At 39.8% G+C, this 70,283-nt stretch overlaps 7 protein-coding genes across 12 annotated transcripts in view; 4 read left to right on the forward strand and 3 right to left on the reverse strand.

The window, feature by feature from the left end:
- LOC103719770 (trafficking protein particle complex II-specific subunit 130 homolog) overlaps positions 1–7,978 on the forward strand; it is a 19,183-nt gene extending 11,205 nt beyond the window's left edge. Inside the window, exons 13-21 of the mRNA XM_039118184.1 lie at positions 671–1,216; positions 1,439–1,651; positions 1,894–2,281; positions 2,369–2,459; positions 2,569–2,653; positions 3,528–3,717; positions 6,618–6,904; positions 7,398–7,491; positions 7,569–7,978. Coding sequence (XP_038974112.1) covers positions 671–1,216; positions 1,439–1,651; positions 1,894–2,281; positions 2,369–2,459; positions 2,569–2,653; positions 3,528–3,717; positions 6,618–6,904; positions 7,398–7,491; positions 7,569–7,744 — 2,070 coding nt within the window. The 3' untranslated portion in view covers positions 7,745–7,978. The remainder of the gene's footprint in view (positions 1–670; positions 1,217–1,438; positions 1,652–1,893; positions 2,282–2,368; positions 2,460–2,568; positions 2,654–3,527; positions 3,718–6,617; positions 6,905–7,397; positions 7,492–7,568) is intronic.
- Positions 7,979–15,228: 7,250 nt separating this feature from the next.
- LOC103719780 (RING-H2 finger protein ATL2-like) lies at positions 15,229–15,994 on the forward strand. The gene has a single exon (XM_008809174.3). It carries the CDS (start codon positions 15,333–15,335, stop codon positions 15,780–15,782), a length of 450 nt encoding a protein of 149 aa, XP_008807396.2. The 5' UTR covers positions 15,229–15,332; the 3' UTR covers positions 15,783–15,994.
- Positions 15,995–18,279: 2,285 nt separating this feature from the next.
- Positions 18,280–28,520, forward strand: LOC103719781 (dual specificity protein phosphatase PHS1-like). 3 transcript variants are annotated; one of them, XM_039118186.1, is made up of 10 exons: positions 18,280–18,431; positions 18,547–18,713; positions 20,338–20,557; positions 21,873–22,049; positions 22,132–22,292; positions 22,366–23,452; positions 23,975–24,121; positions 24,189–24,416; positions 27,596–27,753; positions 27,873–28,520. In XM_039118186.1, exons 2-10 carry the CDS (start codon positions 18,559–18,561, stop codon positions 28,240–28,242), a joined length of 2,703 nt encoding a protein of 900 aa, XP_038974114.1. In that variant the 5' UTR covers positions 18,280–18,431; positions 18,547–18,558; the 3' UTR covers positions 28,243–28,520. The 3 variants fall into 3 exon arrangements, with proteins under 3 accessions (XP_038974114.1, XP_038974116.1, XP_038974115.1); XM_039118188.1 differs by having other exon boundaries at positions 20,343–20,557; XM_039118187.1 differs by having other exon boundaries at positions 18,280–18,713.
- A 147-nt stretch (positions 28,521–28,667) lies between these two features.
- Positions 28,668–30,279, forward strand: LOC103719782. The gene has a single exon (XM_008809176.4). The coding sequence runs from the start codon at positions 29,631–29,633 to the stop codon at positions 30,174–30,176; it is 546 nt and encodes a 181-aa protein (XP_008807398.1). The 5' UTR covers positions 28,668–29,630; the 3' UTR covers positions 30,177–30,279.
- Positions 30,280–34,552: 4,273 nt separating this feature from the next.
- LOC103719771 (corepressor interacting with RBPJ 1) lies at positions 34,553–37,379 on the reverse strand. 2 transcript variants are annotated; one of them, XM_008809164.4, is made up of 6 exons: positions 37,060–37,379; positions 35,886–35,964; positions 35,722–35,772; positions 35,151–35,195; positions 35,005–35,061; positions 34,553–34,922 (listed from the first exon to the last, which is right to left on the reverse strand). In XM_008809164.4, exons 1-6 carry the CDS (start codon positions 37,263–37,265, stop codon positions 34,830–34,832), a joined length of 531 nt encoding a protein of 176 aa, XP_008807386.1. In that variant the 5' UTR covers positions 37,266–37,379; the 3' UTR covers positions 34,553–34,829. The 2 variants fall into 2 exon arrangements, with proteins under 2 accessions (XP_008807386.1, XP_008807385.1); XM_008809163.4 differs by having other exon boundaries at positions 35,886–35,967; positions 37,060–37,370.
- A 3,072-nt stretch (positions 37,380–40,451) lies between these two features.
- LOC103719772 lies at positions 40,452–44,917 on the reverse strand. Of its 3 annotated transcripts, none has more exons than XM_008809166.4 (4): positions 44,465–44,917; positions 44,306–44,345; positions 43,325–44,217; positions 40,452–40,669 (listed from the first exon to the last, which is right to left on the reverse strand). In XM_008809166.4, the coding sequence occupies exons 1-3, from the start codon at positions 44,806–44,808 to the stop codon at positions 43,372–43,374; spliced, it is 1,230 nt and encodes a 409-aa protein (XP_008807388.2). In that variant the 5' UTR covers positions 44,809–44,917; the 3' UTR covers positions 40,452–40,669; positions 43,325–43,371. The 3 variants fall into 3 exon arrangements, with proteins under 3 accessions (XP_008807388.2, XP_008807387.2, XP_026665297.2); XM_008809165.4 differs by lacking the exon at positions 40,452–40,669 and adding an exon at positions 42,325–42,701; XM_026809496.2 differs by lacking the exon at positions 40,452–40,669 and having other exon boundaries at positions 43,153–44,217.
- Positions 44,918–65,593: 20,676 nt separating this feature from the next.
- LOC103719773 (F-box/LRR-repeat protein 3) lies at positions 65,594–69,655 on the reverse strand. Its single transcript, XM_039118190.1, has 7 exons — positions 68,638–69,655; positions 67,909–68,034; positions 67,305–67,409; positions 66,814–67,213; positions 66,601–66,730; positions 66,211–66,505; positions 65,594–66,129 (listed from the first exon to the last, which is right to left on the reverse strand). Exons 1-7 carry the CDS (start codon positions 69,427–69,429, stop codon positions 65,860–65,862), a joined length of 2,118 nt encoding a protein of 705 aa, XP_038974118.1. The 5' UTR covers positions 69,430–69,655; the 3' UTR covers positions 65,594–65,859.
- Between the last annotated feature and the right edge of the window lie 628 nt (positions 69,656–70,283).

A 70,283-nucleotide genomic window follows, 5' to 3' on the forward strand; every position in this document is an offset into this window, starting at 1 on the left:
ACATTCATATCAGGCTTTCTAAAATTTTCTTCTATATATGAAGGTTGAAGAAACTATTTCTTAATACCATTTTAGAGAAACTGATTACATCGTATATTTCTTTTATTAACTCTTCTAGTAACAAGTCATTCAAACTATATTTCACTTCTTGAGCATTTCTTTTTTGATAATCCAACATATTTTGCATGTGTTTTGGATTTTCCATGTAATTCAGATACAATTGTGTGGAGCATTTAGAATATCTGTAAGTCTCACCTTTATGACTCTTCCACACTTACTGAAAGGAAATTGGCCTTAAGGAAAGGAAATTGGTACATGCTTCTCATTTCTTAGCCGCATTCGTAATTTCGTATCTTATCTGGTCTCCTTAAACATAGATTGTGAAATAAAATTCTGGATTAATCCATAGAGTTGAGCATCTTATTTAGTTTGTTGGCAATTTTGATTTTAATTTGTTGATTATTGTTTGTTATAAAATATTACAGATTTCCAACCAAAACTTTTGTCCTCATTCATGAACTTTAATTTGAGGATTCATTTGATTTTCACATTGATGCATAATTTTGTTGCTATTGTGATGCAATCAGTGAATATATTTGGCTTCAACAAATTTAAAGTGGATGACAACATTTTAAATTGGTCTTTGTTTTTTCAATTTTGCATATGGCAGCTAAAATATATGGAGCTTACAAAACGAGCTGCTGATAATTACCACCATTCATGGTGGAAACGACATGGCGTTGTCCTTGATGGAGAGATTGCAGCTCTGTGTTTTAAGCATGGAAATTATGATATGGCTGCAAAGTCATATGAGAAGGTTTGTGCTCTCTATGCTGGTGAAGGATGGCAAGACCTGCTGGCAGAAGTTCTTCCCAACTTGGCAGAGTGTCAAAAGATTCTCAATGATCAGGCTGGCTACCTCTCATCTTGTGTTAGATTATTGTCACTAGATAATAGTTTATTCTCAACGAAAGAACGACAAGCTTTCCAGTCAGAGGTTGTACGGCTTGCTCATAGTGAGATGAAACATCCAGTACCCCTTGATGTTTCATTGCTCATAACATTTTCTGGAAATCCTGGTCCACCACTTGAATTATGTGATGGGGACCCTGGTAAATTATCAGTGATAGTCTGGAGTGGCTTTCCTGATGATATTACTATTGAATCTCTAAGTTTGACACTGACAGCTACATACAGCGTGGATGAAGGTGTTAAGGTATGCTTAAAATTGCTTGTACATCTTATTGGTTGCTTAGTGTTACAAAACTTGTTGAGTGACTTGAAGCTAAAAAAAAGTCTGGCTGGTTTTCATGGGTACTAAATTTTTATATTTTTCAGGTGTTCTTCAGAAAGTTCGTTACTTTTATTATTCATGGCCCTGGGAGCTTTGTTATATTAGTTCACCATGAGCTTAATTACAATATATCTTGTTTTGCAGGGAATAAAAAGCTCAGATGCTAGCATTCTGAAACCAGGTAGAAATGTTATTACTCTTGACCTACCTCCACAAAAGCCTGGGTCCTATGTATTGGGGGTTCTTACTGGACAGATCGGACATTTGAAAATTAGATCTCATAGTTTCTCAAAAGGTGGTCCTCCCGATAGTGATGATTTTATGAGCTATGAAAAACCAACAAAACCTGTTCTGAAGGTAATATATTAAATGAGTCTCATTGTATTAGAGCTCATTATGAGATTAATATGTATGTGGTGGCTGGTGTTTTCTTCTAGCTTGAGATTCTGCCATTTCCCAGAAACATTGCCATTGTCATGGATTCAGTCGGTTAAAATAGTTTATGCATATCCAAGTGAAAAAAAGTTATAAGATTATATTTGGATTAAATTACAGAATGATTTTCTGCTCGTGCATTTAACTGATATGCTATTTCTTAGGTCCTCAAACCAAGACCTTTAGTTGATATTGCTGCTGGAGTATCATCTGCTTTGCTAATGAATGAACTCCAGTGGGTTGGATTAATTGTGAGGCCAATCGACTACTCTCTGAAAGGTGCTATCTTGCACGTAGATACTGGTCCAGGACTGATTATTGAGGAGTCATATATGATTGAGATAGAGCATTACACAAAGGCAATGGAGCATGGATTTCATGCGGGTGACTTCAACATTCCAACAAAGGGTGCCTCTTCTAGCAGAGAATTTGAAGAGTTGTTGCTTGAAAATGGTAAAATAGCATTGCCAGATTGGGCCAGTGATATATCTACCATCTTATGGTTTCCTGTTCGCGCTATTGATAACAGGATTGCTAGAGGAATATCTGCAGGTTTGGTGGTTGCTGTCATTCTAAGCTTTAATATTTTCTGCAGACTAAATTGATTATAATTTTTTTCTGACTTATGTTTCTTTTCAGTCCACCCCCAGAAACAAAGCGTGGTAGATGGAATGAGAATGATTGCTTTGAAACTTGAATTTGGAGTTTTCCACAACCAGATATTTGAAAGGCAACCCCCTTTTCTTATTTTCCTCTGTTCTTCTTTGTGAGTCACCATTCTTCATGTCGAAACTATTTTGTCTTTAAAGTTTTCTAAACACTTTATGCTTTTGGCACAGGACGATTGCTGTGCACTTTACTGACCCATTCCATGTCAGCACTCGTGTGGCAGATAAATGCAGTGATGGTACTTTACTTTTGCAGGTATTCCATCTCTTATTTTTAAATCTTTCTTCTTAGTTGTGAATATCAGTTGTGTCATCATTCTGGTCCTTTTCCAGATAGGAATATCTGAATCTTTAAATGCTCTCGAAATTTGAAGAATTCCTATTATTTCCATAGACAAGTCTAGATTTTTGTTAGATAATTTTGAGATTTCCTTCAGTGTTTTTTTCTTGTAAGACTTTGAAACCCCTGATCATAACTAAACTTGATATGCAGTTTTCTACTCATGACTTGGTTATCATGAAAGAGCTTTTGTTATGGTGGCTCATGCCTGTGCTTTCACTTGAATGCATGCTTGGTGTGTATATGATGGTCTTGTATATACAAGTCTGGTGGTATGACAACTAGATAAAAGAGAATTTTCAGCTGTGGACATTGATGTTGTTAATTTGAGTTTCCTAACTTGATTATGACTTAGTTAAAATCCCGGATCACTATGTTGATTCATCATCTTCTATCTGCATATGAATATTATAGTTAATTTTGATTTTTATCAATTCATTGAACAGCGAAATTCTTCTTTATTATTTCTGGAGCATGTATATTTGTTTGAAATATTAACAAGCTGTTAGTTTAGGCTATTTACATGTAACAATTTTCCCCAGGACCAGAATTACTAACTTTGGACTCGTTTTAGGGGAAAGCCATGACTAGGTTACACATGAAATGGGTCACTTATTTATGAGATTCTTTTATGGCCGTCATCTTACATGTTTTTGAGATAATAGATATTCACAACTTGATATCTTCCATGCTGTTACAGTTAGAATCGTGTGGTTCAGAAGTTACTCTCAGTTCAACTTTTTCACTATCCCATTAACTGTTTTCATTTTAAATTTATCTTTATATCTAGGTGATAATACACTCCCAAGTGAAGGCTACTTTGAGCTTACAGGATGCGTGGTTGGATCTTCAAGCCGGATTCATTCACTTAGGAAAAGGGGATGGAAGGCCAACGTCAAGTTTCTTCCCACTTTCAATCTCCCCAACTTCTACAGCAGCATTCTTGTTTAGCATTTGCTTAGAAAGTACGCCTAGTGGAGGTAAAGCATTTTTTTTTTTAATAAAGTGGTTTTGTCCAAGTGAAGGTTTGAGGATAGAAATATTTAAGGGGAAACGATTTATGGTATTTATACTGTTCACATGGTAGTTGTGTTATGCATGCTCAGGGAGCCATTCATGTGAACTCTGTGTTCCTTAGGCATGATATGCATATGAAATGAATGTCTCACCACACTGGTTCATATTAAAGTACTGATTGCATTCCCGCTGTCAGTGGCACATCTAGGTTTCTTATTGAGGGGCCCAATCATGTCAATTGACAGCTTATTGACACATATGAAGCACGGACTGTGAAATAAAAAAATTGTTTGCTTCCAAAACTAACTAGAAGATTTTTCTTCATTCATAAAGAAAATAAGAGCACTCATTTATGTTTTCTAATATTCAGATAAATATATTTGGAATTGTCTGTGATGAGTCTTCATGTTCTGGAAGCCTGGTGATAATATAGGTGAAGAAATATCAATGCTAAATTCATAAAACTCGTTACACAAGAGACTCTGTGCCTCGATAGATGTAGAGAACTCTCAGCTGAACTGAGGAAAAATTCAATCAAGTTATTTAGACTGGATATAAAAATGGAGCTAATTCTTTAATTGCTTTATCACAGGGTTAGCAGAGATTTTGCTTATCAAATAGAATTGCCATTAAGGAAGAGAATAACTAACTTCAAAATTATAACTTGAAAAAAAGCCATGAGTTTTAAATAATTCGATGCTTAGGCTGAATACTTGAGAGATTTTGCCTATTCAATTGGTCCGCTAATATGTAGGAAGCTTTGCCATCTGAGGCCTGAAAAGGAGGTGTAGTCAGCCAATGCTTCCAGAGTCAATGAATGCAGTTTTGTTGAAGAAGGCTCTGTATCGTCTTTGCCTTTGCACTGTGGAAAAATCAGCAGCGTAGCAGTTCTTGAGAAAAAGAAGTTGATTTTTCTTAGTAATAAGTAGTCAGATAGCAGCAGGGACAATGGAAGGATGTTGAAGGTGAGTACTGGTTGACAAGGACTTTATATTATTCTATCAACCGTGCCTTTATTTTCCTTGGACTGCGAAGTGGTGTTTTTTAAATTGGTAAGGGAGTGAAGGAATTAGAGGAAACAAACATAGTTTGGCTGATAAGATCTATTCATCTTGAATGACTGCTGCAAATAATATAGGATAAGATATATTCTACATAACCTGCTCTGCTTCCTTCACCATAGCAATAAATCTGAAATGGAGATTCATGTTTCTCCGAGTTTTCATCAGAGTTATCTTTGCAAGTTACAAGACACGCCAGTTTAATTTTTATGCAGTTCAGGTTTGACTGAAACAGTTAAATGAAAGTGAAAATTGCGATGCACTAGTTTGTGGTGGAGACACTGACATATTATGGGAGCCGACCCCCTGCGGAAAAAAATACTAATAGGCTCTTAAAATATGAGGAAAATCACCTAACTTATATAGCCTTCACATATTTTAACTCATATAGTTTTCACATCTTTATTTAAATTATATGCATATTTTGTGCGGAGTGGGGTAGCATACTTCATGGCATATTTGCACCAAAGCCCTTACATTATTCTCTCAGTGTTCTTGTCATTGGGAATGGGTTCGGGGGTCTTATTGCAGTTATACAAGTTCATTAGAGACTGTATCATATGTGTTATTTTATTTTATTTTATTTTATTGTTGATATGACTATTTAGCTTCATAAATTAACACATTATTCCATAATAACTGTTTGTCAAAATATCAATTTTTTAATATTAGAATAGTTAAGGACAAGTATGAGAAATATCAATCTGTTCTAACAAGAAGTTCTGGTGATATATAAGTGATTTTCCAACCATGATGCAGCTACAGTAAGTGTCAGGTTACGCCCTTACAACTTGATACTCTTATAGTTAAATGAGTAACGGATATTTAGATGTCATGAATTTATTTGCTGGTGATGTAATGTAAATTGGTGAGAAAGATTTCAAAAAAAGAAATGAAAATATGAGGAAAAGCTGATTAATTCTACATATTTGCTAAACTACGACATCATATGATAGGGATTCACATAAATTATAATTGTTATAAGTGTTTAATGTAAATAGAGCCTTGATGCTCAATGTGATAGTTTCTGTTATCTTGGATCTATCATGTAGAAAACTTAGAGATAGCTGAAACAATTGGTGGACAAACAGAGCTGCTTCAACCGTGTTGTCTAATTGCCAATTTGACACTTAAAAAGGAAAAAAGAGAACATACTATAAGAAGGTAGCAGGGTAACCATTGTTGGTTTGGTTGGGATTTTGGGCAGAAAAGGGGATTCACGAACATTAGACAAGCATTGTACTTTGATAATGCTAAGGTGGGAACAAATATGGTTAGAAATGAGAGCAAATAGGAAGTAATGAATATGAGGATGAGGGAAAGACTCAAGAAAATCCAAGTAACCATCATGAGAAAGGGTTTCAAGAAGCTAGCACTGACAGAGAACATGGCTTTGAAAGTGGATGGAGGGTGAAAAGGAAATGCAAAGTGATCCCAGTTTGATGAGTATCATCTGTTATAGCTATGTGCAAAATGAGTGCCGGTCTAATAAAATACTGGGTTGATATGTGAGTCTTGGTCATGGGTCCACCTGTCATCTCACACCACATGCTTGTGCCATCACAATGGTGGGGTTTGCTCCTAACTTGAAGCTCCATTTCTTTCTCATACTGCAAGGATCTCAGTTTCTATATATTAGCAGAGGTGGCAATCTTTTTAATTTGTTAGTAGAAGCATTATGCTCTTCCTGTTGTTCCACATTCCACATGATGGAGCCTCCTATAGGCTGTGTGATCATTTGTCCTTTTTCCTATGATGTTTGGATTGATCTGCTGACAGATGTATAAATTGTGATTTTGCAGATCGGACTGAGGGACTACAAACAGAGAGTATATTGAATATTAAATATGGAATCTCTGGCAACAGAACCATTGGAGCTCATACACCTGCATTAGTTAAACCTGGTGGCAATGGGGAACTGCTCTTTAAGAGTGTGCTTGTTTTACAGCGGCCTGTACTTGATCCATGCATAGCAGTTGGTTTTCTTCCATTTTCTTCCAACTGCTTGAGAGTTGGCCAACTGGTTAATATGAGATGGAGAGTTGAAAGATTGAAGGATTTGGAGGACACCTCATCTTCCTCATGCAAAGTAAGTCTTCGAAACATTATTTTCTGGTTCTAAATGTTTCACATCTTTGTTCAGAATATGTTCTAATTGATGCTACTCCTGAGCCCACATAATGAGGGCCGTAGTTTTAAGTATGATAGCATGGACTTTTTGAGTCGGGCATAAATATGGAAAGTCGAAGTTTAGTAGCATGACAAATAGTGAGGGGTTACTAATGAGAATATAATTTTGAGAGTTCCATCTCTTTAACCGCATGGATTATCATTATGTTCTCCATCCTCTAAAGGAATTAAATCACCTTTTTCTCTTGGCTATAGTTTTAACAGATCATTATTCTTTTTTCATTTCAATTGACACTTTGGATCCAGTAGATTAGGATAAAAAGGGTCATTTTGTCTTTCATTTTAAAATTCATAGTTATTTCCCCCTCTCCCACTGATGGTTGTAAAAGCAAAAATGTATTATTTCACCTTAAACATAGAGCATATTTTTTGAGCATTTCTTTGTGTGACAGGATGATGAGGTACTGTATGAAGTTGATGCGAACCCTGAGAATTGGATGATTGCTGGGAGGAAACGGGGACATGTATCACTGTCCAAAACACACGGTCTGTAATTTAACCTTCTGTCTTGTTACTATTTCACACGCACGGACACATGATTCTAACAAAAATAGGAATTGCAGGTTCCCGGATAGAAATCATGGTGACGTGTGTGCCGTTGGCGTCTGGATATGTTCGGCCGCCCCATCTTGGCTTGCCTGATGTGGGGAATGCAAACATTAGCAGCAATCCAGCAGGGCCTCACCTGGTCTGTGTCCTTCCTCCAACCCTCAGTTCTTCATATTGTATACCAGCATGATTTTATCCAGACATGTGTATTCTGGTGCACTTATAGATTGAGTGCTAAGGTTTTCGTTACGAGCTTGCATTTATTGTATTGTTCGTTTAGTTTCTTACGAGTTTTAAAGTTTGGTTTTAGATTTTTTTGGTGATCTTAGTTTCTCAACCAAAGATATTGAAAATCTGTATCATTTGGTGGTAGTTTTTTAAAAGGAGACATTCAGCGGTGTACTTATGGTATGTTATCTCTTGATTAGGACCCTTGCGGATGGCACCATTTGCTCTCTCTCTCTCTCTCACACACACATGCGCACATGGAAAGTAGGGTCGATCAATTCTTGTTACCCTCCAATTAGAGAGATTATTGGAGGACAAGCGAGCATTCTCCAATCTCATTCTCCCATTTCGCACGTTTTTCAAGTCTCAAGAATAACTTGTTTAAGGTCAACGAAGAGGCAGATTTTTAGAGGCGGTTGGCAATAGAATTTTGGGAAGTAGAGTTTTTATAAAAAGTTATTTACTGTTTGGTAACTATATTTTTAAAGTGCTGTGGAATTTTAATGTGTTTGGTAAACAAATCGAAAAAGTACTTTTGGTATGACAAAATAAGCATAAAGGATATTGCATAGTATTATATAGTAGTGCATAATAAAAATATAATATATATTGATACATAAATATATGATATAGTGCGATATTACTGTAATATAATATAATATTATTATAATATAGTAATATAATATTATAAACTATAGCATAATAATATAACATAATTTTATATTATATAATATAACATATCAATGTATTATGACATAATGTAATATAATATTATATCTATAGTATAATACAATAATAATAATATAAAATATTATAATTATTACCAGTATATATTAATAATTTATTAATATAATATTTTTAGAAACTAATTTTTGAAGAAAAATATAGAAGCATACAATCATAGTTGCAAAAATGAGATTTTACGATTCTTTTCTTTTCGGTGCTTTTCTTATTGCCTTTATTGGGACTCTTGCATATTTTTATAATATAAAGCGACATTTTTTGTAATTATAATATTTTATCATAGGTATTTTGGTCTTAAAAAAAATTATAAATCAAAACAGCTTCTCGTGCATGCTAAAAGTGCTTTTCCGAACCAAAGCTAAAACAACTTTCAGATTTTTTTTAACCAAATATTTCTATTTCATTCAAAAGTATTTTTGAAGGATCAGAAAGTATTTTTTGGTCTACTGAAATCGCTGCCAAGCAGGGCCTAAATATCTTCCTGCACCCATCCTTAAGATCCAAACCAAAACAGCTCCCAAAGCCTTGACCATGACATTAGGCGGCAGTTTCATTGCTATTCTTGCCAGCCCTGGCAAGAATTCCTAGAGAATCACATTCAGGCAACATGGTTTAAATCCAACAAAAAAATATCTTAATGTCATAGCTTGGGATGATGGGACTTTCTTGCTTTAAATCTTCTTTTGAAGGTAGAAAATGATAGTTAAAATTCTTGACACCCTGCTAAATAATAGTGTATCGTCTTGCATTTTCTTAGAATAGTTTCAATAGTCATTAGCTTAATTGCTTCCTCAATTGGCCGGCATTTTGGTATTTTCCTGAACTAATCAACCTAATTTGACTGGCATAGGAATCTAATTTCTCTTGCTGCATTCAGCTTTGGCGCTAACTAACTTAGACCCTGATAAACTGAAGCTAAGGTTTCCAGGTGCCAAATGAACTTTTAGGACCGATTAATTATCAAATGGTGAACCCTTACTGGGGGAAAAAGAATCAAAGAGACAACATATCTGGCTCCAAGCACCGAGTGATGGGTCCAAGTTGAGTCTAAATTTAGATCCAAGCCTGTTTGGGTCATACACAAATCAAGCTTGACCCACGCCACCTACAGCCCCACCTTTGAATTGGAGAAACAGTAGTCACCACCATCAATTCCTTTCAACTGTGTCCTGTAAAGGAGATGGGTAGTGGACCTAAAGTTCCATCATCAAGAATGAGTGGTGGACCTAAAGTTCCTGAGTGCTAATAGAAAACCGGTTAGATGAAATGTTGTTGTCATGGAGGTTGACATCACACTGATCACAACAAAAAACCTAGGACACATTTTATTTCATCAATTCTATTTCTTTTGTTCTCATGTATGCCAGCTTGCTTGCAGGTCAATGTTAATTTGTTAAAAGTCATGCACCTCAGTCTAATGTCTCAGAAAAAAAAAAAAAAACGCGTAGGTGGGGGAGGGTAAACTAAGGAGGAACATCCCCGTCCCAGGACTTGAAACCTCTAGCAACCTACCCACCGTCTTCTTATAAACCTCACCAAGCCTCCAAAGTATCCTAAAGCCTTCAATATGACATCACGTGGATGTAAATCGTGTGAGAGTGTAATGAACATCACCTCTCCAGCCATACTTGGTTTCGTCACAATTACTACTGGCTTCGCCCTTTTGACTGTTTGCAGGATGTTCTATTTCTTCTTTCGAATTCTTGATCCTATCGATATTGCTGGTATCAGTACTATACTATACTATACTATAATCTCTGCTGCCATTGCTACTGCCACCACCATCACCTCTTTTGGTTTTACCACTTCTGTCCGCCTCGTTGGAATAAACCCTAAAGTCTCTGCATCTTCGCCGATCTTTGTATACTTCTCTTCGTCTTGGAAGGAGAAGATAAGATTTCTTCTGCCTTATGGAGATGAAAAATTGTGAGCAAGGTGCGGCGATTAGGTTCCATGCTCGGTGTATTGACATGTGGCTCCACTCCTGCTCTACTCGGCCCCTCGGCTTGTCCAACATTAGTCGGAATTCGAATGCTTTCCCATAGCATGTTCATATGATGTAGGCATGTAGCTTAAAAAAAAAAGTGCCGTAGCTTGATTAATAATAATTATATAATATAGTAATTTTTTCACCGGCCAAATACGGCAAATTTTATTTTTTCTCACAATCATTTTCTTGATATATATAATTTCTAATGGTTGTTAGATTATCTTGTAATCTAACATACCCAAACTAAATTCACAATTAGACCATAGAGAATGATGGGAAAAATTGTTTGCCACCTGCGCTCGCAAAGTTATATAGCATCTTCCTCTTTGACATTTTCTGGTTACATCTCAGAAGTAGTTGGAATATTTTTTTATAAGATTAATTGATATTTTACTAAAATGCTTGATCTAAGATCGATCAAATAGGTGTTCCTTAATCTTGTCATTGTGCGCAAGTGTAGACCCTGTCAAAGTGAACATTAATGGTCTTAGTCGTCCAAGTTAGAAGTGACTGACGAAGTCGTTGACAGCAAGTGACGTTCATATTCTTATAGTCGACATTTTTCTTCCCCCTTCCTGGAGATGGTAAAAATTTGAACACTTGGCGATTATTCTGAAGAAGCATTCACACGTTCATGACTTTGAACTGATTATGTGAGAATGATGATAGTGATTACTCCCACGTTTTACCTTGTTGCTAACTTGAAACGCTATCTTAGTATTGCGGGGTTTTCACCCCGGCAATAGTCCGCACACCAGCCGAGCAGGAAAAGCGACTGCATCCTCACCGAGGTATTGTCCGCTCTGAGGATCGGGGATCGTCGACCGCTCCCGAGGGTCCACCCTCTGGTGGCGCCCCGGGTGGAACCACCCTTTCCACCCCTCACGGTTTTGCCCCCAAAAGGCGCCTCGGTGAGAAGAGGTTATTGAGCCCCCTCATTTAAGGCACAGACCTTTCCGCTGATTAGTCGATGCGGGACTAAAGTTCGGAACCCCATCCCACAACACAGCCCCCCCAAGCGGGAAGGTCTGTGCGTGGCCGGGGCCCTCCTTTTAGCGCCATCTGTTGCGGGGTTTTCACCCCGGCAACAGTCCGTACACCAGCCGAGCAGGGAAAGCGACTGCGTCCTCATCGAGGTATTATCCGCTCTGGGAATCGGGGATCGTCGACCGCTCCCGGGGGTCCACCCTCTGGTGGCGCTCCGGATGGAACCATCCTTTCTACCCCTCACGGTTTTGCCCCCAAAAGGCGCCTCGGTGAGAAGAGGTTATTGAGCCCCCCATTTAAGGCACAGACCTTTCCGCTGATTAGCCGATGTGGGACTAAAGTTCGGAACCCCATCCCACAACACTTAGAATATGATTTAGAACATATGGGGACACTAAAATCGTTAATGACCCTTCTCCCGAGTTAAATCGTTAATCGCTCATGAATGATATATGGTTGTCGAGCTAAATTGGCGCAGAAACTATAGTTTCTTTTTTGAGGCTAAATGTGATGAACAACAGATTTGTTTTTAGAGCATTATCTTTTAGACCATCTCCAAATAAGGGTGGAAGTGGATAGGATAATATGTGTCTAGATTCATTTTTGTATTCGAATCTATCCAGCTATGGATAGATATTTAAGCATCCAACTAATATTCGTATTTGTATTCATATTTGTTAAAAAAAATAAATATGGATAGGATGGAGGACTATCTGATCCATATCCGAATATCTAATTCTATTTCTAATACTATTAATTCTTAAGAAAAATAAATGACCATATTAACATACTATTAGCTTGATTTACCTTCTACTTAATAATATTTTGATTATATAATTATAAAGTTTAATTATTCGATTTATATTTGTATTTATATTCTTACTATTTCATATCTGTTTAAAACAAATATAGCTATATATCTGGAACCTCAACTCAATCTGCTAATTGCTTGTGTAAGAAGCGGCAATTAGTAGGATGAACAGGGAGGGGTACTTCACCTTTCCTCGCATTTTGTACCTGAAGAGGAAGAGTGGCAAATCCAATTATAATATATGCGTCAACAACTCTTAGCTTCAAATGAATTATGCATCAACTAGGCAATGGTTAATGATCTTGTTCGCATGTCTCTTCTTTGTTTCATTGTTTGCTTGGATAGGTGAGGCCAGCTAGGCGTTCTGATTTCATACACTTGATGAAATCTAGGTGGTCCTTGTTCTTTGTACAAGCCTACAAATTGGCATATAGTTGTATCATGCACACCTGACCCTTAACTCACTCAATAGGGTCTAAATTCTGGACTCATGAGTTAACCAAGTTGAGGCTTTCATATCCTGAACACAACTTCCTACAAGTCAAAAACTGTGCACCAGAGCAATCTCAACAAACACAACTTAGTAACAATAGTTCATAAATTGAGTAAAGGAAGACATGAGGACTTGTGCAATAACAGGAATGATCTACAACCACATATAGGAGGTATAAATACAAACAAAGACGCAAAAAAAAATAGAAAACAGAATTTTTTTGGAAACAATAGCTTCTCACAACTACAAGAATATCAAGATATATGTGACGAAGATTTTAGAGAAATAATAAGAAAAAAAAAAACTACAGCACAAGTTCACGCAAAAATCCATAATAAAACAAGATAAATAGTCACAAGCTTTCAAAATCTTGCTTTATGCTTGAGGTGTTACAATAGATTGGAGAAAAGAAGAGCAATCTTCTACAGAGAGAAATCATGAATGGGTTGAAATTTTATTCAACTAGATCCCAATCATGGTGGCAAACATTGAAGAAGTAGGCTCCAACAACTCTAGGGTTTAGATACTAGAAGTAGCACAAGAGGAATCCCAAATGAATCTCCACCATTCCAACAATAAATCTTCATTTCTCCTCTCCAAGAGGACATTGGACAAAACACTGGCTTTTTCTATGACTCTTTTCTTCTCCAAGCCGCTTCACAGATTGAGAAGACCCTCTTTCATACTACTTCTTTCTACTCTCTGTCATCTCATGCAAGTGCAGTATAAAAAATAATTAAATATATATTATGAGCCTCCTTGTCAGATTGGATCCATGATAACAAGCCTAACAAGGATTTAATTTAAACTTCAACTATCTTGAGCATGGATCATATAAAATTTGTGCCTTCCAAATTGAATTTGAATGGATTTAATTAGACTAGATGGTTAGAATCTTAAACTTTTTTGCAAGATTAGGACTAGAGCAAACAAAGCGATGAACCAGTCGATCAACAAATGAGCGAACGAATCCGATCTTGGTCAAATTCTAAACAAAATACCAAGTTCGGGAGCAAAATCTAGGTTGTATTAGATCATGACTTGATTCGCTCCACTTGCGACCATATGCTTGTTAATTAAGAAGCACCTACTTAAAATGAATAACAATTAAAGGGCTGTTAGATGTGCATGAGTGTAAACAAAAGCCAGCTATATATGACATGATCCACAATTTTTGACCACATTTCTGAAATGGGTTTTACATTCCCCAGTACCAAATCCAGAAAATAAGAGGGGGAAGTATGGTTTTAAGTGGTGTATAATAATTCTTTGACTAGGCAGGCAGGCATATGAATCTAATACTTTTGAACAATTACCATCCACTGCAGGACTTGTGCCATGGAAGCTTCTCCTTCAATTCTCTGTCGTTCCAAAGCTTCAGAACGTTGTCATCATAGTCCAATAATGCATTCCAAGATGACATTTGAAATAATTACCCATGAAATTGCCAAAGACTATCCATCAAACGTTGCCAAAATCTGACCGCATCCATCTCCACGCGAAGACTCTATACTTCACCGCGTCATGGATCAGATAGAAGGTCTGGAATAGCATAACCCGATTTTAAGATGGACCTACCTAAATGTATAACTTGTACTGAATAAGCTGCTAGTGCTTTACAGCTAAACCCCAGGTCTAATGCCTGATTAATGGATGCCATAATACCTACTGCACATCATTTTTGTTTCTTTAAAGTATTTATGAGGATCCATATAGGCATATGTTTACTCTCACATTTGTTATGCTCTGATAGTTTTTGGATACTTATGCAAGACTAAAAATAGCTAAATAATATATTCTGGCCAGTTTTTTTATGGATGTGCTCCTGAGTTATGTCATTGTTAGTCAAATAGCAAGATAAGTTTGCTCTTATTTTAAAAAGTTTAAAATAGTGAAGGTATCGTTTGCGCACATCTAACCTAAAACTCTTCTGTTAAATATTCTGTCAGGGAGACTTCTCAGGTTGCCAATATATATATATATACATGAATTGATTTTCCTCTTGTCCAAGGGTTCTCCCTATCATTCTCTATAAAATAATCGACAAAAAATATTTTTTTATTCACGAATTTTTCCGGTGAGTACTGAGTAGTTCAAAAATCTTTATAGTTTATATACTAATGATGCTATGTGATGTTGTTGATAGTGATGTTTCTGCTGTTATTGATTATTTTAGCCTCCATCATTCATGTTTTCAGATGAACAAACTTAGACATACTGAATACTTAGCCTCCTGCTAGCTTGTTAATCCCTCGGTCAGAATCTCCGGCCATGAAAGGCGTCAGATATTGATGGGTGGGACCCATAAACCCGCGTGCTATCTTTTTTGGAAAGAGCAAAGAAAATTCTGAAGTTTGTTTTCACATAGTATTTAACTTCAACGAAGCCTTTATTCTTCTTCCATCACCATTCACCATTTGCCTTAGCTTCCAAACCATCCTATATATATATATTTATATAGTTGCCACTCCTCACACCCCAATACTCTCAAACCAAATTCCTGATATCAAAGAAGCCATAGCAAGATGGGAAATGAATGGAAAGCGGCCTTCTTTGCTCTTCTGGTCTTCACCACCATAGCCTTCATCTTATTCATCTATTACATCCGTCACCTCCGCCGTGGACCCCAACAGCTCCCCGTTAAGGCCCAGGCCTCCGCCCCCATCGCCGCCACCACCTCGGCTGGGAACTCCCTCCCTGCAACTCCCACAGTCTCTCATGCTGGTCCTGCCGCTTCCGGCGGTCTCGACCCATCGGTCCTTCGATGGCTCCCCGTCTTCATCTACTCCTCCATGGCCTACACCGAGTGCTTGGAGTGCACCTTATGCTTGAAGGGCTTCGTGGGCGGCGAGGAGGGGCGGCTCCTCCCTCGCTGCTACCACAGCTTCCATAAGAAGTGCGTCGACCGCTGGTTTCACTCCCACTCTACCTGCCCCCTCTGCCGGTCGAAGGTTGAAGCCGAGGTCTCGGAGTAGGTGAACGAATGGTGTTTTCTTCTTCTTCTTAACGAATGGTGTTTTCTTCTTCTTCTTCTTCTTCTTCCTCTTCTTTTTTTTTTTTTTTTTTCCTCCTGCTGCTAAAGCATATAGATCATACCTAGCGAGTATGGATACATCTAATAAAATCAGAAAATAAAATGCTTTGGAGTGCTTAAGGCAACTCCTGAAAACATTTCGCCCAACTCCTCTTCTGTTATCTTCTATTATATATGTAAATATATATGTTTTTTGAGAGATGTTGATTCCTATATATATTTTATATACAGTTTTGATATAAATATATTCAGAAAAGTCAGAAAATAAAATTTGAGAGAGGGAGAGAGAGGGAAAAAAGTCTTGTAGCTGTCCTACAACTAATTTTTAAAATAGTGAGTTCAGCTGCGACCCAATCATTCATTCTGTTCGTTTTTTTTTATTTTTTAAAAAAATTATAAAATATGTGTTGGTGCTAAAAATAATAAATTTATTTTTTTAAAGACCGTCGAACTTATTATCAAATAAGTTGCCACATTATTCATTCACATCAGTAGATTTGTTGTACATAGATATTATCATCAATCTTAGAATAAGGTCATAGTGCACTTTATTTTACATATCTCATTTTCCTTGCAACTCGGTAATTCTCTGCTCCTCCATAATCCCTACTACATTAATTTCCAGTTTTCTATTTGAGCAGTTAACTTATATCCTAATACTTATTGTCTAAACCTCTATTACAATGCACTGCTTATTTATTAAATGTGATAGCGATATGCATTCTCAAAAAATAGAAAACAAAAAGGAAAACAAAAAGTATATATAATTTATAACAAATAGTCCATTTAGTTTGTATTTTGATCATATTTTATTTATTAATTATGTCTGATATATGTCGAAATCGATCATAGTCGATATGGCAAATCGACCAATAAGATTCTGAGATGTGCAGAGGATCCTCCGAATTTTAAACTCTCCTTCCAATTGGCGACAGCTCGGCCACAATCGAGAATAATTTCCATAACTGCTTGACAAATGAGCAAGATGTGAACTTCAGAATGTGCGATCTATTACCAAAAATGGCCGATTCATGTGCTCGATTTTTTTGGGCGACAGTCACCAACCCTCGCCTATATAAACTACTCTAGAAGGATTCTCTACATAAGTGCTCTTGAGCTCTTGAAGTGCTCTTACATCCTTTTCGTTACAGTGTCATTCTGCTGCTCTCACAACACATCCATTATTTTTTAAGAGTTGAGTCTGAATTGGGCATTGGAGGGTCTCATGCCAGATACTCTCGGGCAAAAGGATTTTCTTTCTCTATATGATTTCAAATCGAAGCGCAACACTAGGGCCCCTTATCCAAGCACCCTCTTTTCCTCGGAGACGTGCAACAATGTTCAAGCTAACCTCTTCAGTCGAGACAGTAGATCTACTAACAACCTCAGCAACCTCGTTAGCTCGATGCTTGGATTTGGCTCGACCTCAAATGGCATGGTGTCCGGTTGCTATTTTTCTGCTTATGATAATTTAACCATGGTATGATTAATAAGTATATCATCGCCAAATTACCTAATATTACATAAATTCAAGGGTCTTCTATCAAAAATTGGCAGCAAATCCATTTACACTAAGCACTTAGAAGCTTGCCGATAATCCTATTGACAACTTTCGATCACCAAGAACTACTTAGTTCCTCCATGCATGACTACTTAAATTAAAATGCACCTCATATATAAGGGGGTGACATCAATCTATCTAATCTTAGACAGCAATGTAGAATTTATGTGGGGACATTTTATAGAGTTAACTGCTTATGTCCAACCAACGAGTGTAGTTGAGCATCCAAAAGCTCTACTGACTCTGTTTGTACTAAGTTTTCTATACCAGATTATGCTACCGAACCATTCTATTTTTAATCATATGGTTCGGGCGTATATTTTGTATGAAAGAACGATTGATCATCTTTTACGGAATACGGCTGCACATATCTCGAATCACTCTATACTCATTTATTCATTTGCTTGCCCAAATCTTAAATCATCTATTGCACGCAGTAGATTTATAAGAAAGGATGTGAATCCTTCTTTCTTCCATGCGAAATATGCAACCTGTGTCCTTGATCATATCACAAGCTACTGACCACCATGTTGCATTGCTACTTCGCATTGGTACTTATATTTAATCACATAAGTTGGTGGATCATTACTCCCATTTTGATCCAGCATTTATTTCTAAAACATATACAAAAGCAATAATGGCACTAAAACGTCACATTGACTCGGTTTTCTTCATCACTAGTTAATAACTCAGAGGCCATTGTATGCATGATCTCTCTCATATCTCTCCACCATGGAGCAAAAAGCGGACGCTTTTGCCGCTTCCGGGATGCCGCTGACCGTTACGTTCGTTAACGGTCTTTTTTTAACAAAACCGAAAAAAGGGCCTTTCACTTCTAAATAACCGAACTCACGGGTTCTCTCTCTCTCTCTCTCTCTCTCTCTCTCTCGGTGTTAAAATTTGAGAACAACAGGCCAGAACCCCAAATCTCGGAGCCTGTGGGATGTGTCTCCATCCCCTTCTGATTTAAATCATCCTCTATCTTTGTAGGAAATTGAGAAAGGAAAAGACCCCGCATTGTCTTCGAGTGTGAGTTCTTGGGGCCTCTTCTCTAGGGTTTAATCCTTGTAAAGTTGGGTTTTTTTTTTTCCTTTCGGAGGAAAATTCTCTCTTTTGGGGTTTCTAAAGGCGGCATCGGTTGCAGCTGGGGGAAAAAATGGGGCCGGGAGAAGGACAACAGTTCGAGGAATGTGCGGCCTTGGTGAGTCGGCGCAGTGGGAAGTGTCAGACCTTGGGACTGCCCTGTCGGTCCTCCAAGCCCGAAACCATGTCGGTCGAGTCCATGTCCTCATCCTCCCCTCCTCTCTTCTGGTATGTATGCATGTAACGTGTGCCCATATCTGTGAAATTTGCAAGAAGGAGTGTTTTTTTTAATTTTCTCTTCTATTTTTCCGTTTCATGATCTGTAAAATGCTCTGAATAATATAATACTATGCGTTATAATTGTAAAGAGAATCTGGTTTTTATAGCTTTTCCCCATTTTGACTTAGTAGTTGGTGCAATTTTAGCAGAAATGCCTGCCTAAATAAATGTTATCAGATCAGAGATTTATACCTGTTTGTTGCATTTCCTTTTAGTCAACCATTCGATGCAGTTTGTTCATGGTCTAAAGGATGTGTGACAAATGCCACAACCCATTTTTGCAAATATTGTATGAGGGATAATGAACTCTTTAACTTTTATTTCTTCTTTTACAGTTCTGTGGTTGAAAGATTTACAATTACCTGGGTTGCCTGCTTGAGTAGGAAGGCTAGGAAAAAAATCGAGCTTATCTGGTATACAACAAAGACCAAGGAAGCCCCATGTTAGTAGTGGGTAAGGGTAGTGCGGACCAAAAAGAATAGGAGGCTCAAAACTAAGAAGACTTGGATCGATGTGACCCAGAATCATCCATAGAGGCTTAACTTTCACAATTGACATAGCCTCTGTAAGAAACATAAGAAAAAGGAGCATGGGGCATGGTCTTGTGTAGAAAAATCGTACATTGCAGTTCAGGATGGCATGCAGAGATCGTAAAACTTGGCACTACTGGTGGCATAGGAGTGATAGAGTGGGTTAGTTTATATATACATATACACATACATATACATATACATGCGCACACACACACATATATATTTGTATATGTGTATATGTACATGGTAATTTCCCTTCACAAAAAAAAAGGATTTTCTAATTAACCTTTCTTAGTTTCTCTTTTGCCTCTTTAATATCTTACAATCTACTCTCTGTTGCCATAACCGAGGTAAGAATGCCTATGTGTCAATTGGCCTTATTTAGAAGTCACATTAAGGTATTTTTTCATTACAGCTGCCCATTGTTATAAGCTAGGAATGTTGGCACTACTTATGGAGGTACTGGCATTCAATTGATGGCTGGTTATAAATACACCAATAATTTTGTGGACCCTTTCAGCTTACAGTTTTGCTATACAGTCAATTCATTTTCGTTGTTGTATTCTTTTGGATTGCTATGCTTTTAGAAAAATCTCTTTATGTGAAGAAAAGGCATTTAAAATGCTGGTCAAGCCTTTAAAAAGAAAGTCCACCAAAGAGATCTATCAAATCATGAGAGTATCTGAAACTCTGTTAACAAAAATACCAAAAAGATCTATGCTATGCCAACTATATATGTGTGTTGCTGTATAAAATGTATGAGAACTGTTATCAATTTAGACTAACCAGACCCAACTATGGACCTTGATTTAGTCCAGAGAATTGGCATCCTTAATTTAGATTTTAGACAATAAATGAAAGCAAAACCAACAATAAGCAATTTTTATGACAAAATTGCTATTATGAATGTGATTGCACTCTGTGAAGTTGAAATTAGTGTTTTCTAAGATTATTTTTACTTCGAAACAAAGGTGGATACATATTTACTTTTCTAAAAAGAAATATGAATGCCTTTTATGTCATAACCTTCATTTCTGCAGTGCAGGAGGACCAGATTCTGGAGAACCTAATGGTGATTCAGTTAATTCACAGACTTCTCACCAAGAACCAGAAATAAATTTGTCTGATAGGCTTAGAAATGCTGCTATGCTGGACATTGAATCAAATGACTTCTCTTGGGATGATCTGTCATCATTGTATCATACTAAACATACTAGCAGTACTGAACATTCTGAAGACGAGCTAAATAAAGCTTTAGAGGTTTGTTGTTTCTGGATCTATACTTAGGTTTATGAGGTTTTGTTGTTCCTGGATATATGCTTAGGTTTATGAGTGCATTGTTACAGTCTTCTTATAAGTTCCTGGCAAGATATTGATGTACTTGCATTGTATGGTCTAATATGTAGGCCAAAATAAGACACCTTGGCTTTAGGTAGTTTGGGCTAATTTCTGATTGTGTATCTGAGCCAGCCCTCCACTTATATCATGATCCATGACTTGTTACTGCCACTGTTACGTTTATAGTTTTACTCTAACCAGTTAACCAGTTTACTGACTGGTTCTTTATTTCAGAACTTTTTTTTCAGCCCATGCAGCAAATATATTTCATTCTGTCCACTTATTTGAGAACTTGAAGTCTGTGCAGTTAGCATTTATCAGTCAATGCATCTGACAAAAATTAGGTCCATGTCCTTTATGGCTAAATGAAGCTAGCATTTACAAAGTTTCTTGTTTGCATATAGAGTCATGACAACTTGAAAAGATCGATCGACAAACTATGTTACACATGTTTGGTTTTTAAGTACAACCCTGGTGAAACATTGAAGCTCAGATAATTATATGACTTAGAGGAAGAAGAATTTCTGAATGTCTCAAGCATGTCCTTTTTTAACTCTCATGTCTTGCTTGTGAGCAAAGTATGTGTGTGTGTGTGTGTGTGAAATTAGATTCCATTCTTTATAACTGGTGGTATGGAAAGCTAAAAATGTCATTTCATGTAAGATATAGTGAAAAGGCGCAAATTGACAGTGCAAGCTAGAACGAATTTCAGAATTTATCATGTTTTATTTTAATTTTCTTGTTTTATTTGATGAGAAACCCTGTTGTTATATGTATGTAAAGGAGAAAACCTGCAGATGGTAGTTCTTGAAAGTTTAATCGAATTGCATTTAATGGATGAAATGGGAGCACCTATTGTGTCAGAACTACTCAATTGCTTTTCCTTACCAGTTATTTTTTCCTTTTTTAATGCTTTTGTTTCATTGAGTTTGAACTGTGCGCTTGATCTAATACCGAGCTAACAAAAAACTGGCGATGGCAAGTATGATATGTGAAACTTGGTCAATTTCATGATATGCGACCTGTTCTTACATAGGACCAAGATAGTGGGGTCATTATTGTTGTTGGTGGGCAAGAATTCCAGTTAAAACTTTGCATGTGCTGGATGATTGTCATTTCTATTTCCTTCCTTATAACCTAATGTGGGATTTTCCAGCTTTGTTGTTGTAGATCTTTTTGCTAAAATATAAATTTTATCTGGTGCCTTTTTTGCCTTCATGCAATTGGCTTGATACAGGTGACTGTAAATTCTGGGGGAGTTATCTTCTATGTGCTGTTTAACGCTCCCAAAAATGGTGATCTTTCACCAAAGGAAGCAGCAGGAGTCATTAAAATTGCATCTTCGAGGATGGCCACACAATCAGAACGCTTAGGTTATGAATTTGCGAAATGGCTGGGGGTGAGGACACCTCAGGTTATTACCTACTCCTCTTTTTATTGATTTTGTTTCTATTTTGGAGAATCGCAACTTTTCTTAGACCACCGGCCATATGCAGGGCAGAGTTATTCATAATTCTAGTTCAGAATGGCAGAAGATTAAGGATGCTGCAGAAAAGGCACGACTTGTGGCTGTCACCAGTGAAGATGAAGTGGGTGAGATGACATGTTCAGAGATGTTGGAAGCTCTTGAATTGAACCGATGCCTTTTCATAATGAAGTACAGACGCCACTTGATCTTGTAGTTACCACTTCTCTGAATTAAACAGCTCATGTTGTTTTCCTTGTGACAGTTATATTCATGGCTCGCCGCTGTTGGAAAATCCAGATGCATTTGATACACGGGAGGCTGCTGAAAACGCTGCTGCAGCCCTTGGGAGGGTCCTGATGCTGGACCTTATACTAAGGAACGAGGATAGACTCCCTTGTCGTCAGCTTGGGTGGCGTGGTAACTATGCAAATATATTATTTGCCAATAAAGTGGTCTCTGCAAACATGGATGCATTGGAGGAAGCTCATGATTCTGCCATTAGACGATACAAACCACAGATTATGAAAAGTCTCCAGAAAGAGAGGAGGGCAATTTCAGTAAATGGCAGATTAGGTTCCCATAACCCTGAACTTATGTCTGAGAGCTCTGATGCTTCCAATGAGATGGGTCGCAGATCCACAAAGAAGCAAGCAACAGATGAAGCAAAAAGAAGTGATTTTTATATCGTGGCCATTGACTCAGGCGTTCCTCGCAGGCCTCCTGCAGGAAAACGGGCAAAAGATCAAGAAAATTATCCGAAGGTGGTTGAGCTTGTACTCAACAACTGGGAGTACTCTTCTAACCTGTTATATGAAGTATCTGTGGGAAAACTGGGGTTTCCTGGACCAGAAGAGGCTGATGTGCCTACTGATTCTGGTTCCTGTTTGTCTGATTCTGATATGGTGGCAGTTGTTACTGCCTTTCGAGGAGGATTTCGTGCAGCTCTCAGAGACCTGCAGTGCTTCCATATATTTCTTCTCACACTTTACCAAAAATTGGATGGCCTTTTACGAATTCTTCTATTAATTATTAATAAATGCCTTGCTGAGTCTGACAAGGATGATTCTGGAGTTCTAGACTCACCATCACATTCTGCAAGGTGTAGTTTTAGTTCTCCCTTTCCTGCATACAAGGAACGTGGTGGGGCTGAAACACATGCAGATTCAAGTGATTCTGAGACACACAACTGTCTGCTTAAGTCCTCATCTGCAGGACCTCGAGAATGCTCTGACACAACTTCTCCAGTCTCTCGAGATAACTGGAATGGGAGGTATTTTAAAGGATGTGGAGAACCTCCCCGTTGTTTACGCTTGACAATGAAGCTCCGTGACTTTAACAAGTGTGCCAAGGTTAGAAATCTTTGAGCAGAGCATGGGACTGTTTTCCTTCTACCCTCCCTATATATAGTGAAGGAAAGCTTAAAGTCATAATACAGTTTCAGAAGATTTTATCTGAATATTTGACCAGATTCAAGAACTTTAAGATTAAATTGATCAGCTTTAGGTGACTTCGATATTTTTAGATTTTATTATTTCATGTTTTAATGGACATCAAATATCTGCTGTAAATATTTTGTTGCTATTTGAAGTTTGAACTGTTTAGGCCATTGTAAGATGTTTAATTGCATAAGCAATATAAATGCGAGTCTTTGAGAATTTTTTAACATTTGATAATAGTAAATCCTTTTGTTTTATTATATAAAATTTTATTCTTTTCCTTGTTGAAAATTCTTTGATAGAAATATTATTTGGCATTAACAACCACATTTGTGCAGTTTTGGCACTTCCATTACTTTTATGCTTTCACTTAATTTTGAGATTGCCAACATATTCTTTCCTTCAGTTTTAACTGATACAATATGCCGGTCATAGGTAGATGCCGAGCTAAGCAAGGAGCTGGAACAGTGGAATGAAATGCTTCGAATGGATGTTGTGAAATTATGCCAGGAGAACAACTTTAATACAGGCTTTTTTGAGGGGAATGATAATAACATCACTGTTGATGCTTATGAGTTGAAGGTGATCCCCAACTTCTTTTATGGCCACTTATGTACAGAGACTAAATTTTGTTGTGACTCTTTCTCAGGTCAGACTTGAACATATACTTGAGAGAATAGCATTGATCTCAGATGCTGCAAGTACAGAACGGCCCTCTCCTATTACAGAATACCTGTTCATTGGTGGAGCTTTAGCTGCAAGGTCCATGTACACTCTTCAGCACTTGGGTGTCACACATATACTCTGCTTGTGTACCAATGAAATTGGACAATCAGACTCTCAATACCCTGACCATTTTGAGTACAGAAACTTCTCGGTAAGTATTGTTCCCTCGTATTTTATTTTAGAAGAAAGCACTGTTCCTTCTTTTCAAGATCTTAGATTGTGTTAAAGTGAATTCTGAATAAGGAACTGTTGGGGATAAAGGGGAGTTTTGAGTCTAACCAAGAGAAGATTTTGATCCAAGAGTTCGAACTCAATTCAATCAAAAAGCTTAAACCATTAAGCTTTAGGCCCAAACATCTAAAATTATCCTTTTACTTCCCACTAATTATTCCATATGAAACTGGACCTCATGCATGATCTTCAACATTCTCCTCTACATGTTAGCCAATTAACTCCCATCAAATCCACTATTCTCCACTTAAGTTTCATGCCCAATTACTCTTTTGAGTGCCACATGTTACCAATCCAACCTAATATCTCACTATCCATTAACCATACTTCACCACTGTCCATTATTCCTTAGGTCCGAGAGTTACCCACTTTCCAGGAGCCATGTTTCACCATGCTCCATCGAGTTCACTCTTTCAAGAACCATGCCCGAGTACATGCTCAAATCCTGCACCATGCTCCATCGAGTTCACTTGCTATGCCCACTCAGCACGCCATAACCACCATGACTTAACTCTACCATCCTGCATGCTACCACTCCTTCTGAGTGCCACATGTTAACACATCAACCTAAGAGCCCACTCTCTATTAGTCAGGTTTCATCAGTAGTACGTTACCACTCAAGCCCAAGATTCGCTCTCCAAGAGCCATGGTTCACCAGTCTTACAAGAATCTACTCTTTAAGGAACCATGTCTGAGCTCATGCTTAAACCCCATACCATGCTCCATTAAGTCCACTTGCGGCATCCACTCGGCACATCACAGCCACAATGACTTGGCTCTACCAAACTGCATGCTACCATTCTTCACAAGAGCTACCAATTGCGGCACTTTTACAACTTGGAGAGTTGTCTCAGATTATTGGCCATCGACTTTGATACCACTTGTTGGGGAGAAACAGAGAGTTAGTCCAACTAGGAGAAGGATTTGATATACATGTCGGAACCCAATTCAACTTAAAAGCTTCAGCTGTAGAAGTTTGGGCCCAATCATCTATATCAATCCTTCTAACTCCCACTAATTGTTCCATGTGATACTATACCTCACGTATGATCCTTTACATATATGATTGTACTTCTATTCTTGGGACTTATCACACAAATCTTATGGTAACAAGATTTTATATGTTCTGAAACAAAAAGAGTAAAATGCTTTGGGCACCCATTCGTGCACGTGTTTCTTGGGCCCATGTAATGCTGGTTTTACAATTGAACATTCAACTACCCCTTCTGCATCACCAAATTTCCCCGGAGTTAGCCAATCCCCTCCTTCCATATGGCAGGAGAAACTTTTTACGTGAATCTGCAAACATTACTCTTTAACACAAGTTTTCATACAATAAACAGTAGGATGGTGTTCTTCTTTTTTTTTTGATTCTGTAACTTCTAATCTCCATGTTATCATCTGCCTAGTCTAGGAGAATTTGATAGGATTTCTCCATGGTTCCATGAGCTTAAACAACAATTTATAAGATAGATCTCCCTATGAGCGAATGATCTTTCAAAGTTCGGTGGCAGCTCTTTTCTTGCATAATTTTTTTCTTTTGCCAGAGATTTGTTATTAATTTTTAAACTATCGTAAAAATTTGCTCAAGCCTTCAATGGAACCTTCTCAAATTTGGAATTTGAATGGAGCTTCATAGTTGACTCCATTTTGCTGGGAAGGCATGGAGGATGTTGATGGTAGTTGTTACATTCTATGGAAAATAATCATTGTACTTGTGTCAATGAAGTTTTTTTCTTCCATAAATATAATATAGTATTTTCTTTCTCTTTGAGAATAGTGAATAACCAAATATTGTACAGTAACATTTTCAGGATTATTGATGTCATTTAGTCAGAAATGGTTCAGAGTGTTGTATCAGTATAATTTTGCTATTATAAGCATAAAAATGAAAAGAATATTTCATAAATACTAGACTTACCTTATTAGCCTTGGTATGGTCATTGATTTGATATGATTGATTACTTGCTGTTTGTATCATTATGACGTCATTCTTTCATATATTATTATTCTTACCTATAAAAAAGAGGAAAGGAAAAAAGAAAGAGAAGTTACTATGAGATGCTTGCTAAACCCTACCAACTTGCTTTATAATGCATTGTGTACTGTTTTTGTTGTAAATAATGATGAATTACTCTGATATGTTGGTTTGTGCTGAAAATTAAGATAATTTAGCTTTAGATGGACTCATGGTTGGCTTTCGTATGAAATAGATGTACCAATACCTTTCCTTGATTTTAAATTTAAAATGTTTTTGTAGAACCCTGGTCATGTCATTAGTTTTTTTTTTCAAAAAGAAAAGAAAAGAAAAGAAAAGTTATTACTATGCAATTGTGCTAGTTTTGTAGGCTCATTGTTTTCCTTCTTGTGACTTGCATATGTGCGAGCCACATGTTTACTAAAACCCGACTCCCTCCAAAGTTCATCCATGTCACCAAGGTTGAAATTTGAAGCTACTTAATTTATACTACTCCAAACACCCAATTCTTCCCTAGGCCATTAATTTTCTGCCAACCACATACCTCATTTATGACTGCACTTTTAAGAGATCTCTCAACATTTTCGATGACAAGGCACCATCTTCTGCATTATTGTAGACCCAGCCAGTTTGGACTCAGTGTGTATAAGCTTGTAGAATTTAAGCCGCAAGAAGCCCTTTGCCATATTCTGTTAAAAGTTGTGTTTTAGAAGCTCTCTTTTTCAAGTTTGTCCCCAAATCTAGCATGAAAGCTTCCTTTTTGCTCCCGAGTTCTCCATTGCTCTTCTCCAAATGGTCAGAGATCTTAGCTAGCATAAACCTTATGTTAAACTACTTGAGAAGGGGGACTCTCGGCTTGCAGGATCTGCCTTTCTCCATGTCTGCAAATAAAAACAGACCAGTATGGACTTTTTCAGTATATCTGAAACATGCCGACCATTTGATTTCACATTATTATCTTAAGAGAATTATCTTGGATGAATGCGTAGTAAGCAATCGTGTATCTATGATGAATTTTGTAGTATGTGGTCATGTGTAATCAGACAACTTCGTTGGTTTTATGCAAATCCCATACCATTTCATTGTTTGCAACCGGTAACAATTTGACGGCATGTCTGCAGATCAGTGACAATGATGATGAGGACATAAGCCATATCTTTGAAGATGCTTCTGATTTCATTGATTATGTGGAACACTTGGGTGGAAAGGTATTGGTCCATTGCTTTGAGGGGAGAAGTCGAAGCGCAACAGTGGTACTGGCTTACTTAATGCTAAGAAAGTAAGAATGATCAAGATAATCTTTCACTTAATTATAAAATATAAGCATTTAGCCGGGTTCTTTCTCTCAAAGAAACAATTGATCAGGTTCTAATTCTTAGATGCCATTATCATCTCCAGGAAGCTCACTCTCTTAGAAGCATGGAACAAGCTAAAGAAGGTGCACCGCCGAGCCCAGCCAAACGATGGCTTTGCTAAAACCCTCTTGGATCTTGACAAGAGGCTGCATGGGAAAGTTTCTATGGAGTGGCAGCAGAAGAAACCAATGATGAAGGTATGCCCTATGTGTGGGAAGAATGCAGGCCTGAGCAGCAGCTCGCTCAAGCTCCATCTACAGAAGTCCCACAGAAAGATATCCTCAGGTAGTGTCGACAGTGCGATGACTCTAGAGATACAGAAGGCTCTAGAGGCGCTTAAAATCAGCCGCGGTGGCATGGCCAGCCCAACTCAGAAGCAATGCCAATCGTTTGTAGATGGATTTTCTCATTAATATTTGTTGACCAGGGATTGTAGAGCAAGAAGAACAGAATCCTAGTTTTGCTAGATCAGTTTTTCGGGTACTTAGCTTGTAGTTAGTGGATGAGTATCATCTATGTCTTATTGACAGGTCTTTCAGCAAAGATTCACACCTGAAAGTTGCTATTTGTAAGCAATAATAAGACTTCGATGCAAAGGATGAGGACACTCAACATTGTAGCATCTCTTCTGCTGTAATAATGCCGTCGATGTAACATTGAACCAGGGTAGAAATTTGATGAATCTTACCAAGTATTTTATGTGATGATGATGTAGATTGTATATGGTGAGAAATGTGGCTTCTCTGATTGGGCTTTTTGCTGGCTGACCCTTGCACATATTAGTCTTCCTCTTGTGGTTGATCATGGTTTAAACTGGTTCTAGAATCCTTGTAGAATGTCCTGATTCTTTTACCCACCTCCAAAATGAGGACTGAAAGTTGCTGAGTGATTAAAAGGAAAATACAAATAGATCAAGAAAATATAGTTAAATCCAGTAATGAAACAACCATACATAGTTTCTTCTATGGATGGCAAGTGACCTATCATGATCTTTCCAAGTGTCATGCATGAAAAAATTAATTAGATCTCGATCAATATAACGTTCTTGATGATTTATTATAGTTTGTTCATATGGCTAAAAGTTGGATGTTGACACTTAGACTTGTGCGTGTTGATGAAGCAAAGAGTGCTAGTGTAATTAACTATGCTACTTTCTCCACCCCAAACTACGTGCGAACCCAAGATTGGTGTGAAATAATGGCCATTTTAATGGTCATAGAAATGATTGGCCACTATTTAATTGTCATTTCCATCCTAGTGGCCTGCCTAGAGAAAGAGTGATGGACATGCAATATCTAACATTTTCATTATTCATTTAAATAAAAGATATTCTAGATGCACAGTGGCATTTGGCTTGAGCAAAACTACCATCATTCTTTCATTATTGCTGTCTATTTTCAAAATTAAAAAAAATCACCGTAGAAGTCAGTATATTATTGACAAACCAAGGACCCAAATTTGGCATATAATGCATGGCCATAATTCTACTTTAACAGTTAATAACAGTTTAGTGTAGGTCCATAATTTGAGGATTAACTCTCATGACTTGTGCTTCTCCATTTTTCATGCACTCCCATGCACCGTTATTCCCTCCGCACCACAAATTTTTGTGGTTAAGAAACTGGAGACTAAACCAAATCAAACTTACTCTCTATCGTCCAAAACCACCTTTCTATCATACCACCTCCAACTCCAAACCACCTGAAACAATTCTTTATACAAGTTTGAGAAACATCTTTTCTTCTCTTGGACCAAAAGAAGAACAAAAATCTTCCAAAAAGTTTATGACATTACTGTGACGATGACAACCTTCCTCCTCTTTCTTTGCCTCTCCATTGCCATCATCCAACCAACCGCCGCCTCCGATGCCATCAACAGCACCAGCCACCTCGATGAAGCCTGCAGGAAGACCTTCGATTCCGACCTATGCATCAAGGCCCTCTCAGTCTATCCCGAGAGCCAAACCTTCGACCTCCATGGCCTCGCCGGCCTTGCCATCAGGGCAACCGCCTCCGCCGCCGCCAACACCTCCTCCTACGTCTCGAAACTCCTCGACGAGGCGAAAATCGAGGATGAGGGCTTCCAGCAGTGTCTCTACGACTGCGAGGAGAGCTTCATCGATGCATTCGAGCAGCTCGACGAGTCGACGGTGGCGATGGACAAGATGGCGTACGGGGACGTGGACTTGTGGGTGACGGTGGCCAAGACGGACGGCCAGTTGTGTGACGAAGGGTGCGAGCATGTGTCGTCGGCCATGAAGGCGCAGCTTCATGCTAAGAGTTCGGAGTTCAGCAAACTCTGCAGCATCGTTCTGAACATGACCAGCGTCCTGGCCGCAAGTCATTAGAACAATGTTAATTACCTGTTGTACTTTTAGGTTTCTTTTTCTTGCTAAGGCCCTATCCGGATTATTTTATGGTCCATAATTTGGATCATTGTTCGTGGTTTCACTCTCTTTCGTTTTTTTTTTTTTGTTTTTTTTGGTTATGTTATGTACTCACCTTCAACTTGATATCAACTCTCCATCTTTCTAAGTCTTTAAGTGAAGGCCAGCATCAATAATAAGATTTTTTTTTCATTAATATTCTCCTAAATATCGAATTTTATATGAATACCTTTTCAAAATTGATATTTACATGTATATCTTTATAAAACACTTGTTTTGCTACTCTAACTTTTTTATCCTTATTTTTTACATATGTATTCATGCCATCTCATGCCATTAAAAAATTAATGGTTTCAAATTAAAATGACCAAAATATCCTTAATGGATAGATATGAAAGAAAAAAAAGCGATCGCAATGGAAAACAAAAAAAATAATTTCAAAATTCTATTTTATTTTTAATTAAAATAAATATAGTTTTTATTAACGGTGTTAGAAGAACCGTTATATGAGGATTATTTATGCAAAACAGTATTTATGAAGGTACAGATATATATAAAAATTTAAGAGAACATTCATGCAAATTTAAATTTTTTAAAAAATATTAACGTAAAAAACTTTTTTTTTGTGATATATTAGAATTAAATTCGTGACGAATTTGAATGCACTGAAGATCTAATCAAATAATGGAGATTTAGCCTAATCGCAACTCAATCACGATCCGATCATGAGCTTCTGATTTTCTCGATATGATTGAGGAGTGAAGTCAAATTTTTTCATACGCATATATAAATAGTGTATTGTGCATGACTTCTCAATAGTTCAATTATTTCTAAAAAAAGGAGAGCGCACCCTCTACATTTGCTGGAGGGCATCCGTAGATATCTCTCCCGGGCACGACTAGCTATTCTGACATGGCATTAGAGTTAGGGTCGTCGGAGGGTTACTGCGTTATAGGTTAAAATCCCTTACAAATTAATATTTGTGTACATGATCAGATTGTCATCTCGACTTGTCTCAACTTGTTTATCCATTCATGCCTATGGTCTACATTTGTTTTGAACAAAAAACCCACACATTTCTTTAGAAATGAAATGGGAATAAAAAGAAAACAAAGAAAGAAAAAAAGGAAGGAAAAAAAAAGAAAAGAATAAAAAGAAAGAGGAGAGGTCCCCAACAGTGCAAGCACCGACCAGCTCCCAATGAAAGGCTATTTGTTTGAAATTTTCTACGAGAAGGGTCCCTGCACAAGGGAGGCGTCTCCCCTATAAATGCTCCTATCTTCCCAAACTTGGTGAAGAAAGAATTCAATCCCAAATCATTTGGAGGCTTTACCAGTTTATCAAGCTGGCTCCTCAGATAATCCCCCCATCACTAAACAATTTTGGGGGAGTGGACCTTTTGATCTGAAACCACGACTCCAAACTTGTAGCAGCCGGCGGTCGGTACACCTTCGATAAGCATGTCATCGGAACAGAATTAAGAGCTACATGAAAAGGCATAGTGCATGCAAGGTGCGTGTTGGAAGCAGGTAGTATCTATTTGACAGACGACTCGGCCACAATGATCGTCTGGATTCAGGGTCGGTATGGCAACAACGATCGGCACCTGTTGATTCGGGACATCTGCAGGATTGTCGGAGAGCTTGTCATTTCCTGAGCCACTTATATTTTTTGAAAAGCGAATATCGTTGCCGACTGAGTTACTTCTTATGCTATGTATCACTCGAAAGAATTTTTTTGGAAATGCCCCAAGGCTATTCCTCCCCCCTTTGTTATCTCCTCTTGTCGATTTGTACTGGGTGCACCCATGCCCATGTGGTGTGAGTCACCCGTGTATCAAAAAAAAAAATAAAAAAAATCACTAAACAGTTCCGGCGCACTATAGCAAGCTTACCTAGTTCAAGCATATCGACGTTTTTTTGCTACAAAGTCTCGTAACCATGAATTGCACCAATATCCTTTTTTATTTTTTTCCACCAAACATTGCCAATGAAAAATATTTTGAGAATAACACCAGGCCTCGAGGTATCAAACAGGAAAACTAACTGTCCACCAAGCTGCATGGATCTCCCAAAGGCCATCCCATCAAACAGTTGGCAAAACCTAAAACACTCAAAACTAGGGTGGCAATCGGGTCGGGTCGAGTATAAACGGGTCGGATCAGATACAGGTCGGGTCAAAAAATCATAAACCTGAATCTGATCTGTTTATTAAACAGGTCAGAAATTACAACCTGAATCCGACCTGTTTATTAAACAGATCAGAAATTACAACCTGAACCCGACCTGTTTATTAAATCTGTTTAATAAACAGGTCGAGTTACCTGCTTAATAAATAGGTAAACGGGTCAAGAAACCCGTTTAAGACCCAACCCCCTCCCCTCCCCCTTCCAGCCCCAAAGACACTGCCTCCCCCTCCGTTCGCCGCCGACGGCTGCCGCCCCCCTCCCGGAAGCCCCGCCTCGGAAGTCGGAGGGTCCCACGACCCCAACCGCGGCAAGCCTTGGGCCGTCGACACCCGCGGCTCCCTCCGCGGCCACCACTTCCTCCTCCGCTTCTCCGACGACCCCTTCGAGCCTTAGCCCCCTCCTCCAACCTCGACACTGGCGGTGCCGTCATCGTCATCAAGTCCCTCCTCAGTCCTCACCAACCTCCTCGGCATCATCGAAGGCCTCGGCTGGGGGAGGCAGTGGCCGGCTCCGGTCTTCAACAGAGGGGTGACAGCCGGAGGGAGACCTTCGGCGGCTCGGCAGCCAGGGGAATAGAGGGAGAGATGGAGGAGGGAAAGAGGGAAAGAGCCCAATGGCTCTAGGGTTTCTTAATTTCTTTTAGTTAGTTTTCATCTGGTGATCTCCCAGCCATTAGATCTTGGTCCTCTTAGAACCTCCATCTATTTTATTTGGGATAAAATCAGGCCCAATAAGACCCATCTATTAAACAAGTTATATTGGTTAAACGGGTAAGACATTAAAAATCTGTATCCGACCCAATTAATAAACAGGTTAAACGAGTCAACCTGTTTATGATCCGAACTTGTTTAAGCCAAACCCAAACCTGTTTATGGCGGATCGAGCACGGATCGGATTGGCGGATCGGATCATATTTTGCCATCCTTACTCAAAACCCATCCCTCCCATAAAATTTAGCTCCTCCAGCTGACTTTCGTCACTCCTTTGCCGACTCGAGCACTTTTTAACATCTCCTAGCAAAAAATACTACCGACCCTTGTTTCTATGTTCTACATCTTTTCCAACTTAGTTCAAGTGAAGGGGAGATATCAACCAAAGTCTTATTAGCACAAAGAACCTCAAGAGAGTAAAGAGAGGTCCGTGAGGAACTGACTCATGTACAGAGAACATCCATAAGGAAGTTTAAAATAAAAACCAGGCACTACGTATGATCTAAAGAAAAAAATGGGTGTTTCCTTGCTATCATATCAGACCAAATTCCACCGTTACCAAGATTGCAGTAGAACTAAAAAACAAAGCCTATACTTCATGGAGAATTATTTCCTAAAATATGTATCCTTCGAATATGTGCAATTCACTAGTCAAATGAATCTCCAATTCCAAACAGTTCCAAAACTTTTCAGTAGATATAGATAGCGAAAATACTCAACAGGCTTCTTGTCCTCGATGCAGCAGTGGGGAATCTAATTGCAAACCACCAAACTCTCACCTAAGAAACAGAAGATTGTTGCAACTGATAGCCCTTTTTAATTACCAGCAAATAACAGCCTGGACTTCCACTCGTGCCTTCCAAATGCACTCTATAATTAGCCAGTGCAAAACCTTAGACACCAAGCACCTTAAACATCCATTTTGAACTCAGCTTACCTGGTCTGGTCAATTAAAACGTCTGATATCATCAAGAGAAAAGACCAACAAATCAATCTTTCTTTCTAGCCCATCAGAGTTCTCAGTCCACTGAGATTTATTATAAGGCTACAAGCATTAGGGAAATGGCACACAACGGACCTTGCAAATCACTACAACCCATATCAGACATCTGAAAAGCATCCATCATGGAGAAAATCACAACTAATTACGGACATCTTTGTACAAGTTAGCAGATTAAGAAGATTATCATCAGTAGTAGTAGTATCCAAGGGAGAAATCACAACTAATTATGGACATCTTTTTACAAATTAGCAGATTAAGAAGATTATCAATAGTAGTAGTTCGAGCAAATCAATATATTCAAAAAAAAATGGTTTGTGGTCGTCATGCTATATTAAACATCACAATGACGGTGCTACACAAGATAGTAAAGCTGTAAGTTCTTTTCAATAAATACAATGTGACGAAACAGAACTGAGAAACACAATTGACAATAAAGTTTTAAAAAATGAACATGGAATGATCCATATAACTGAAGAGGTTGCTGTTGACAACAAGAAGAAATTTAGCTATCACACATGAAAATAATTCATAAAATTCAGCTGAACGATAAAATAACATTTAGAGCTCCAAATAAGGAAGAAAACAGAACATGCATACACTTTCTGAAGATGTTGGTATATTGTAATGAATCATATGCAGCAACTACTATCGTTACAGTTTGTTCAAACACTTCTTCATCTTTGCATATATAATGATGCCATGATCCCCACTCATCAATCATAGCTAGCATTCAGAAACTTCAGCAACTCATTGCGGTTGCTTTCTGCTAACTTGTCTTCCTTTGTTTTCTCAAGCTTCAACATAATCTGGAAAAGAATAGAAGTCTAAGGAATAATTTCTGATCTTCAAAAAAATTATAGCAATAGATCAATGCATAAAAGTTCGGACCTTTTTGCCAGACACAGCACTGCGCCGAACACCATCCTCTTTGTCACGGCCAAGAAACTGGAGAATAAAAGAATTTTCTTTTAAAATAAAAATAGTTTATTGAAATCCTTGTAAAGCCTGAAATGAAGATTGTTAATTTCAACTACCTTTGAAAGCTGGACAGGGCTGCTGCACCGCTCAGTCTGCAGCTTCTGTATATAGCTCCCGTAGCCAAAAATCAGCAAGCCAACATGACACCCAGCAAGCCAATCCAACATCCAGTTACCCATTTACAGACCCCAGCTCCAATGTCAAAGAGCCGACCCAGAAACAGGCAGCAAGTAATATAAGGATTCCTTGCTATAGCTTAAAAACCTTGAAAACACTATGATGAGGCAGTTGCTTCCTATTTATATAAAGATGAAATGAAAATACACAAATATGCAGGATGGCAATTCTGCTTAATCATAGAGGTGGCAAGAATTTCATCAGAGCAATATATTAACTATCAACTTATTATAGATCAAAGATAGCATGCTATATGCCTTTAATCTCCAAATGCCTACATCTGTTACGCACCTTCATCTCATATTATACAAGTAGATCTAAGCTGAGTAAGATCTCACAAGTCCCAAGCTCAAATATACCAATTTCCGAACCAACCCACTAAAGATACAGGGCAATTAAAAAGCACCCGCACATTTACACAAAAGACCTACAGGTAATATAACAACCTACCTCTTTATGCTTCGGTTTGTGGCGTTTGTGACTCTTGCTTCGGTCATTATCCTTGGTCCAACATCAAAAATGTTGATCAGAACTTTTTAGGAAAAAAAATGTATAGAATGCTTGAGAAAATGGATGTGTTCATAATAAACATTCAAATGCATATCAGGGCACACCTTCTTTGATCTTTCACTATGTTTGCGCTTCCTCAATCGATTTGATGCCTCACATTCACCATCAGAGGAGCTCTTGCTACTGCTGTAAAATCATAATCAATGTTCAGTGCTAAAATAACACATCAACAAGCAAATGATGGAATTCTACAGAACTGAAAGAAATCATCACATAAATCATAAGTGCCAAGCTGATATTGGGTCATGCATATTCTAAAGACAGAAAGCTCTTCTATGGCAGGAAAGTTACACCTCTCCCATTCAACCCATAATTCTGTCTTGTACAATTCACATAATTCTCATCATTGGGTCATCATCGTCAACAAAAGTTTGTCTCATCAAAAGGAAGTATTCTATGCGTCACAACTCTGATTCAAGAAGACACCAGAAAAGGATTGGAAATCTATAACTGGCTGCTCATCAGACATATTCTATAGAACTGGTGTCAGATCTCCTAGCAAAAGGTGCATAGAATGCCAGCTGGCGAATAACAAGAACCAACCTTTCAGATCAAATAGCCAAAGATTATGTATCAAGATGACCCTCCAGAATTTCATGCACTTGGGAAAATCAAACTAGTTTTGATGCAAGGAACCATATTCATCTCTATGGCACAAAATTCAATCTAAATAAATGAACATGATCCCGAAGTCCCCATCTTTTGTCTGACTCCAATAACATTAGTTTGATAGGAAAATACATCACCATTTGTTAAAGATTATAAGAACAAAAAGGAGGAGAAAAAGGTATTAAAAAGAACTCGCTCCTACAAGCACCACGCTAAGCACCATCTAACAAGCAACCCTCCTGAGTCTCCACATTCTGGGGACAGTAGTTTCACGGAATACTTGCCAGTTCTTTTATAAAAGCCTTAAAATTTCCAGAAACCCCTCTAGTCTACGCATCATCCATTTCCAAATCGAGGCTTCGTATCAAGAAACATGCTAATTCTCATATTCAAATACAAACAATACAACAACATATGAAATCAATCAGAAGTCCTCCACAACGCATCTTTAATAGAATTCCTCTAAATTCAAGCAGCAAATGTGCACCATACACTGGCAAGAAGATTTTGCATGAAAGGAGCAAGATTATGACCTAATCCAACCCATAATTCTAATCCTAACCCTAGAAATTCCTTGTAGAGACGGAACAGGTTAAAGAGGCTACTCGCCTGTAACTACTGGTATAATAAGAAGAGGAATCGCTGGGGGATCGGTGCCTCCGCCTCCGCTTCCCTCGAGACTGGTGATCCTTGCGAACCCTGACGGCGTCTCTGCCCTCACGGCGGCGGCGGCGGCGACGGCGGTCATGGAGAGAAGAGGAGTCCGAGGAGTAGGAGGCGGAGGAATCTGAAGACGATGAGGAGGAGGCGACCATGGCGAACGGGTCAAAAGAGGGGCGCTCCCTTCCGGTCTTCTTCAAACCCTCGCTCCCAGATGGCGAATCGCCTTTTATTCGCTACCGACTCGCGTTGTTCAGTCGGACCGAATTCTAAAGGCGGCACAATCTTATAGGGCTTCGTAATCTTAATGGAAAGGGCTGGGCCGGTCCATGGTGTGACCGGGCTATATTTAAATGAGCTACACCAATTTGGGCTGGGCCAATTGGCTCTAAAAGACTTAGGCTGTGTTTGGTAACCCAAATGGGATCATCAAGATGATCTTTGTTGTGATTCAAATTTGGCCCGAGGGTGATCATGCCGGAGAAGTTGGGGGAGCTACTGGAGTGCAGAAGAAGACGAGAAGAGCTACCTCCCTCGACCGACGGTGTATCTGCACAAAGCCTCACCGGTGTTTTCTGTGAGGACCCTCCGACGTTCAAGTTAGAGTGGAGTTTAGTAGGTCCAGCCAAGAGTTCCTTTAGGCGTTACCTGTTGGGATCTTTTATAATCCTGATATGAGCGCTTAGGTGGTGGAGGTATGGCCCGTTTCCATCATGAGAATGAGTAGCGCACAGCCTGAGCTTGCTTGTGGCGTGCAGTGGTGTCTGTCTTGGGAATGATGAGACGTTGCCAGTCGTATTAGAGTTTGACCCATTCTCATCATGAGTGGGAGTGGTGCGCAGCATGACCTTGCTTGTGGCGCACGGTGGAGTTCGTTCTTAGGAACGGTAAGGTGTTGCCCTTAGTTGTCGTGGGCCAGTAGGCGAAGCACGGCGTGGTGGCGTCGCAATGCACGGCCACGTAGGAGGGCGAAGGCATGCACATAGATGCAGTGGTTGGTGAGGCCGAGCTTCGTCGAAAGGCCGCATCAGGCATTCAACGAGGTCAGTTAGATGGGTGCTGAGGCCAGCCTAGCATTCCAGGTTCCGAGGTGTGTTCGGTGGAGCGCCCCGAGCTCGCGAGTTGGTGTGCATTACCGGAGAATAAGAAAGGCGCCCCGAGCTTGGCTGGGGTGCATCGGCGAACAAGGAGGGCGCCCCAAACTTTGCCGGGGCGTGTCAGCAAACAAGGAGGGAGCCCCGAACTTGGCCGAGGCCGTCAGCAAACAAGGAGAGCGCCTCAAACTTGGCCAAGGCTCGTCGTCGAATATCCGAGGTTGAGGAAACTTTTGGTAGAGTTCGAGATCAGGCTGATTCTAAGCCGGACCGAAGATACGTCCGGTCGGCGTTGGTGTCTGTTGGGCCGAAATTGGGTGGCTCTTTTGGTGTGGGCTGGACGATCCATTCCCCCCCCCCCCCCTCAATCTTAGATTACTGATGATCCTTATCTCAGTATAATTTAATTCCTGATGATCAAAGATCATCGTATTTGTATACTATGTTCTAGTAACTGAAGATTTTGAAGAATCGCTGAGCAACATATTTAGTATTCTATGGGAATCTAAGATTATTAACGATATGATAGCCAAATTAACCATGATATATTTCTTAAAAATATATCTATTAATCCTATAAATTATTACTTATATAAAAATATATTAATTGCTATTATGGAATTGATATTTTTATTTACAATATGTTATTATTTTAATACTAATATTTATTTTGATTAGAAAAATAAGACAAATAGAAGTAATATATTAAATAATTTCAAAATATAAATATAAAGTATAAATAATATACTTCTCTTATAATTTAAAGTTATAATTGAATAACAATATGACAATAATATGACTAATAATTATGTAATATTAATATGATATTGTATATAATATCGATATAATATGTTAATGGTATATTGATGTAATATGTTAATTGTATATTGATATATCAAAAAAAAATTGTTAAACTTGGGAGCATTTTTGTTCCCAAATTTCAACCGAAGATCACTATCTTAGGGTGATCTTGGATACCTTATCTTAGAAACGAAATTTTTATCACTGAGTTGGACGTTGATTTGAGAAGTATAGGTGATATGGATCATTGCCATGTAAGATCATCATGGTGCAACCAAACATAGTGACCTTGTCACCTCCATCCATATTACGCTTGATCTTGAAAGGATCACCTCATACCAAAAGCCTTCGTATATTTTGCAAGTTGATCAAGAGTGCCTCGAAAAGAATTAGGATGAGTGCTCATATGCAATAATGATATTATTGTAAGTGTATAATAAGCATATGTTGTGGCTAATTGAATGATATTTTAATAAAGCTATATTTTGAACATGAATGTATAAAAGCATTCTATTTAATAATTAATTTCTTTCCAAGAAAATTAATTTCACATAAATTTATTTAGATAATAAATGGTCTGTAGAGTGAAGCCCCAAGGGCTATAATGCTGCATGCTAGATCTTCACATATGAGCATGCATGTTTTCAATATACGTAAGTACGTAGCCTGCTGGTATGCATCATGTTTACAATGTCGCATGCTGAAACCAATTTAGTGGCTCAATGTTCGTTCTTCCATGAGACATAAGAGAGTGAAGCAGGACAAAGAAGTTTCTTAATGATGTTCTTTTTTTTCTTTTTCTTTTTCTTTTTCTTTTTTTGAGGTAAGAGTTGAGAAATTATACGTTTAGGAAATTAACATGGTTTGCAGCGAGCCTAGCTTCGTCGATGGTTACTACATTGTAATATGACTCTTTTATTGAAGATAGGATTGGTGCAATGTGTAGAGTTGAAGGGGTCTATTTATATGCGAGTGAATGATCAGTGGCAAGGTAAAGAAGTTACTGTAAAAAAAAAATAAAAAAAATAAAATAAAATGAAAATCAATAATATAACTCATCCTACTTATGGAGCATATATGCCAGCTGAAGTGTTATTTTCCTGTACATAATTGCAGTGGAATAGGCAAGCAAAGGGAAGAGAATTCATTGCAAGAATGCGGAGAAAACACATGCTGTCTTGAAAGATAATCGCCTTGTACATGGCCAATTACTTCAGAAACACCCTTAGGGTTGGGGAGAGTTAGCTGCTTAGTGCGCTCCGAAATATACTATATTTTGACTTTTTTTAGATGTATCCATATTAGATTTGTATGAATCATCCATTTCAACAATAATAATAACAATAATAATTTATACTCACCAAATTATTATTGTAAGAAGGTGAGACTATCGAATTTTGGTATCTGATAAAAATTTTATCATTTGCAACTTCTGACGAGCCTTGCTCAAGAAGGTGAGACTTACAAAGTACACGCAAACAATGGTGACTTGGATTTTTGATCTCAAGGATTCAACATCTGGAGAGAATTCTGGTTGGGTTTTGTACGGTGTGATATCAGACCTTCATGTTTCCCCCTATTGCCCATACAACTAGGTTACACCATGCAATTACTATGTTTTGGTAGTTGATGTTGCAGGTATTTTTCATCCATCTTCCAAGCTTTCTGCAATTATAAAACATTATTCTGGAAAATTTGATATAAATGCAAGAAAATTTAAAGGATCATGTCATGTTGATTTCTAGTGAAAGTTTGAGTACCATGTAGACACAGTATCTCATTTAGAGTAAAAGGAAGCAGAAGGATCCTGAGAAACATTTTATTGAAGCAGTAAGATCAGTCCTAAAATTAAAATTTATCAAAGATGGAGAATATGACTAGAAGGAAAGCCTAAATGACACTCGAATGTTTTGAAAAGAATCATCATGATTGATAAGAAAAATTTTAATTCTTTTTGGGTTTAGAATAAATCCGGAATGTCTTGAATCAATTCTTCAAAATTATTGGTGTTGACATCATTATTACTCAAAAAAATGATTTAGCCCAGGAGTTTTACCTCGGGTTTGTGATTTTGAACTAGTAAACTGATATAATTTTTTTGCAATATTTGTTTAGATCATTTTATATTCAGCAAGGATGATAAGGATGAGAAATCTTGCTCAACGTGATATAAATTAAATCAGTTCTTGTGATGTTGAACTTTGTAAATCAGAACTATTAGATTAGTTAGACTGCACAACCTCGAGAAGAGTCTAAACACCTATCTGTGCTAGTTGTCTCCCAGTTGCTGAAATCAAGTTTGTTTGCTTTAGATTAAAGAGGTCAAAATATTTGACAATTTAATTGCTCTGAAAGAAAGAAGATGGTGGCAAATGGTAGTGCAGGTGTGTTTCTTCTCCTCTGCCATCCGAGTTTTCATACAGAACAGTAATCAGCGGAGATAAAATATTAACTCCACGCAGTGAAACATGACTTGCAACGCATTATGCTTGCAAAATTTCTCCTTCTGCAGTGAACTTAGTGGCGTTTGCACAATCTCTAAAGCTTCATGGTGGTGCTTGTTCTTCAATTGAGACAATAATGAAACGCCGATATGGTGAAGTTTTTGAATGAAGAATTCCATGTTTCTTTTCTAGGAGCACTAAGAGAGATTATCAGGGTATATGGAAGTTTTCATGGTACATAATCCACAATAATCTTACCAAGAGTCATTTATCCTGAAAAGGTTAACAGTGAAAATTAGTGCAGTAGTTTGGGTTCCACGTTTGTTGGAACTTCAGCTTGACTACAGTTGGTATTTATTGCAGAAGTTAAGCTTGAAAAGTTTATCAACATGCAAATTTTCCCTTCCTCAAAGAAAAAAAAGAGAGTTTTTGAGAAATAAGGGCATTGGAAAGAGCCCAAGAAAATAGATCATAATAAAAGAAAGCATGCAGTTTTGCGAGACAACTGACATTTGGAAGTCTTCCTTGTTGGATTTTTTGCAGTTATATTTCTGATTTTTTTTTTATAGTAATTCAAAATTTTTATTTTTATGTTTTACCTTAGTTTTATATTGGCATGTCTTATACAGACACATCTATTGAGAATATGGTAGTTATTCAATCAAGAGATACATCCAATCCTCTTGAGAGTTCTTTCTATGAAAGGGAGCATCCCTTCATAAAGGAACTGCATGGAAGGATACTTCTAAAGCATCACAACTCTCAAATTATGTCCCCTCTTGAAATTTTATAAATAAGGATTCAAAAGGTAGAATTTCTATTATATTCATCCCCATTTTTAAAAGTTTTATTTTGCATTATTTTTATCAGCATTTAGGCTTAGATTAGTTCAGATTAGTCCTTGAATAATCTTAGTAGAATGCATCTCAAAGCAATCATGAAACAATTCCATGTATCTTGAAAGTAGAGCAACAGAAAACTGTTGGCACTAGGAGTTGATGAGAAAGTCTCCACTAAAGAAACTGTTGAATTCAATTATTTTTCAAACTTACTTCTATTCATATAGAAAAGATGAAGAAGAAGTATTGACCTAATTATGTTAATATATAAGTTAGCAGACATGATTTTTCCAACATTTCTATTATGGCTTAACAAGAGCTGCTTTATTCAGTCATAACGAAGAATTCTTTTGAAGATTCTATTCTTCAGCTTGATTTTCTTCTTGGTGGTGCGACTCATCAGTGGCTTTGCTCCTGAAAATAAAGACATCCAGTCCTTAGAAATTCTAGTATGACATTTATTGTTGTTCCATTCCTTTCAGCTCAATATACAAAAGAACTTCCCTAAGAACTCATTGTGTTTTAAGGGACAAGGCTTCCTAGATTTGGAAATGATCACATCCTGCACTTTATCATCAGAACTTGTGATCAAATTTATATGACCGGCTTCGAAGAACTTTGCAGTCAGGACTCATAGGATAGATTGTCACAGACTTTGCGCAGCAACTTCCGCACATATGAAAATTCGTTGGATATCAGAGCTAATGCCCATATATATAAATTCAATCCAACCTTTCCCATGAATGTTCCATCTTTCTCTTCACTTATTTTTCTGTGATCAATATGCTTACACATGGTATACCTCCTTTTGCAGCTAGAGTGATGTAGACAACTATATTTTGCATCTATTTCAGGTAGCTCGTCATTTCTTTCCTTGCTCTACATTATTATTCATCTGATATGCAATAACTACACCGATCGTTCTCAACATTATTACTCAAATATGTGGAGTGTGGTAGTATTTGGTATTAACAGAAGCACAAACAGTAGAAGGCTCAAAAACACAAAAATGGAATGTGCACTTGAACAAAACTCACCTTGAATGGCAGCCTTGGCATGCTCCTAAAAGAGAACAGTTCAAAGTTCACATAGCATTGTTAGAAGGGAAGAAGACATGATGCAGGTGGTGATATAGTTTGGCAAGGTGGAAGTGATGGAGGTGGTCACGATGCGCGAAAGATATCAGACCGACAGCTAGAGCCAATGCCAACAAAAGAAGTAGTCTATTGGAATAATTCACAGCTATAAGACCTCTTTCTGGCCCTGTTGCCATCTCGTTTCTTGGTACTTCTTCTACAGCTTGTTCCTTCTCTGCAAACTTCTCCTCATACTCTTCTATTTCTTGTTCTGCTTGTACTGCAGTTACCTTTTCTTTGGAACTCTCTTCAGTGCCCCCCTGGTGGTTTTCCCGCAATGATGAGTCCTTCTCTTGTTCAATTGCCTCAGCTGGGTTCATGGAAGAAGCCCCTGTGCCATCCGATCCCTCCTCCTCCCTCTCACTCTCTTCTTCCACAGTTGACGACTTTGTTTCCTCTTCTTTCTCCTCTTTGTCATGAGAAAGCCTTGATTCTTCCGGAGTCTGCTTGGTTGGGTTTCGGATTGTGTCCGATCCAACAGCTCTGAATGAAAGTCCTTGTAGTTCTTCAGGTGATAGGGCTTCTGCTTCTTCGCTGACATCCTTTTCTTCTCTGTCTTTGTCATCAGCAAGCCCAGATTCCTCCAAAATTTGCTTATTTTGGTCTTGGATGTTGGTGAATTCGACACCACTGAATGAAAATACTGGCGTTTCTTCTTTTAGTTCATCGAGGTTGCTAAGTAAAAATTTTTGAACAGCATTATCATAACATTCAGCAGCATCTGCAGCCGAGACAATCTCTGAATTCTTGAAGGCCGGACTTTGATCAATCTTGGTCGCCATGCTTGTACTCTCCTGAGCAAAAGATCAAGAAAAATGAGTAAAAATAAAACTAAAACCAAAACCAGAAGAAGGACACCAAATCAACGCATATGCCAATTACCTGAATTTCCACTTTAGTATGAACCGAAAACTCCCCTTGCCTGCAAAATTAATTCATCAACGTTGCCCCAAAGAATCATGTTAAAATCTTTTTGAGCAAATCAACAAACGGAGAAATCACAAATAACAAAAAATCCATCAATTTATCCATAAAAATCACCAGCTCTCGGCAGGCTTTAGGGATGGAGATAGCGGAATGCGATCAAGAGTCATAAGAGATACAAGTCCCCTCGCCGCCTGGCCATCGACCTCATCGAGCTGGTCATCAAAGCTAATTCCCTTGTTTAAGCTCTCTTCCACCTTACAACTTTCATCGGCCGGCCTCATCGACGATCTTCTTCTTTTGCTATTAACATGAGCTCGGTGCGCGGCGAAGGCTGCTCCAAGACCCGCAGCGACGAGAGCCCCACCCAGCACCAGAAGACCTCCCCCACCCCTCACCTCTATCTTCATCCATGGCTTCCTCCGCCTCTCCTCCTGCTCCACCTCTGAAGCTGCTCTCATGGTATTGTCTCCAAGGGAACTTTTGGCTCCTTTCTTCTCTCCTTCCTCTCTTGTATTCTCTCGTGTCCCCAAAGTCGTTGGAGATAGCAGTCAAATCGCCATGGTTTACATCTGTTTCACACGAGACAGGTGGAGGGGGATACGTTTAGATATTTGCGCCAACTACGGAGATTCCACTGTGTCGGCTTCTAGTGCCGAGTGAGACACGTGGACCGTCCGACCAGGCCTTGGATCCGGATCTAATTCACGAATCCGACTGCGGTGGGGAAATTTGGAAGAGGAGCCACGCGTCTTTGGATGGATCTAACGAAGGGAAGGGGGGATAGCTTACTTTCCACTGAGCTTATGAATTTAGGGCAGTCTTGTCTCTGGTAATAAGTTTATCGGAACAAATTTACTGTACTAACAAATGTAATGATGTCATGGCTTTTGAAATCGTAGTCAAAAATTCAAGAAGCAAAGATTCGGAATTTTAAGGAAAATTCGGAGCTGCGGAAAAGGTGCAGTGAAAAATACATCTCCTTCAAAAAGAAAATTCGAAGCTGCGGAAAAGGCGTAGTGAAACATTCATCTCCTTCAAAAAGAAATTCGGAGCTTTTGACATAATGCGCCTACGGAGGCAACTTGCCGATCATCACATGATATTACGCCAGCACAAGATCTTCTGGAGACAGAAGTTCAGGATTCAGTGGGTCAGAGAAAGTAATCGGAATACTAGTTTCTTTCACCGGACGAAGGTTATTCAAAGGTAGAGAAACACGATCTGCTCCCTACGAGAAGGGACAGGTCGGCGGGTGGAGGGAGAGTCGGCGGTCAATCAGGTACTGCTTGATTTCTTTCGGTTCAGATGGACGGAGGATAGGGACTCGGGGGATGTCGACCAGTTACCGCGGGCGGACACGCAAATTGGAACTACCGAGAACGTACTGTTGGTGCAGCCGGTGACAGGGGAGGAAGTGCAGGAGGCGATCTGGGCCCTAGCAGAGGATAAAGTTCTAGGGCCAGATGGCTTTCCACCTTTCTTTTTTAGGAGATATCAGGATATCATCTGGAGTGCTGTGGTAGAGGTAGTCCGGAGTTTTTTCGGTCAGGCAGTGATGCCTGAAGACTGGAGAGCTACCTTTGTCATGCTGATACCCAAGCGCCAGGATGTGGCGGAGTCTAGTCACTTCAGGCTCATCAGCTTGTGCACAACCCTCTATAAAGTTGTGAAAAGGATAATGGTGGGTAGGATGAAGCCTTTGCTGCCAGGCCTCATTTGCTAGGAGCAAAGTACTTTCGTAGGAGGTAGGAATATCTCTGATAATGTTATGCTGACCCAAAAAATGATGTGGGATCTTCAATGTGCTTCTAAGCAGCAAAAGCCTGATGGCTATCAAGCTGAACATGGAGCAGGCTTATGATAAAATCAGATGGAGCTTCCTAAGGCGCACTTTGGAGAGTTTTGGTTTCCATAAGATTTGGATTGACTGGGTGTTGGGGTACATTCGGGGGCCGAGATTCTCTATCTTGGTCAACGATACGTCATTCCCTTTCTTTAGGTCTACCATGGGGCTTAGAGAGGGATGTCCTTTATCCCCTTACTTGTTGATCATCTGCGTTGATGTCTTGTCTTGGGCTTTGCAGGGTGCGTGTGCTAACCGAAAGCTGGAGGCATTTATTTCCACCCCGGGGTCTCGGCTTATATCACACTTACTATTCGCAGACGATTGCCTCCTTTTGGCCAGAGCGCAGGCAGCAGACGCCCGAGTCCTTAGAAGAGTACTAGCGGAATATTGCGCAATGTCAAGGCAGAAGATAAACCTCCAGAAGTCAACCATCTCCTTCAGCCCTAGTATGGAGCGTAGGGTCAAATAGGAGATTCAAAGGATACTGGAGATGCCAGAGCAGGATGGAACCTGGAGCTACCTGGGAGTACCCATTATGGGCAGGAGGCTGCGGGTGGCCGAGTGCTCCGATCTAGTGCAGCGGGTCCAGAGTAGACTAGAGGGTTGGAGGGCATCTTTACTCTCTATGATGGATAGACTGACATTGATTAGATCAATACTAGCTTCCATACTTATCTACCTCATGGCAAACACGGTGGTTCCGAAGACAATGTTGATGAGGATCGAGCGGCTACTTCGGAGTTTCCTGTGGGGATCGTATGGAGAGGGTCATGGGGTGCACTTAGTGGCGTGGGAGAGTGTCTGCCTACCGTTGAGTGAGGGCGGCCTCGGTGTGGGGTCTCTTTTGGAGAGGCGCGAGGCGTTGATTGTCTGACATGCAGTTCGATTCATCCTGGAGCCGCAGAGATTCTAGAGTCAGACTATGGCTTCTAGATATGGTCGGACAGGCACCGTAGGGGCGATTTGTAGTAGGCGCAGATGCTTATTCATGTGGCGAGAGATCACGAGGTTCCTACCAATAGTTACGGAGAATACTACATGGTTGATAGGTGACGGGCAGAGTATCGATATGGCTGGTGACCCGTGAGTGGCTGCCCTCTTATTGTGACTCTGGCCGACTATGGTTGACATTGAGACAGTAGAGGGACTGCGGGTTTGTGACCTCCTTGACCCTAGCAAGGCAGCTTGGGATGAGGCTAGGTTGGGTCATATTTTCGGGACACACCTTGCTGAGAGAATTCGATCTCTCCTGATACCGGGGTGTGCAGGCCCTGATACTTGGGTGTGGAACACCTCGTGCAGGACCGGTGTTAAGATGGGAGAGATCTTCTGAGTGCTCCAGTCGGAGCATGAGTTGGGTCCGGACTGTACTTGGATCTGGCGCTTGGGCCTCCACCCGAAGGTCGCACTATTCTTATGGAAGGTGGTATGGGATCGGCTTCCGACAAGAGCAGTACTTAGCGGACGGGGATGAGGATGATTCCCTCAGAGTGCCGATTATACGAGGCCGATAAGACGGTGGACCATGCACTGTTCCAGTGCACATAGTGTTGGAATTTGTATCCTAAATGTCAATCGTCAGCATATTGATGATTGAATTTTGTAAATGAATTGACAAATTAATAAAGTGTTATTTGGCATTATTCATCATTTCATCTTCAAATGAACTCTTATATGATGAAGTCCTTAGGACTTATGTTATGATAAAGGAGGATTTATCTTTGAGTCCTTAAACTTGTTTGCGACGAAATGATATGTTGTTACTAGGACGACAACATTATCGAGATTAGGTCGTTGTGTGACATATATGTTGGTTGTCCTCTTAACCAAGGAGTGTGGAGACACTGGTATGCCACACAAGTGAAGTGTAGAAGTACATTTCACTAAACGTGACCAATTCCGGAACGCTCTACTGTCGAGAGATGTTCCGAGTGGATATGGGTATAAGTTTGGCCCTCTGACCTGAGACCGCAACCTGTGACTAGCAAGCAACTCACTGTACTTTGGTACCGGACTACCTGAATTTCTAATTCAGTAACGGAAGGTCACTGGGTGCAGTCAAGTACTTGCGTAGTCAGTTGTGAGTCAAGATGGAATTGACCCCTCCTGAAAACAGGAGATAATGTCTTGTGATTAATTTAGCAAAACCTTGGCCAGGGTAATCCCAGTGAGGAGTCACGGGATATCTAAAGTTAATCACATAATGGATGTACTAATTATAGGGTTGACAGTGAGCTCTAAGTCATCCTGGCATTAGGAGTCAAAGGGATTGAATTATACAGTAACCATAGTTCAGGGTTCCAGAATATTTGCTTCGCATATATTCGACATATCCGGACGTCGGGTACCATTGCTAGATGGTCACATCGATTAGTGTAGAAAATTGTTCCTATACTACCGGCTTAGGTTCGAACCTATGAGGTCACACGCATAGAAGATTCCTGATTGATCAAGAAAGCTGATGAATGATTAAGAATCATTCAAGGGTAATTTGGTCAATTTGATTGGCAAATTATCTTATAAAATAATTAAAGTAATTATTGAAGGATTAATTAGTAATTAAATTACTAATAAACTCAATTTGATTGAGTAATTGTGCTAAGGATGAGCTAAATTGAATTGGATTCAAGTTTGGGCTCAATCAGGGTTTTGACCTGATTGGATTAGGTCAGAACCAAAAAGGACTTAAGCTGATCAAATTAATTTTAAATTAATTTGTTCTTAATTGGAGATTGACCTAATTGAATTAGGTCCAACACAAAGTAATAATTCAATTTGATTGAGTTTGCATGAGCCAAAATTGAATTGGATTCAATTTGAGCTCAATCAGGGTCTGACCTGATTAGATTGGGTTCAACCAAATTGCTTTGTTTTAATTCGGGTTTGACCAAATTTGATTAGGTGCAACCCAAGGGGATTAGGCTCAGATGATGTGGCAATTATTGGTGACATGGAATTGGATTTCATGAATTTTAAATAAACCAAAATTATTGCATGGCACATGGACCTATTGCTTGACACATGGCGACATTGTTTGTTATTTGAATTTAAATTCAAACATTAAGCAATGTGTTAAATGATTTTAATCACTCAAACCATCAGCCAAGGTGGCGTCTGAATTTTTGAATGGATTAAATTCGAATTTCAAGAGGTGATTTCGAAATTATGAAGTGTTTTACCTTGCCGCATGAATTTCAAATTCCTTCCCTCTTGCACATGTGTTTAAAATTTGAATTTAAATCAGATTTGGTTGAGATCTGATTTGGGTTGTTCCTATTCCTTTGCATGTGCCAACTAAAAGAGGTTTTCTGAAAATAAATTTTGAATTTTGAATGAAAATTCGGAGGCCATTAAAAGGGGTCAAACATGGGCACCAAAAACACATCCATTGCAGCCTTCTTCCTCACCCGCCTCCTCCTCCTCTTCTTCTCCATTTTAGATAGGGTTTTCAGGGTGAATATCTAGAAGATTCAAGATCAGATCTGAGTCCTCTACTTTCCTTACAAACCTCATCTCTATCTGCTTCAAGATGATTGATCAAGAGTTGATTGAATCCCGGCGGGCAGATTTCAGCTTTCAAGTGTTCTGCAGCTGCTAGCACTATTGCGGAAGAAGATCCTTCAGGACTTCGCGTGTACTTCTCGTAGAGGCCATTCGTGTGCGTGGCTGCGAAGTCAAGAATCAGATTCACAACTTTCATCCATCATAAAAGGTATTAATCTAGCATTAATCATTTATTATGGTGTCAAGGTCTAGGTCCAATTCCCCGAGGTTTTACCCTCTTTTGGGGCTCCTCACGGAGATATCTCCAGAATCCATTCGATGGATATTCGGAGATTAATTGGAATAGAGTTCTTAAGTTTCAGATCTGATAGTTAATCATGCATAAAAGTTTTAGCATAATTGTTTAAATGATTCCGGCATAATCCTATATGTTCTTAAGGTGCTGATTTCTAGATTTGATCTTGTAAGCATGCATGAATTAAATTGTTTGATTCGGTTTTTCCGCTGCATTTTAAAACTTACAAAGAACTACGTATGGCTTGATCCCCCTTATGAAGGGATACGTAGGCAACCCGATCAGGTTCAGCCATGGTTTTCAAAAAAAAAAAAAAAAAATTCAGCATGCTAAACACCGAAGAACCTAGGTTTCACTTTCAGTGGTATCAGAGCCAGGTTTATGTTTAAACTTTTATGTTTTAATTCTTGCAATTAAATCTGAAATCATTAACATGTTTAGATTAGATCTAAAGTGCTTTTTATGATTGATTTAATTGCTGATTATGCATGATTAAGTAGATCTGAAATTTTGGATGCATATGATGCATGTTTGTGTTAGGATTAGTAACATGAATAAATCTGAAATCATAATATTGTTTAGATTAGATCTAAATAAAGTTTATAATTCATATGATCTCTGATTTTAATGAACAAATCAGATCTTAAAATAAAAGTGAAAAAACAAATACATAAGATGTATGTTGTTTGTATTAATTCATGTTGTTATGTATATGTGATGCATGAACATAAAACATAATGACTTAAACATGAATTAAATCTGATTACATGTGATTAATTACAAAAACTCAGATCTGAAAATATATTTTAAGAACTGAAAGATTGTAATTAATATGTAATTAAAAAGAAATATGCAATGATCAAAACTTTCATAAGTCTAAACTTAATTGAGAATTAAGTGTTATGAAATAGAATTGTAACTCAATTAATTGACATTGCATAATTCTTTGGGCATATAGGTTAGCTTGAATCAAGTTCTTAGGATTGGGTTAGACCTAAGGTTAGAATCAAACATGGTCTAATTAGAGTGATGGGGACATCAGAGCCCTTCATCCAGATGATCCTGAGCCTCCGGATTGAGCCAGACTCGTTTATTTGCATATTTATTTTATTATTTTATTTTTGGGCTTATTTGCATTCTAGGGTTTATTTGTGGTTTATTTTATTTCTGGGCTTATTTGCATTTTAGGGCTTATTTGTGTTATTTGTGGGTTCATTAGGATTTATTTCTGTGTAAGGGGGGTTTATGCAAGTTGTGTATTTGGGCCCTATATATAGGGAACTATTTTCATGATTAGGGTTTAATGAATGATTAAGAATTTCTTTTCTCCCAGATCTTATTCTTCTTCCTCCTCCTCCCCTTCTCTTCTTCCTGTGTCTCTAGAACCTCTTCTTCCTTCTTCCTCTCTTGTTCTTCCTTCTTCTTCTCTTCCCCGCACTGGTGCTGCATCAACTTGGTATCAGAGCAAGAGGCTTTGCCTCTGCTGCCAAAGCCCGATCCAGATCATCCGAGCCTTCCTGTGAAATAGAGAAGACTGTGTTGGGCACTTCCATCTCCCGGCTACTTCTTCCAAACCGAGAGCCAAAAAAAAAAAAAAAAGAGGGTCACTGCCGAGTCTGTGAAGGCCCAGATCGACAGCCACCCGCATCCGACCCTTCCTCTCTCTCGGTCTGTGTTTTCACCAGAGCAAAAAAAAAAAAAAAAAAAAAAAGTTCTGCAGCCGAGAGAGAAGAAAGAGCCACAGCCCCTGCACCAGACTCTCCTTGGCGTCTCTCTGACTTGATCCATCAGTCGCCGCCGCTGCCCAGTGAAGGCCCGAGCCCACCGTCGGAGGAGCCAAATCCCACCACCCGTCGCGCCCACGGCCGCCTTCACCCCGCGCACAACGTCAGCAGCGCCACCAGCTCGCCCGCGCCGCCCACGGCCGACCCGTGGCAAACCCGGGAACGCCAGCCATCCCCGCTGCAGGTCACGGAGCCGCAGCCGTGACTGCCGACGCGTCACCGGAAGCGCCGCCGGCCGGAGCCCGTGACCGGCCCCGCCCGCCGCCATAGGTCCCAGAGCCCCGGCCACCGCCATCGCCGTGAAGATCGGAGCCTTCTCCCGAAACCATCGGGAGGTTGAAGAAAACAAACCTAACGGGTAAGATCCAAACCCGTTACCCGTTTCTCTGCTAGCCCAGATCCATTCCAAAAAAAAAAAAAAAAAAAAATACACGTGCCTTGCACGTGAGGAACTAACGGGTTATCGGAGCGGTTCACGCCCGACAACCCGAATCCGACCGGATCCAAGGTTATCACAACACACGTGATCTCACGTGTCTCAAAAAAAAAAAAAAAAAAAAAAGAAGTCGGATCACGTGACCTGCACGTGTTTCCCCTCAAAAAAAAAAAAAAAAAACCAACCTCTGTTCTGCCGAAAAGGAAACCCTAGGGTTTCCACTGTCCCCTTCGCCGCCGTCGCCGAGCTCCGCCTGCAGCGCTGCCTCTGGCCGCTCCGCCTTTCCTCCTCGCCGCCGTCGTGCCACCCCTTCGCCGCCGTCGCCGAGCTCTGCCTGAAGCGCCACCACCAGCCGCTCCGCCTTTCCTCCTCGCCGCCGTCGTGCCAACCCCATTTCCGCCGCCTCGCCGAGTCTGCCGCCGCTCATCTTTCGCGGCAGCCTTCTCTCTGCCGCTCCATCTCTGTTGCGCCACCTCCGCCGGGCTCCGTCTCCACCGAGCCTCGTCCGCCGCCGCCGCCATGTCCGCCTTCACTGCGACCCGAGGACGTCTCCCGTGAACGACACCGGACCCACGCCATCCTCGCCACCGCCACCTCGAGCACCACCACAGCACCTCCCCGACTTCGGCCGCCATCCCAACCGTCGCCTCCCTCATCTGCTCTCCCCCTTGGCCATCACCGTCGCCTCCCTCATCTGCTCTCCCCCTTGGCCATCCATCTTTCCCGCACGAACCAAGGCCCCAGCCGCTCTTGCTTCTGTACTGGCCCAAGCCCGTGCGCCATCAATTGAGCGCGGCCCAAGCCCAAGCGGCTGCAGGTCCGATCTCAGGCCCAAACCAGATTGTTCTTCAGCCCATTTCAACAGCCCCGGAAGCCTTGTGCTGTAGATGCAGGTCCATAACTCCAGCTAGCTCTGCCCGACGCCAACTTCGTGTCCGAGACTCCACGAGCAGACGATTCTGGTTGACTGCATCCGCCACAGGTGATAGGTTTCTACTTTTCTGGCTTGTTCATTTAATTATGTTCTAGTTCTCTTGCATGATAGCCACATTTTGAAAACTTATATTGCTGTTATAATTCAGAACATTGAACCTCTCACTTCCGAACCCGTCCTATTACCCTTTAAATCTTGACATTAAATTAGCACACCCTAGTAACAGGACGTTTCTCAACATTATTCGATCATATTGATTTAGGATCAGAACAACTGTACTACTTGATTGCAATCTAATTTCTTAAATTGAATAATCTTAATCCTTAATTCTGAATAACCGAAGTAAAAATCAGCAACATTTAAATTTAAGCTATTATTGTGAAGACTTGCTGATTTCTGAAATCATAATAGATTGCATTAGTAGGTTGTCCTGCATCAAATTTGGTCCTACATCATAGTTATTAGGATTTCATTAGTGACACTGCATTTCACATCATCACCCAGTGTCATCATTGCATGCCAACCTGTAGTGATATGGAGTACTATCTCAATCAACCTAAAATCCCTGTAGCTACCATGAATTCCGACATTTTGAGGTCTATCTTAGAACAGATCGTTGCCATACGGGCTGGATACAAAGAATTCAGACAAGAGATCCGTGAGCTCGTGCAACATTCTAGGACCCCTAAATCGCCAACCCCTGTTACAACCCAACCTAAAATCGGTTTGGTCGCACCACCTGTAGTCCTTCCCTACTCTCCTAGGCACCAAACCCAATACTCTAGGTGTCAACAATTCGGCTATATAGCGCCCCAATGTTCCACTAAGACCTACCCGATTACTGAACCAGAAGTTAGGAACCAAGAGGCCGAATATGTCGAAGAAGTCTATGAACCAAATATAGAAGACTATGAAGAAGACTTTGAAGACGAACCTACAGAATTAGACTTTGTCCAAAATGATTCCCAAAGGGAGACTAGTGATCTAAGTACAACCAAGCCACTTCACATCACAACCGTGGAAGAGGTAGTGACAGATATTGAGAGCCAATCATCTGAATTGGCACTTGTAGCTAAAGTTACCCATGCGGAGTCCAACCTTGAACATTCCCCGGTAGTAGTTTCCCTTCTAGAGGAGTTTCATGATGCACTCCCTGATGATCTTCCGGATGCACTTTCTCCAATGCATGATATCCAACGCGCAATCGATCTAGTTCCCGGAGCATCTCTGCCCAACCTTCTACATCATAGGCTCAGACCGAATGCATATGCTAGGACCTGGTATTTAATGTTACCGACAGTTGAGTTTGCATGTAATAGTTCGGTTAACAAGTCCATAGGTATGAGTCCATTCGAAGTAGTGCATGATTACAAACTTAGGCAACCCATAGACCTGTTTTTCATGTCTCATCAGTATAGAGTCTTTGAGTCTGCACAATCAATTGTATCACATCCACATTCATTGCATCGAGAAATCAGCAATTGTAGTCACTTTAATAACTTAAAATATAAATCCTTTGCTGATTTACACAGACGTTATAATGAGTTAAGTGAAAGAGATTACATCATGATAAGAATTAGGTTTGAACGACTTTCTTCGGAAACGTTTAAGAAATTGCAAATTTGTAGTGCAGAACAGTTCAAAATCTTAAAGAAAACCAGTTCGAATGCATATGTTGTGGATCTTCCTGATGACTATGGGATTAGTGCGACATTTAATATTGAAGATTTAGTCCCATACAAAAAGATAATATTCCTGCCTTCTGACCCCTTTATTGATATACCTGCCTATGTTGGATACCCTGCCCTATTACCTGCTGTTGAGCCACCACCTCCCAAATTTCATGCACGCAGAGAACAAATAGAACATATATTGGATGAGCAGGTTATTTCAAGCAGGAACGGTGGTTACCAACGTTACCTTGTTCGGTGGAAAGGTCGACCAAAGTCTGATGTGACGTGGATTTCCAAAGCACAGTTGCAGCGCATTGACCCCGATCTTCTGGAGCAGTACGACAGCCGGCCAGACCTGTACTCGACGGGGTCGAGTTTTTCTCACCCGGGAGGAGTTGATGGGGACATCAGAGCCCTTCATCCAGATGATCCTGAGCCCCCGGATTGAGCCAGACTCGTTTATTTGCATATTTATTTTATTATTTTATTTTTGGGCTTATTTGCATTCTAGGGTTTATTTGTGGTTTATTTTATTTCTGGACTTATTTGCATTTTAGGGCTTATTTGTGTTATTTGTGGGTTCATTAGGATTTATTTTTGTGTAAGGGGGGTTTATGCAAGTTGTGTATTTGGGCCCTATATATAGGGAACTATTTTCATGATTAGGGTTTAATGAATGATTAAGAATTTCTTTTCCCCCAGATCTTATTCTTCCTCCTCCTCCTCCCCTTCTCTTCTTCCTGTGTCTCTAGAACCTCTTCTTCCTTCTTCCTCTCTTGTTCTTCCTTCTTCTTCTCTTCCCCGCACTGGTGCTGCATCATAGAGTTAATTGATCAAATCTAATTAAGTAGTAACTAGATTAGGTCAAGGAAACTCTAGGTTAAATACAATAGTTGTAGATTGATCAATTCCATGTCTTTGATTAGACCAAGATGGAACTTGATTTAGGCTCAGAGGTGTAGCCCGAGTCATTTGAGTAATCAAATCGAAATTGATTAACCAGTCGGTGTCTAAGGTAAGTTTGGCAGTTTTGACCGGTGGTTTTTAATTGGGAGCTACTCGCACTGATTCGTCTTTGTCGAGTTAATGGCATATCCCTTCCACCGATCTCACTTACCTGGCCGACATGGTCAATCACATTTTGATTGGATCACTTAATGATTCGAGTTAGCCCATGCCTTAAGAAAAATCAGTATGACTGATTTAGGTGTCTCCTTAACCGGTTTGAGTCTAATCTGATTTGGTGAAGTCAGTGGGAGAAATTAGACTAACCGGATCCTCTCATCTATCCTAATTATGAAATCCTCTAAAATTATTAGGTCCTTAAAATGAAATGGTTATGGAGATAACTAGGTCATAGCCTCCCATTAAGTTGGGTGATAATGGGTCCAATGTTTTGATAATTATTGGAGGCGCCACACGCCTGGTACTTATCAAGCATTGGAATTGTCATTCAATATATGATGAGTTAAGTGTACCTTCAATAGGCGGTCAGGTGAGCCGAGCCACACTCGGGCTTGGTCGTCTATTAATTGATTAGACTTAACCCTATCATTTAATGGTTGGACCTGACTAGGGTATTCGGTGGAGGCGCCACACGCCTGCCGGAAAACCTAGGGCAAAATCATTACTAGAAGTTGCTTGGTGAAGCAATTGGTTAAGAACCTACCAATAGGTGCATATGGGTTGGCCGAGCCACACTCGGGCCTATATGGGATCTATTGAGTTCTAGTGCCCACTAAAGAATTAGGAGTAATTTTTCGAATTAGAGGTAGAGGCTACCAATTTGTATAAAATAGTGGAAATATCTTTAGACTAAAGTCCAAGTCTACTGTGTTTAGTCAATTCATATACTAATAGCCAAATTTTCTTTTTATGCAGAAATGGCCACTAATTTATCACTTCGCTCATTGTTAGACAATGACAAGTTGACTGGTCCAAATTTCAATAATTGGCATAGGAAACTGAAAATAGTGCTAGAGCATGAGAGGATCCTTTATGTGATAACGGATCAAGCACCTGAGCAGCCCGTTGCTAATGCATCAAGATCGGCCAGAGACACTTATCAGAAGTGGCTCAGTGACCGGATCACTGTTCGATGCATCATGTTGGCGGCAATGAGTGATGAGTTTAGTAGGCGTTTTGAGAATACGCAGCCGGAAGATATCATTCAAGTGTTGAATGAATCATTCGGGATTCCTGACGACGTTGAGAGGCACAAAACTAGTTGTGCCATCTTCAGCGCCCGAATAAAAGATGGGACCTCGGTAACTGATCATGTACTGTACATGATTGAGTTGATCGAGCGTCTAAGCTCTCTTGGCTTTCCCCTTCATGATCAATTGGGGAAGGATGCCATACTAAACTCATTGCCTGGATCATACCGTCCTTTTCTTACTCATTTTCGTATGACGAAATCTGTAGTGAATTATCACCAATTGTTGGGGTTACTACAGACGTTTGAGAATGATCACCAACTTCTTAAGAAGACGGTGAATTTAGTGGGAGGTTCATCCAATGGTCGCTCCTTTAAGAAAGGAAAAAAGAAAAATAAAATCCAAAAGAAACAGGTGCACCATGCTCAGCCTAGTCAGAAAAAGAATAAAAAGGCTGATCAGAGCAAGGCGGAGTGCTTCTTCTGCAAGAAGCAAGGACATTGGAAGAGGAACTGTCCTCTTTACATTGCATCCCTCGATCCGAACCGGCCTAAGAAAAGTGGGCAATCAGTTGCCAATCAAGGTACTTATATGATAACACCTTGCAATTTTTCTATTTGTGATAATTCGACCTGGGTATTGGATACCGGTAGTCCTTTTAATATTTGCAATTCGTTGCAGGGGCTACAAGTTAGTAAGAGGTTTGAAGAAGGAGAAAGGTTCCTGAATGTTGGAGATGGAAGACCAGTTCCAGTTCTAGCTTTAGGAATTCTTAAACTTGAATTCAGCTCTCATGTAAATGTCCTTAGTGATTGTCACTATTGTCCAAGTTTTCTATTGAATATCATTTCTGTAGGCCTTTTGGCCAAAAATGGTTATGAAATATCAATAAAAAAGGATTATTGCAATGTCATTTGGAATGGTGTTGTTGTAATGAATGGAATTCTGAGTAATGGCATTTACATTTTGTCACAGCCTGTTCATGTAATGTATAAATCCAATAAGCGCCCTAGAATAGATAATGTCACGGATGTCTACCTTGGCATCATAGGCTAGGTCATATTAACAAGAATAGGATGAACAGGTTAAGTAAAGAGGGAATCCTTGATGTTAATGATTGTGAATCATTGACAACCTGTGAATCATGTCTTCTTGGTAAAATGACCAAATCACCTTTTACCGGAAAAGGTGAACGAGCCAGTGATTTATTGACCCTTCTACATTCTGATGTATGTGGGCCAATGAGCACAGATGCTAGAGGTGGGTATTCATATTTCATTACGTTTACAGACGACCTTTCTAGGTATGGTTATGTCTATTTAATGAGACATAAATCTGAATCATTTGAAATGTTCAAATTATATCGTAATGAAGTAGAAAAACAAACTGGAAAGAGTATTAAAACTCTTCGATCAGATCGAGGAGGTGAATACCTCTCCAGTGAATTTTTGACATATCTAGGAGAAAATGGGATTCTCTCCCAATGGACTCCTCCTGGTACACCACAATATAATGGTGTGTCAGAAAGGAGAAATCGAACTCTGCTAGACATGGTTCGATCCATGATGGGGTTTGCTAATCTGCCCATATCCTTTTGGGGATATGCTCTTGAGTCAGCCTGCTATATTCTAAATAAGGTTCCAAGTAAGTCTGTAAATAAAACACCACATGAGATGTGGACTGGACGTAAGCCGATGCTCTCTCACCTTAGGATTTGGGGGTGTCCGGCGTACGTCAAACGTTTGAAGACAGACAAACTTGAACCCAAGTCTGACAAATGTTTCTTTGTTGGTTTTCCTAAAGAAACTAAATGATATTACTTCTACTTTGCTGAAGAACAAAAGTTGTTCGTAAGCAATAGAGCAATTTTCTTAGAAAAGAAATTCCTTGGTGAAGGAACAAATAGCTCTAATGTTGAGCTTAGAGAAGTTCAACATGTAGAAGATCCGACACCATCTACTGAACCAGTTGAGTCGGATTTGATTAGATCAGATCCAGAACCCATATTAGATGCACCATTAAGGCGATCGGGTAGAGTACCACGTCAGCCGGACAGATACTACGGTTTCTTGGTCCGGGATGGGGATCCTATCGAACTTGATGAAAACGATGAGGATCCGATCACATATATGGATGCAATGCAGAGGTATGACTCTGATAAATGGCTTGGAGCCATGCAATCCGAAATGGAATCCATGAAGGTCAATGATGTTTGGACATTAGTTGACCCACCCGAAGGAATTAAATCCATAGGGTGTAAGTGGATATTCAAAAGGAAACGGGGCGCAGACGGAAAGGTAGAGACCTATAAAGCCCGTTTGGTTGCCAAGGGTTATCGTCAACGTTATGGTATTGACTATGACGAGACGTTTTCTCCTGTGGCAATGCTCAAGTCCATTCGGATTGTGCTTGCGATAGCAGCACATTTAGACTATGAAATCTGGCAAATGGATGTAAAGACCGCATTTCTAAATGGAGATTTAGAAGAGGAAGTATATATGATACAACCTGAAGGTTTTACATCTGCATATGAGTCTAAAGTGTGCAAGCTTCAAAAATCCATTTATGGATTAAAGCAAGCTTCACGGAGTTGGAATATACGTTTTGATAAGGTAATCAAAATATATGGCTTCATTAAGAATGAAGAGGAACCTTGTATTTATAAATGGGCAAATGGTTCAGTTATTATATTCCTTATTTTGTATGTGGATGACATTCTTTTAATCGGGAATGACATTCCTGCATTACAAGGAATAAAGGTTTGGCTATCATCTCAATTTGCCATGAAGGATTTGGGAGAAGCATCTTACATCCTAGGGATGAAGATCTATAGAGATAGATCTAGAAGATTGCTTGGATTATCCCAATCCACATACATTGATACTATACTGAAGAGGTTCAGTATGATTAATTCCAAGAAAGGCTATCTTCCGATGGGCCATGGAATTAACCTCTCTAAAAGGGATTGTCCGACAACCCCTCAAGAAAGAGAGAGTATGGATAGAATTCCATATGCTTCGGCAGTGGGATCTATAATGTATGCCATGACATGTACTAGACCAGACGTGGCATACTCACTAGGAGTAGTGAGCAGATACCAGTCTGATCCAGGTAGCAACCACTGGAAGGTTGTAAAAACCATCCTTAAGTATTTGAAAAATACTAAAGATCAGTGGCTTGTCTATGGTGATTCTGACTTAAAACTTGAGGGATATACTGATTCAAGTTTTCAGTCAGATCAAGATGATAGCAAGAGCGTGTCAGGATATATCTTCACTCTTAAGGGTGGGGCCATCTGCTGGAAGAGTTCCAAGCAGCATACAGTGGCAGATTCTACATGTGAAGCAGAATATATCGTAGCATCTGATGCCGCCAAGGAAGCTGTATGGTTGCGGAAGTTCATCATCGAGCTTGGAGTGACACCCTCCATTGATGGTCCAGTGCCTGTATTTTGTGACAATACTGGGGCCATAGCTCAAGCAAGAGAACCCAAAGCACATCAGCGGACCAAGCATATTCTACGTCGCTACCATCTGGTTCGAGAGATCATCGATCGAGGTGATATTGATCTTCAGAAGATTGACACAAAAGAAAATCTGGCTGACCCATTTACCAAAGTCCTCGGCATCAAAGAGTTCGACGAACACAAGTCGAAGATGGGTATTAGATACTGTGCCTATTGGCATTAGGCTAAGTGGGAGTTGTTGGAATTTGTATCCTAAATGTCAATCGTCAGCATATTGATGATTGAATTTTGTAAATGAATTGACAAATTAATAAAGTGTTATTTGGCATTATTCATCATTTCATCTTCAAATGAACTCTTATATGATGAAGTCCTTAGGACTTATGTTATGATAAAGGAGGATTTATCTTTGAGTCCTTAAACTTGTTTGCGACGAAATGATATGTTGTTACTAGGACGACAACATTATCGAGATTAGGTCGTTGTGTGACATATATGTTGGTTGTCCTCTTAACCAAGGAGTGTGGAGACACTGGTATGCCACACAAGTGAAGTGTAGAAGTACATTTCACTAAACGTGACCAATTCCGGAACGCTCTACTGTCGAGAGATGTTCCGAGTGGATATGGGTATAAGTTTGGCCCTCTGACCTGAGACCGCAACCTGTGACTAGCAAGCAACTCACTGTACTTTGGTACCAGACTACCTGAATTTCTAATTCAGTGACGGAAGGTCACTGGGTGCAGTCAAGTACTTGCGTAGTCAGTTGTGAGTCAAGATGGAATTGACCCCTCCTGAAAACAGGAGATAATGTCTTGTGATTAATTTAGCAAAACCTTGGCCAGGGTAATCCCAGTGAGGAGTCACGGGATATCTAAAGTTAATCACATAATGGATGTACTAATTATAGGGTTGACAGTGAGCTCTAAGTCATCCTGGCATTAGGAGTCAAAGGGATTGAATTATACAGTAACCATAGTTCAGGGTTCCAGAATATTTGCTTCGCATATATTCGACCTATCTGGACGTCGGGTACCATTGCTAGATGGTCACATCGATTAGTGTAGAAAATTGTTCCTATACTACCGGCTTAGGTTCGAACCTATGAGGTCACACGCATAGAAGATTCCTGATTGATCAAGAAAGCTGATGAATGATTAAGAATCATTCAGGGGTAATTTGGTCAATTTGATTGGCAAATTATCTTATAAAATAATTAAAGTAATTATTGAAAGATTAATTAGTAATTAAATTACTAATAAACTCAATTTGATTGAGTAATTGTGCTAAGGATGATCCAAATTGAATTGGATTCAAGTTTGGGCTCAATCAGGGTTTTGACCTGATTGGATTAGGTCAGAACCAAAAAGGACTTAAGCTGATCAAATTAATTTTAAATTAATTTGTTCTTAATTGGGGATTGACCTAATTGAATTAGGTCCAACACAAAGTAATAATTCAATTTGATTGAGTTTGCATGAGCCAAAATTGAATTGGATTCAATTTGAGCTCAATCAGGGTCTGACCTGATTAGATTGGGTTCAACCAAATTGCTTTGTTTTAATTCGGGTTTGACCAAATTTGATTAGGTGCTACCCAAGGGGATTAGGCTCAGATGATGTGGCAATTATTGGTGACATGGAATTGAATTTCATGAATTTTAAATAAACCAAAATTATTGCATGGCACATGGACCCATTGCTTGACACATGGCGACATTGTTTGTTATTTGAATTTAAATTCAAACATTAAGCAATGTGTTAAATGATTTTAATCACTCAAACCATCAGCCAAGGTGGCGTCTGAATTTTTGAATGGATTAAATTCGAATTTCAAGAGGTGATTTCAAAATTATGAAGTGTTTTACCTTGCCGCATGGATTTCAAATTCCTTCCCTCTTGCACATGTGTTTAAAATTTGAATTTAAATCAGATTTGGTTGAGATCTGATTTGGGTTGTTCCTATTCCTTTGCATGTGCCAACTAAAAGAGGTTTTCTGAAAATAAATTTCGAATTTTGAATGAAAATTCGGAGGCCATTAAAAGGGGTCAAACATGGGCACCAAAAACACATCCATTGCAGCCTTCTTCCTCACCCGCCTCCTCCTCCTCTTCTTCTCCATTTTAGATAGGGTTTTCAGGGTGAATATCTAGAAGATTCAAGATCAGATCTGAGTCCTCTACTTCCCTTACAAACCTCATCTCTATCTGCTTCAAGACGATTGATCAAGAGTTGATTGAATCCCGGCGGGCAGATTTCAGCTTTCAAGTGTTCTGCAGCTGCTAGCACTATTGCGGAAGAAGATCCTTCAGGACTTCGCGTGTACTTCTCGTAGAGGCCATTCGTGTGCGTGGCTGCGAAGTTAAGAATCAGATTCACAACTTTCATCCATCATAAAAGGTATTAATCTAGCATTAATCATTTATTATGGTGTCAAGGTCTAGGTCCAATTCCCCGAGGTTTTACCCTCTTTTGGGGCTCCTCACGGAGATATCTCCAGAATCCATTCGATGGATATTCGGAGATTAATTGGAATAGAGTTCTTAAGTTTCAGATCTGATAGTTAATCATGCATAAAAGTTTTAGCATAATTGTTTAAACGATTCCGGCATAATCCTATATGTTCTTAAGGTGCTGATTTCTAGATTTGATCTTGTAAGCATGCATGAATTAAATTGTTTGATTCGGTTTTTCCGCTGCGTTTTAAAACTTAAAAAGAACTACGTATGGCTTGATCCCCCTTATGAAGGGGTACATAGGCAACCCGATCAGGTTCAGCCATGGTTTTCAAAAAAAAAAAAAAATTCAGCATGCTAAACACCGAAGAACCTAGGATTCACTTTCACATAGGCGAGGGTTACTTGGCGTGCGGCAGGGTTGCTAGGGGAGGGTTAGTCTCAGGGGGACCAGTTCTTACGGATCATCCAATGGTGGTCGGGCAACCCACTGATACGCCAGGAAGCGGTTAGAGTGACTTGCACAGCATACCAGATCTGGCTGGTAAGAAATGCTCGAACTTTCGGTGAGCATAGCAGGTCCCCAAGGCTAGTGGCGGAGAGCGCTCGGGCGCAGGCAGCAGAGATTAGTTATGTTTCCTTTTTAAGAGGGTCTTTGATAGCTCGGAATATCTGGGGCTCTCATTCTGCCTCAGAAGCTCTCCGTACTATGTTCTTCACCGGACAACCCCACCCCTGGCTTCCTTAAGGTCAATTCGATAGGTCTGTGCTGGATGGAGGCACAAAAGGTGGAGCGGGTTTCGTCATTAAGGACTCGAACTCCAGGATTGTAGTAGCGGAAAGTTGTCAGTTATTTTACTGTACGGTTTCCGGTGCGGAGTTGAGCGCTGCCTGGGCGGGTATTTGACATGCTTAGCATGTGTTATCAGCTTGTTCAGTCATCTTGGAGAGTGACTCGGCTACGGTCATTAGCTGGATCTAAGAAGGTCCAAGGGTCGCTGCCGTTGACCATCCCTTGCTTCGTGTTATCTAGACGATGATGAAGGATGAAGGGATTATTCAAGCGAAGCATGTGTTTGGAGAAGCCAACGGGGCGGCGGACTAGGTGGCCATCTACGTGGCTAACCACGCCGATAGCACCGTGTGGGCGGGGGATGGGGAGCTGTCTCGGGATCTCCGTGATATTTTGTTTTCTGCTTTATTGGGTGCATCCGTACACGTATAGTATGAATCACCTGTCCTAGCAACAAAAAAAATAAAAAAGAAAAAGAAAAAGAAATTGAGAAGGATAATATATCACCACTGAAAGATCATTTTCTATAAGTGTTTTTTGAATTAGTTATAATTAGTTGTAAATAACTAATTTAACTAGCTAGAAAAAATAAAAAAATGTATAAACAATGAAAAAATGTGAAAAATAAGAGGCTTTTAAGGACATGGAATGAGCATTCATGTCTTATTCTATATCCAAACTAACTTATATATGAATTGGTGTTTTACGTGAAGGCAATGAATCATCCCTATTATATAATGGGAAGTCCTCGATCCGGCATGTGTGTTAGATTTGCTGAATTTTTCAATAATGTATTTAAAAATGCCCGAAGTAAAGACTCGAAATCCTCGTCTCTGAGTCTTTTTCTTTTTTTTTTAAGCGATCTCGCACTTTGGAACTTGCACAATTAAGAAAAGAAAAATCTTGATGTCGCATGACGTACTAAGCTCCATTTTAGTTAACAGGCTAACTTGATAGGCACACATGATGCCTCTAGGTTCTTAGAGTTTTGTATAGTTAAAGATGTACAAGAATCAAACTTACATACCTTTACTTCGTGAACTAATTCTTCTCAAGGATATTGTATTACTCTAGTCACTAAATAATTTCTTAGATGACAAATTTAAACTAACAAAACGCCATAAACATCTGCCGGTAATTTTGAAGTTGGCTCTCGACTTTTCGATTGGGTGCGAGTAAAATCCATAATATCAACACTAACATAAGAGGATTTAAGGGAATTGTGGATTGTGGCTGAATAAGGTTCTCCAATTCCATTAATCACGAGTAACACATTCTCTTCATTAGCCTATTTGCTCTCTCGGATTTCTATAATATGAGATATTATCACTGAATAAAATCATTTATCATATAGCTACAAGAATTTCGAACAATGATTTTACAGCTTCATCCATGATTTCTAAAACAGACTTTACACCATCAATAATATGTAATATTTCTAATCCTTAAATCCTTATCATTAAACTATATAAAAGCAGCTTAATTAGATCTCTCTCTTAAAAGATTTAAAAATTCTAGATTTCTACAGGAGGAAGAATCTTTATAACAAGAAGAAAAAGGAGAGTAGAGAATGAGAAAAATTAATCAAAGGGCGAATCAAAGGAGAGAAATAACCCGGGCTAGTCCAAGCATGCATCATGCTGGTCTTTGCCCAAAGGATAAATTAATCTCCTGTCAGCAGAGTAGGTGGCTTGCCCCACGCGAGCACACTGGTGGACCTTGCAGTAGGTAATACAATACTTAATGCTGCCAACCAGTAGTGCGTGCCTCAGTTTTCTAAAGAGCTACCACGAGAATACACGCGTGGTTGCCATTACCATATGAAGGAGAAGAATCAAGGTGTTGAAGGGCAAAGCATTTGAGATATTGTAAATGAGAGGATCTTTTTGACACAAGAATATAGCCAACTCAAGCTGAGACATCAAAACAACCATCTTTCAGAGTCGTAAAAGGTGGCATAGCACAAGTAGTCAATAAATTAAGTGTTTAGCCAAGCTCTTAAAGATTCCATCCATGACAAGCATCCAGGGCCAAAGGCAGGCATCACCTTTTCGTGGATAGCATCAACTACCAAACAACAACGTGTCCAAATGAAGCGAGGTCTCTGAACTCAGTCGTACAATATCGTTACAGAAGTTTTTGCTGAAAGGGAGAAAGGATTCATCTCTACACCCCCAAGACCAGAGGCTTGTCCACCCACCGAATCCTGCATCCACGAGCTTTCAGCATCTGAAGCAGCCCGGGGGAGAGAAAATGTCTCAGGCCACCAAGCAATTTCAGCTTCTTCAGCCTATCCCAGGAAGCTCTCAGTGCAAGCTCGTACCCCTCGATCGACACCCTCATGAGGTGCACCAGCTTCGCATCCTGCAGGCACCTTAGAGTCCCAAGAAGCTTGCAGAGGCCCATGTCAGTAACCGGGCAGTATGATATATTAATCTACAAATGAAAATCCAATTAGATCATAAGCTTTCTTCATGCCAAAGTAATCCAATGATGGAGATGGTAGGGTTGCCTTACCTGTCTGAGGTTTTTCGAGTATTGAGCAAGAGCCCACAAGCTTGCATCATCTACAGAGTAGCAGCGCTTGACATCCAGCTCAACTAAACTCCTGCAACCAAAGGCAATTGCAGCTATACCAGCACTTGTAATATGAACCAGCCCTCTCATCTCTAAGTCTAATAGCTCTTTCAAACAGCTTAGATGCTTCAGCCCTTCATCAGTGATCTGCGTACAGTAGCACATGTTCAACTTCTTTAGATTCTTGCAACCAGCGGCTATGGCAGCCAACCCACCATCAGTAGCACCAGTGCAACTGTAAAAGGGAATAGACAGTGTTTGTAAGCCTCAAGAATTACCGAAAAAATATGACTGACTGAAAACGAAGATCTATAATCCATGGAGAGTTACCGATAGAGATCCAGTTCTAGGAGCTTTCTGCAGTTGGATCCAATATGGAAGAGGCCTTTATCAGAAATATTTGGGCAAAGACCTAACTTCAACATCGTCAGCTCTGAGCATCGAGACAAACACTTCAGTGCTGCCAAAAAAAGTATGAAACCTGAGTCAATGAGTCCATGCAAAAACAAATTCATCAAGAGTAGAAGATAATGCTGATTTTACCTGTATCATTGATATGACAATCAGTGAGATCTACCTCCTTCAAATCGGAGCAACAAGTGCCAATCCGATCGAGACCCTTCTCAGAAATTAACGAGCAGGATTCTGACAGGAGGCATTCAAGCCTTTTACAGTGATCTGCTATTGCAATAAGGGCATTGTCTGTGACCAAATGGCAGCATGTGAGATCAACTGTCCTTAAACCAGGACAATGTGTTACGAGCTCGGAAATGCATTGATCTGTCACACCCTTGCATTTAGCAAGCCCAATTTCTTCTAAATGCTTGCAGTCCATGCCAATGATCCAAAAACTTGAAGCCGAAACATGAAAGCCATCTATTTTTAATACCTTCAAGGTATGTCTTATATCACCCAACATGGTGAGAAAGGGTGGTACTAACTCCTACAATAACCAAATTTAAAACAATCAAATGATAAGTGTGACAAAAGAAAATATGCAAGGAGATTAGTGTAAGTTTGAAATCTTGACTCACAGGAAAACAATCCCCAGCATTGATCTTTTGGAGACACTTGTGTCCTTCAATGACCGAGACTAAGCCCAATGTGCTGACATTGCTGCATCGTGAAACATCGATGCTCTGAAATCAAACAGCATTATATTGATTAATGAAAGCTTCCTAAGTTTCACAGTAGATTCAAAACTATTAAAATACACTCATGGCATTTACTCAATGTAGAATTTGAGAAGTACCACCTTTGACAACTTTCCAGAAAAAAGTTTTCAGAAATTGAAAAGAAACAAGAAGCAAAAACTAGAAAGTATCAAAAAAGAAATTGGATTTGGCCGATAACTTTTATATGATGTTCGAAATTGTATAAGATATACTAAATATAGGCACTACTATAAACTTCCCATCTAATTTTTGCATACTTTATTAATACCTATAGCTCCATAGATTGTCAAGACCATTTCCAGCAAGCAGCTGGTATCATTCAATACTTAATTTACAGTGGAGGAATTATTAAATGAATATCAGCAAATTCAACAACAAACTTCTTCCTTTTCTGCATTCTCACACCACACAAATAACTATCGATACTTAACAAGAGGAAAGGAAACAATAAAGTTAAAATTACCCGCAACGAGTTGCTTCCGTTTTTGAGAAATCTCAGACCTTCATCACTTATCTGAGAACATCCGACCATTGTCAGATCTTCCAGCTTTCCAAGACAGGAGATTGATTGAAGACAAAAATTTGTCACCTGAAACAAAAAATATCTTTTTAGAATTAGATTCTCCAAATTAAGCATCCAGCATCAAACTACTCGCACCTGGAAGAAAATATTCGTTTGCCAACGATCTTATCATATTTAGAAGCTAAGAACAGAGACTTTTGAATACATAAATTTAGAAGAAAAATCAACTGTCCAACATTTACTTCAATTTTTTTAGAAACAACTAAAAAAAACTAAAAAAAAAAAACTTTATAAATCCCATTAGATTAAGCTTAGATGTGATGATCATATACACTCCGAGCCTTGAAATTTATGAGTAGAACCCAATGACCCAAAAAAGTCTATATTTTATAATTAACAAACCATAATTGCAGCTTATGAATCAATTTGGTTTTCTAAAGGTACATATGGAACGTATCCGGCGTTCAATCATGACACCAAAAAAAAAAATCCAAAGGCTAATTGAGGATTAAACTTACAGATTATAATTATATTCATCATAATCGTTCAAAAATATGCGTAGCCATAATTAGTGATCGAGAAAGAGCCAAAAATGCGATTGTTTTTGGTAACCAGGATGGAAATAGAGGGAAAAGATCTCAACTTGTTAAAAGGGATCTGGGAGGCGACCTTGAGGTAGGAGAGATCCAGGACCTTAAGATCTCGGCACTTCTTCGAGAGGAGATCGATCCCGAGGTCCGAGATCTCCATGCACCACTTGATGCCGAGCGTCTCGATCACGGGGCACCCCACCGCCAGCTTCGCCAGCCCGACGTCCGTGATTCCGAGGCACTTATCCAGCCTCACCTCCCTCAGCCCGCCGGCGGCCGCCAGCGCCGCGGCCTCCCGGTCCCCGACGCCGACGCAGTACGAGAGGTCCACCGCCTCCAGCCGCGGGCACGCCGCCAGCAGCGCCTCTAGCCCTCGCCACCCGATCCCGGTGGCCCGGGCGAGGCACAAGGTCTTGAGCGTCCGAAGGCCGCCGGAGGTGTGGACGGCGGCGGCAAGGGCGGCGTCGTCGAGGGCGGGGCACGGGGAGAGGTCGAGCGATTCGAGTGCGAAAGAGTAGCGGCGAAGGAGGGAGGGGAGGGCCTCGCGGCGTAGGACCCGGAGGGCCCGGCGGCGGAGGGCCTCCGCCCTGAGGAAGCCGCGGGAGACGAGGCGGCACGACTTCCGATCGCCGGTATCCGGCAGGCGGTCCAGGATCTGGACCAAGAGGTCTACGGGAAGAACGGTCAGGATCGAATCAGAGGGCTGGGGGTTCCTCATCGTCGTGACTTTTCCCGGCGAATAATTCGGGAAAAGGGCGGCGGTTTTTCGTCGTTTTTCAGGTCGGGATAAAGAGGAAGTAGGGGACGGGGACGAAGGGGTGGAGGACGCGGAGGAGGGAGTCGAAGCTGGTATGCCGGCGGAGCAGAGCATTTTTGAGTGCCGACGGCATGATTGGCGGAGAGACGAGAAGGAGTTCTCGATTTGCCGTGCGCCTCCGCTTCTAAATCTGCCGGGGGCTTTGGGGCCGGTGCGGGACAACAAAACCGGCGGAACTTATCCGGCGCGAGAAGAGAGAGGATGGGGTTGAGTCCGTGAAGAAGGGAAGGATGAGAAAAAGAGAGAGAGAGAGAGGAGAGAGACGCCGGCACCGGAAAGCGCCTCCCCCGGGTGAGAATATCACCCGCAGGGTGGACAAAATGACTAACCTACCCTCCACGGTGACTTTAAATTGCGCGGATGGAGTGGCTTGGTTGAGCGTAAATGGGAGTATTTGGTAAGGGTAGTTTCGGAGAAGTGGGGGATGAAAATGACTTAATGCCGTTAAGGGATGGGAGGAGGGGTTATGCCGGGGCGAAGGTACCATCCCAAGTACAGAGCCGTCCAGGATCGTGCAAGCTGTTTGCCAACTGCCGTTTATTATGAGTCCTTGTAAATATCTGAATTTGCAAACAAGTCGTTGACTGTTTAATATTTTTCAAAATGATTCTTCACGAATTGTCTAAATTGTTATCAGATAAAATCAATGCGTGATTTGGATGGTTTATTTAGAAATTTTATATTGAATTTTGTTTTAATTTTGGTACAAACATTGTAAAATCATCACTTATATGCTCTACAGAGTATGACATTGCAAATATTTATTATAACTTAGTTGTGCTTCCATATATGATTGGCAATGGTAATCATAAATAGTGGGATGAATTATTTTTTTATAAAATTGTCGTAAATGTAAAATTTTTAAATTTTTGAAAAGAGTAAATAACAAATATGATATTAGTACATTG

The sequence above is a fragment of the Phoenix dactylifera genome, unplaced genomic scaffold (assembly GCF_009389715.1).
Source record: "Phoenix dactylifera cultivar Barhee BC4 unplaced genomic scaffold, palm_55x_up_171113_PBpolish2nd_filt_p 000316F, whole genome shotgun sequence".
Taxonomy (NCBI): domain Eukaryota; kingdom Viridiplantae; phylum Streptophyta; class Magnoliopsida; order Arecales; family Arecaceae; genus Phoenix; species Phoenix dactylifera.

Coding starts and splice junctions, on each gene's coding strand:
- LOC103719771 (XM_008809163.4), bottom strand. CDS start 37,265: ATGGTCGCCTCCTCCTCATCGTCTTCAGATTCCTCCGCCTCCTACTCC. Junction 35,968..37,059: donor TATTATACCAGTAGTTACAG/GCGAGTAGCCTC, acceptor ATGATTTTACAG/CAGTAGCAAGAGCTCCTCTG. Junction 35,196..35,721: donor ACAAACCGAAGCATAAAGAG/GTAGGTTGTTAT, acceptor AGCTATATACAG/AAGCTGCAGACTGAGCGGTG.
- LOC103719772 (XM_008809166.4), bottom strand. CDS start 44,808: ATGAGAGCAGCTTCAGAGGTGGAGCAGGAGGAGAGGCGGAGGAAGCCA. Junction 44,346..44,464: donor CTAAAGCCTGCCGAGAGCTG/GTGATTTTTATG, acceptor TTAATTTTGCAG/GCAAGGGGAGTTTTCGGTTC. Junction 44,218..44,305: donor ATACTAAAGTGGAAATTCAG/GTAATTGGCATA, acceptor TCTTTTGCTCAG/GAGAGTACAAGCATGGCGAC.
- LOC103719780 (XM_008809174.3), top strand. CDS start 15,333: ATGGGAAATGAATGGAAAGCGGCCTTCTTTGCTCTTCTGGTCTTCACC.
- LOC103719773 (XM_039118190.1), bottom strand. CDS start 69,429: ATGCTCTGCTCCGCCGGCATACCAGCTTCGACTCCCTCCTCCGCGTCC. Junction 66,731..66,813: donor TTGTCATATCAATGATACAG/GTAAAATCAGCA, acceptor TTTTTTTGGCAG/CACTGAAGTGTTTGTCTCGA. Junction 66,506..66,600: donor CTAGAACTGGATCTCTATCG/GTAACTCTCCAT, acceptor TCCCTTTTACAG/TTGCACTGGTGCTACTGATG.
- LOC103719782 (XM_008809176.4), top strand. CDS start 29,631: ATGACAACCTTCCTCCTCTTTCTTTGCCTCTCCATTGCCATCATCCAA.
- LOC103719781 (XM_039118187.1), top strand. CDS start 18,559: ATGGGGCCGGGAGAAGGACAACAGTTCGAGGAATGTGCGGCCTTGGTG. Junction 23,453..23,974: donor ACTTTAACAAGTGTGCCAAG/GTTAGAAATCTT, acceptor TGCCGGTCATAG/GTAGATGCCGAGCTAAGCAA. Junction 24,122..24,188: donor TTGATGCTTATGAGTTGAAG/GTGATCCCCAAC, acceptor ACTCTTTCTCAG/GTCAGACTTGAACATATACT.